The sequence below is a fragment of the Euleptes europaea genome, chromosome 10, assembly GCF_029931775.1.
Source record: "Euleptes europaea isolate rEulEur1 chromosome 10, rEulEur1.hap1, whole genome shotgun sequence".
NCBI classification, from domain to species: Eukaryota; Metazoa; Chordata; class Lepidosauria; order Squamata; family Sphaerodactylidae; genus Euleptes; species Euleptes europaea.
Window position 1 is genome coordinate 34,869,996 of NC_079321.1, and position 71,904 is coordinate 34,941,899.

Consider the following 71,904-nt stretch of genomic DNA (forward strand, 5'->3'; position numbering starts at 1 on the left):
GATTTTCAATGGTTTCTAGCAGGAGCTGAGCTTTCCAACATACAACTGTACAGAACCTCAAATTCCAATTCATGTTAATGGAGGTTAACCCCAGATGTCGCTCCTTCAATAATGACAGAGTAGGTCCTAAGGCACTGGGAAACCAAAGGAAGCATTTCTGATAGGAGATTTTGCAGTCAACCAAGATGACCCAAACTTTGGCAGCAGCAGAATGTAATTTGCAAAATGAATGTTACCAGAAGACACACACACTCTATTATTTTTGCCATCATTTCTAATTAAAAATAGTGAGTCATGTTTGATGTAAATGTGCTTCTTATAATGTAATTTTACTGACACTGGATGTGATGAACAGGAAAAGAAACCCATTAACTGGAAAGTTATAAGTATAGTTCACCCACCTGCTGTCTAAGTCTCTAACATATTATACCATCTCTCTAGAAGTCACCGAGCATGGAAAATACCAGTCTTCAATGCTGCTGGTTCACAAAGGCTTCAGGACACTCTAGGAATCGGTAGCTAAGGAAACCAGGACCAGTTCACAGCATCCTTTCAGATGGGGATTATCCAATGATAATTCACTACTTAGGAACATTCCCTCTCGTGATGGGGTGAGCATATTTGCATGATCGGGAAACGCTGTAAGCTATTTGTAACACACGACTCTTTTAAGATAGCTAGTTATCATTTTAGTTTGCTATTTAGAAAGTGGGTCAGAATTTGGGAAGATGGCTCAGATGAGACTCCATGCAGCATATTCTGTTTGTATATGATCAAGTGTAAGGGGCGCATACCAGAGTCCAAAGCAGAAGAGAAAAGATTGGCAGTCTAAAGCGGGACTGAGAATTGCTGCTATTTTGTTTGCAGATCCAAGACTCAAAGAGTCAAGTGATCAGTATTAGCAGAAGAAGCCCTAGTGGGGAGGGGCTGTGTCTCAGTAGCAGAGCATCTGCTTGGCATGCAGAAGGTCCCATCCCAGGTTCAATCCCTGGCATCTCCAGTTAAAGGGACTAGGCAGGGACTAGGCAGGTAGGTGATGTGAAACACCCCTGCCTGAGACCCTGGAGAGCCACTGCTGGTCTGAGTAGACAATATTGACTTTGATGGACCAAGGGTCTGATTCAGTATAAGGCAGCTTCATGTGTTCATGTGTGTAAAGGGGAAGAGGGTGTGGTGCATTGCCTCAGATGCTGCTTTGGACTGCGTCACCTGATAGCCTTGACTCTGTACCTTGTCAGGAAGATGCCGAAGACAGTGTAATTACAATTGATGCTATACTTGTAGCTAGGGCTGTTGATTTGGTTCGGCCCGAACTGAAAATCAGCTGAATTTCCCTTGATTCGGAGGTTTTTAGTTCGGGACGAACCGAACTCAAAAATGGCGGGCAACCGGGGAGCCGAATTCAGCGAGTTCGGGAGTTCACGAATAAATCCGGTCAATTCGGGGCCGTCAGTAAGCAGCATAACCTTCAGTAAGCAGCATTCTCCTCCCCCGGCCAATCGGTGGCCAAGCTGGGTCTTCTTCTAGCCAATCAGTCAGGATTGAGTACTGGAGGAATCAGCTGATGTGCGGCCCAGCCGGGGAGAGAGAGAGAGAGGGAAATCCTTGTGTGTGTGTGGGGGGGGTGCTTGTGCACATTCGCTCCTTTCCGTGGCTGCAGGGGGCGCATTTTTTGGGGTACAAACCCCAAACTTTCAGGGGATATTCAGACAAGCCTTCTTAAGAGACCACCCAAGTTTTGTAAACATTGGGTCAGGGGATCCCGAGATATGGGCTCCCCCCTTTTTCTTTCCATGGCTGCAGGGGGCGCATTTTTGGGTGTGCCGACCCAAAACTTTCAGCGGAGCATCAGACAAGGCTTCTTAAGAGACCCCCCAAGTTTTGTAAACATTGGGTCAGGGGATCCCGAGATATGGGCTCCACCCCTTTTTCCTCTCCCCCCTTTTCCATTTCCGTGGCTGCAGGGGGTGCTTTTTTGGGGGTGCAGCCCCCAAACTTTTATCATACCTTCAGACAATCCTTCTTAAGAGACCACCCAAGTTTTGTAAAGATGGGTTCAGTGGGGGCAGAAATATCGGCTCCCCCCTTTTCTCTTTCCGTGGCTGCAGGGGGCGCATTTTTGGGTGTGCCGACCCCAAACTTTCAGCGGAGCTTCAGACAAGGCTTCTTAAGAGACCACCCAAGTTTTGTAAACATTGGGTCAGGGCCCCCCGAGATATGGGCTTTCCCCTTTTCCCTATTGGGATGAATGGATCACCCTCGAGAGATGCATACATATGGATCTCATATTGGATACAAATGGAATCATATTGGATTACCCAGCCTCCCAGCCCCTCCTGATGGAACAGAAGACAGCCACAGTAAGACCCCTTTGGGGGCTTTAATCTATAATTTTTCTTTTCTGTGTGTGTGTGGGGGGGAAAGCAGAGTCTGTGTGTGTGTGGGGAGGGAGCAGTTTCTGTGGGTGGGGGGGAAGCCAAAGGGGGCTTTTGCTGGTTCTGCCTGGGGTGTGTGTTCCCCCTCCAGTCTCTCTCTCCCTGGTTTGAGGGGGGGCTTCATTTTTATGTCTTCAGGTTTTCCCTCATTCATAAGATCAGTTAGGTTATTTTGATGCTTGCTCAAAACTGGTTTTCAAATGGTGACTTAAAGAATGCCTCTGCCTGGTCCCAAGTCCAATGCAAAAGGAGAAATTCCACCCCCTCCTGCTCATTATGCATAGCTAGCTGCCTCTGTCCCTTTCCATGGTTTGCAAACTCCCAGGTGTCAGGTGTTGCTTTGCACTGTTGCAAAGGTGTTGCATTGCGTGCTTGTGTTGCTTTGCAGTTGTATTGTTTTGCAAAATTTTTCACACCTGCCCCGCCCTTTGCATGTTTGCAAAGGTGTTGCTTTGCAGTTGTGTTGCTTTGCAAAGTTCTTAGCACCTGCCCCGCCCTTGCTCTCATCAGCTGTTTGTCGGGGCTGGGAGCTTTGTGCATGGGCGGCAAGCTCTGCTCAGAGATGCACATTAAGGGTGGGGGGACCCCTTTCGGGGCCCATATCTCAGCCCCCCCGACCCAATCTTTACAAAACTTGGGGGGTCTGGCAAGAAGGGTCCTTTGAAGCTCCTCTGAAAGTTTGGGACCTCTACCCCCAAAAATGCCCCCCCAGAGCCACGGAAAGGCGCGGTTGTGTTTTTAATGGCTTTATTCGGCCGAATTTTTTTCCAGAACTTTGAATTCCCGCCGAATTGCACGGACCCGAAGCAGGGGAGTTCGGACTTCGGCATATCCCAAATCTAAACGGGCCGAATTCAGCCGAATCCAAACTATACCGAATTTTTTTTAATTCAACAGCCCTACTTGTAGCAACTGTGCTACAGTAATATACATGCTAGCAAGATGTTACATTTGAATGCTATGATAAAGTACACTGTCTTTCAATTTGTATCTTTATCTCAGAGACGCATCGTGTCCGACTGGCATTGATGGAAGCATAGAGGATATTCATCTCTTATTTACATTTTTATGCCTCGCTTTTCTTTCTAGTGGGGATCCAATGTGGTTGTCCCCTCCTCCATTTTATCCTCACAGCAACAACCCTCTCAGGAAGGTTAGGCTGAGTGTGGCTCATCCATGATCACTCAGTGAGCACCCATGGCAGAGGCGGTATTTGAATTTTAGGCCTAAAACGCATGGTCACTTAGCCCAGTTCCAGCCCAGTTCCCTCCCAGTTTCACCCAGGATCAAATCTTCGCAAACGAACGATATCTTATTTACTCTTCTTTCAGCCCTGTATCGAAGCGAAATGAACCCGCCTTTTCCCATTCCTCTTCTGGGAGAAACAGAAACAGGGGGAAACACAAATGATTGGCATCTCTCACAGCCAATCGCGAAGCAGTGTTTGAAGCAGCAGGGATTCAACTGTTTCCTGCCTGCTGCTACTTCGGAGCTTTTTCTGAGAAAAATAAAGTCTTTTTTAAAACGAGGCTTGGATCCCCCCCCCTTCTTTCAGGTAGCTCCGTTTTTTGTTTTTTAGTTCTTAAAATGCTTTTAAAATCACAAGCGGGGGGGGGGGAACCTCCATTAGTCAATTCGAAAGGAACAATCACCAGGAGCTGGGGGGGTGGAGGGCTTACTCAGCAGGAACCCGCATTTTCTGTTTACATGGATCCATTTGCACACAGTTTAGTCCCTGCTCATTCCAGGTAATGCGGGTTCATTTGATCCTGGGTGGAACGGAGATGGAACTGGGCTGGAACTGGGCTAAGTGACCATGTGTTTTAGGCCTTAGTCTCTCAGGCCCTTGTCTGGCACTCTAAGCATTATACCATGCTGGCAGTCTTGTCTATGGCTAGAATCAGGCATACTCAAGTTCAAACCCCAAATCTGCCATAGAAACTAGTTAGCTAAGTGTTGAGAGTTAGCATAGTAACCCAGGAAAACCTTAGCTACATGTATCCTACCACTTCTATACTCTTCCAAGTGGAGAAGTAGGGATGAGTTTTTCTGGGTTATGCAAAGCATCACCCTGACCTTGATGGGCCAGGCTACCCTGATCTCATCAGATCTCAGAAGCTAAGCAGGGGTAGCTCAGATTAGTACTTGGATGGGAGACCATTAAGGAGGTTCAGGGTTGTTACACAGAGACAGGCAATGGCAAACCACCTCTGTTCACCTCTTGTCTTGAAAACCCCATGGGGTCACCAGAAGTCATCTCTGACTTGATGGCACTTTCCACCACAACACAAGACATCAACATCAAGTAATGGACATATTCATTGGCTCTTGCTCTTGAACTTACAAAACCATTCTGGACAAAGTGCCAACATAGCATTTGATCCGAACTGACGTTTGAAAAACAAGAGCCTTAGCCAAAGCCCAACAAGGAGATACTTTGCTCAACTTCCAGGACTATGCTGGAACTCAGCACTTTGTAGTGGGAAGGGAAGGGAATTACATCATTTGAAAGCAGCTCTTGTGCCATTCTGGATTATAGTGAATGGATTAATGAGTCTGCCAAACAAATACTAACTGTGAGGCTTTCTCCCTTGAAAATTGCATAGATCCATGCATGAGTGGACAGAACTGTCAAGACCTTGAATAGATTGAACTTAACAGCTGACAGCTGGTGCCAGAATAAAATCAGAATGTGCGGCGACAAGGTGAGATTAAGGAGCAAATACATTTAGCCAAGGTGTGATGACAACTTTAAAGGCTTCCATGGCCCAGTGTTGTTCTGATCACCATCAGTGAGATGGCTTGGTGGTATGTCAAGTGAGTCTTTCCTCAACTGCGAACTTAGTAAGTGGCCTTTGGCAAGCAGCTGTTCCGCCAGCCCTTTTCCAACTGTAGTATAATATCAGCCCACTTTACAGGGCTTTTGTAAGGATGACTGAGACAATGGATGTATACACATACTCATTATTATTGGGGGATACTGCCTTATATGACAAGGGAGGCATTACAAAAAAATATTCTCCATATCAAATGGAAAAGGAGAAGTCATCACCTCCTGACTGCTGTACCATGATAGAAATGAACACAGGGGCTTTCACTTGGAACTTGACAGCAGCAGCAGTCTTGTTGTTATATTCTTGGAGAGGCCACACAAATCAATCCGAAAGAATTAAGTTTTTGACACTTTACTGAAAAAGCAGGCCATAGACATTTTCCTCCCCCAACTGACTGTATTTTCTTTAAAATTTTACACTATTCATAAAAAACAAAAAAATCTCTTACATACAGCTTCATTGTATATAGCTCTCTTTACAAGAATTAGACTTATTATTTCAATACTGGTTGGATCCAATGGAGCATTTCTGTAGCTGGAAGGATTTCTGTGCAGAGTGTAACTTTCTTGCCTCTCCCTCCCACTGCAACCCTAATGTCACCCCCTCCATCTTGTTCCTGGGGGGAGCACCACTGTGGGCTGCTTTGAGGCAGCAGGGTTGCCAGGCTCCAGGTGGGGGCTGGAGATCACCCAGAATTACAACTGGCCCCCAGATGATGGAGATCAGCTCCCCTGGAAGAAATGGCAGCTTCAGAGGGTGGACTCTAGGGCACTGTACCCCACTGAACTTCCTCCTCTTCCCAAACTCTGCCCTCCCCAGGCACCACCCCCAAATCTCCAGGAATTTCCCAATCTGGAGTTGCATACCTACAGGAAAGTCACACTCTGTAGATGGAAATCCTCTGTTGGATTCAAGCCCAACACACAAATCATTATCTTCTCTGGAGCTGTGCTTGTTCATGTACCTCACAGCACGTCTAAAAGCTCTTCTCTCTCTCTCTCTCTCTCTCTCTTTTGCATAGAGGAAAGTCTGCCAAGTCACAGCTAGCCCATGTCAACGTAACTTGCTCACAACACCACATCATGCAATGCCGGTCTAAGCATATAAACATGAGCCTCGTGGCACCCTAAAATCTTGTTAGTTGCTAAGTTGCCACTAGATTCCTGATTATTTTTCCTGCCACAGACTAATATGGCTGTCCCTCTGGATGTCTTACTCAGAAGTATCACTGTTCACTGACATTTTATTTGTTTGTTTGTTTGTTTACTAGAGTTCTATCCCACCCTCCCCAGCCAAGCTGGATGCTTGGTGTCTTAACTTTAGTTATAGCTGCTTATTTCCACAATCAAATGAGGAATAGATTTTTAAAAGAATGCATCTGTCTTTGTTGGCCTTGGTTTCTTTACTCTGTATCTGATTAGAAACCATATCTTTATTTACTTTAAAAATGCACAGTCCACCTCTCCAGTGACTGCCAAGGTGACTTACAATATGTGTAATTAACAGATGACTAATGAAGTCACACCCATCTGTTACAGAAATGGTGCCCTATAATACAAACTCCCCATTTAACCCAGATAGAAGGCAGGCAGATGTCCATCCCATGGACAAAGGAAAACATAAAACAGTCAGCAAAGCCCCTCAGAAACAACGTTGGCTTGCAGACACTGCTAAATGCCATCAAGGAAGAAACCTCTCAAATATCTTCCGGAAGGCTGCCCCAAAGAAGAGGAGGAAGAGGAGGAACTCTTCTTGGATAGATGGGAAGGCCTGCTTGTACAAGGTTTCATATCAGAATGGGGTCCTTCCATAATAAGAAGACAGGATCTTAAAAAGCTGTGAGCAGAGTGAATTCTGGGAAGGATTTTTCCACTTTCCCCCTCAGATAGGGTTGCCAGGTCCCTTTTCACTACTGGCGGGAGGTTTTGGGGGCGGAGCCTGAGGAGGGCAGGGTTTTGGGAGGGGAGGAACTTCAATGCCATAGAGTCCAATTGCCAAAGCAGCCATTTTCTCCAGGTGAACTGATCTCTATTGGCTGGAGATCAGTTGTAATAGCAGAAAATCTCCAGCTAGTACCTGGAGGTTGGCAACCCTACCCTCAGAGGAAACTTTAGGAATGGTGTGGGATGCAGCCAGAGGGGAGGCAATCAGCAGGGAGGATCTTCCTTCTTACTTTTTGCATGAGCTCTTCCATGATTTGCACAAGTGGTGTATGTGTGGCGAGATGATTCCTAGCTATTTCCCGATCTGGCTGGAGCCACTAGCATCCCATGCCTTTCCCAAGAGTGTCCTGACTCTCAGGGGCAGCTTTCAGAAGTAGGGGCAGGGCTGCAGTGGGAAGGAAACACAGCAAAACTCCCTTCCACTGAGCTTTTCCTATCCAAAAACAGAGACATCGGATTGAAAGTTTCATGGTATACAAAAACATAGGTAGCTGCAATGGTCCATAAAAAAATCCAAAATCAAAACCATGTGATACCTTTTATTAAGATCAACCACAGTAACACAATGCAACGTGCAAGCTTCTGAGTTTTCCAGAATTCTTCTTCAGGCTAGAAAGATCCCCCCTTTTTTTAAACATCCAGCCTGATGAAGAGTTCTGAAGAACTGAAAACTTGCACACCGCGTTGTGTTATTTTGTATCACATGGCTTTTGTGTTTGGGTTTTGCTATGGACTGTTGCAGCTACCTACATTTTTTTGTATTTCCATTAAAGTTTCAACCCAATGCTTCAAGTCATAGAGAACATTCCACCATCAGAAAAGGAAATGGTTAAACCCGTTGACATCAAACATCTTATGTTAAGTATTATTAGCTGATATTTGGAACAGGAAATTATCTTTCCAGCTGTCACTGAATCATTCCATGTCTATTTTTACTAGTCAAGGTTTATAATTTAAAATGGATCAAGAACACAGTCTGCCCTTCTGTGTCTAGTCACCAAATTTAATAAAATGTCATACTTCTGCTTAGCCTACCATACCAAGCTTGGTGCATGCATTAGTTTGTCTACCTTTTCATAAATTTATACACTTTCTGAGATTCATCCTTTCTCAAAAGGTTTTCAAAGAAAAATCTGTTGGGATGAGAATTTTATCAATACTCTCTCTCTCTCTCTTTTTAGGTGCAGATCTGAATTCTTTGCTATCATGGCATGGAGGTAGTATGGGAGTTACCTGCTAGAGTCAATTCAGCAACAGCTGTTAAATGATCCTGGATTGCCAGCTTTGGTACATTGCTTGCTCCCAGTACTGAGTGTAGCATTACCTTTGCTGACTACAGAACAGCACAACAAGTAGCTGGTAGAAAGGCAAGATCTGTCTTTATTAATCTACAAGGGATTAAAGCTTTGAGCTTCAGAACAGCAAAGATTCCTAGTAAAACAACATTGTGCTGGGATTGAAGAAACGGAAGGAAAACATTTCCCTAATAGATGTCACCCCCATACGGATCCATTACACCACAGCTCTACTCCCTCTACAATGTCTTCCTGAACCATTCTGATTTGCATTTTTTGTGAAATGATAGAATTGTGAGGGCCTTCCTGACAGCCTCAGGCAGACCATTGCATAATGTTAGTACCACCACTGAGAATGCATGTGATTGATTGAATGCATGTCAGTCAAATCAAGGCAGGGGATCAGCTTCCAAAATAAGAGGAATAGGTATAATGCCTTTTTTGGAGCTGCATCAGTTTGCTTCTCCAGTAATAAAGGTGGATCCAGAATCACTCCTTGGCTCTTAACAGAACTAGAAAGAGGCAACTGGATCCTAAAGAGTTTTGGAGCCCCATGATCTCCAAGTCCTTGGCCTTCTCAGTCAACGTTACCTCCATCTTGTCAGGATTCAGTTTCAGCTTGTTTACCCTTAACCATTCAACTATAACTGTCAGCACTAGTTCAGAGACTCTATAGTTATCTAGTACTGCGGTATTCTTTTAATATAATTCTTAAAAGAGACCATTCTACTACTCTGTTCTAGGTGGAAGGAAGAGAACATTATTTCTGAAACACTGAACATACCTTTAAAAGGGAAGGAGATCACTAAGAATATCAGTGTTCAAAGTGGCCAGACAATCTACATTTTGCCTGCATCAACCCTCAAGCTCACCAATAGCTAGCTATTTTCTGTAGCGAGCATGCGATCCTAAAGTGGCCACTGGAGAGATACGCATAGAAGTAATTTGGAAAGCACTCTGTGTACTCCAGATGATTTTTAAAGCAATGGAATGAACTGATTTTGTTCCCCTGCCATTGGTAGTCATCTCAGCAAAACAAGTGCCTCAGAAGGACGCCTGCGGTTGTTGGGGAGGTAGTCAGTTTGATTTAATCATAATATCTTATCAATCTAAGGCTATTTGCTTAACAAATGCATTTGATGTAGTATTTGCTTTATTTTAATTTTAAAAAATAAATTGAACACCATGAACTGCATAATCCTTTGTTGTGATTCAATTAGATTCAGTAGAAGCTGGGTCATCTATCCATTCCAGTTTAATGAAACTGCATGTTACAGAAAAAGGAAAGCTTATATCAAAGTATGCCATTAGAATAATTTGAAATGTGTTGTGATTACTGTATAGCTGAAGTTCTTGGATAATTTATAGTACTATGGGTATCCTAAATAAAAAAAATAGTGTTTATTCCATAAAATGTGTGTGAAAATCTGAATTTGTATCAAGCACTTGATTGCGTCTAGCTTTGAATAACCTGGTGTCTGGTACTTCAGAGACACAATATAATCACATGGAATGGAATATGCCACATTTCAACATATTGTTTTTTTTTATAATCAAAAATGCTACTTTGTTTTCCCTGAACATTCAACATCAGACTATCATAATAAAAATGTCCTGGGTTTGACAGAACCTTTTAATCTTGCAGAAGCCAAATTGGTTCTATGAATGATCTGAGATCAGTTGGTGAAAAAAAAAGTTGAAGCTACTCAGTAACACAGACCACTATCATACTATACCACACCACATACCAACAGAGAGGACAAGGATTGAAGTTGTCTGACTATCACTGGCTAGCCTAATCCTCCAACTGCAAATACACATGAACACATGAAGCTGCCTTAATAGTGAATCAGACCATTGATCAATCAAGATCAGTATTGTCCACTCAGACTTTCTCCAGGGTCTCAGGCAGAGGTCTTTCACAATTCCTACTACCTGATCCTTTTCTTTAACTGGAGATGTCAGGGACTATTCCTGGAACATTATGCATGCCAAGCAGGTGCCTTACCACTGAGTCATGGTACCTTACCATATGAAGCTGCGCTATTAGAACTAGTTAGACCATTGGTCCGTTTAGTTCAGTCTTGCTTGCTCTAAATGGCAGCAGCTTTCCTGGTTCTAAGGCAAAGAAATGGACTTTCTTACCATATTAGTTGATGTGAAGTTAAATGAGCATATTATTGTTGTTGTTATTTTGTTTGTAACCTAAAGTTAGCAGAGCGCACCAAGGCAGCTCATGCAGAAAAACCCTTATTGTCTGTGTGCTGTGCTGAAACAAACTTACACTTGGAGCCTCTTTTATCTTTGCAAACTAATATGCTCCCTTTATTGTAGGAACTCAATTTCTAGATAGGATAGGGTAGAGATAGTTTCCTAATCTAGTTTAGCTAACTAGGACAAATGGAGATGCAGGATCCATGTCCTGCTCTCATGGTGCAGATGGAGAAGAGAGTATGCATGTGGAGAGGGTGTGAAAGGTGAAGGAAGGAAGTTCTTTCCCTGAGAGTAGCAATCTACACATCGAAGGGATAGCATCAGAGCAGTCGAGGAAAGCATGCCAGATGCCGTAACCCATCTATCTCTCTCACTCTCTAGTCTAGTTCCCCTCTGAAGTCTGAGGTTAAGAGACAGTGCAAAGTCCTTCACTTCCAACAATTATTGGGTCCTGGGATAGTGATGTGTGGTGGTTAGAGTGTCGGACTAGGATCTGGAAGACTCAAGTTTGAAATCTCACTCTGTCGTAGAAGATCACTGGGTGTCTTTGGGACTCTAAGCCTAACCTATACCACAGGGTTGTTGTTAGGAATATAAAATGGAGGATGGGAAGACAATAATAAAGCAACTTTGTTTCCCCACTGGGGAGAAAAGCAGCATATAAATAATATCTTTTAAAAGTATTTGGGTGAATATTAGGTCAGAGTTAGCAGCTGGGGTTTGTCGCAGGGGACAACTTATGTATGTAACATGTCATGTATTTGACAATGAAGCTTCTGGCTCACCAAAAAATGTGCTACAATAAATTTGCTAGTCTTTAGGTCTCCACAAAAGTCTTTGTTATTAACTTATACAAATAAGCAATGTCTTATCTTTTTCCCTTTGGAAAAGGTGACACTTTAGTTCCCACTGGCATTCTTATAGTCTTATAACAGGATGTACTGATATGCTAACAGATGTTCTGGGGCTGCAAAAATCCCTTACTGGCTGCATCTAGGGAGTAATACTGGAGGACACACATTGCAGACATGTTTTAGGCTGTGGAGGTGGTGGTGGGGGGTTTACTGTAAGAACAAAAAAAAAAGACTTGATCATTTGAAAGAAACAATGACTTATTTATTTATTTATTTTCATATTTCTAGCCCGCCCTCCCCTGACCAGGTCGGGCTCAGGGCGGGTTACAACAATTAAAATTTACAGTAGAACAATAGAGCAGTAAAATATATAAAACCATAAACCATAAAACATAGAAATTAATTTAAAAGATGGACACCATATATACGTGCTTACTGTGGCAGATAATGCCAACCATAAGCATATAATTGGTTTGGCTACCCACCCCCAAATAGATGATAAACTGGGGGTGGGGAGTAGGGAGGCCAGCACTGATTTAATCTAATCTCACCTGCGGCCGACCTCAACCATAGGCCCGGTGGAATAGCTCTGTCTTACAAACCCTGTGGAACTCTTTCAAGTCCTGCAGGGCCCTGATGTTACTAGGCAGAGCATTCCACCAGGCTGGGGCCAGGGCTGAAAAGGCCCTGGTCCAGGTCGAGGACAGCCGCACACTCCTCGGGCCGGGGACCACCAACAGATTATTATCAGCAGAGCGTAATGCTCTTCGGGGGGTATACCAGGAGAGGAGGTCCCGAAGATACAAGGGTTCCAGACCATGTAAGGCTTTAAGTACCTTAAATCTGATCCAATACTCCAGCTGGAGCCAGTGCAGTTGTCGGAGCACTGGCTGTATATGTTCTCTGGGCGAGGCCCCAGTAAGGAGCCTCACCGCCGCATTCTGTACCAGCTGGAGCCTTCGGATCAGTCTCAAGGGCAGCCCTACGTAGAGCAAGTTACAGTAGTCTAGCCTAGAGGTGACCGTTGCATGGATAACCGTAGCTAGATCCGGGTGGGAGAGGTAAGGCACCAGCTGCCGGGCCTGGCAGAGATGGTAAAATGCTGCCTTGACAACAGCTGTGACTTGAGCCTCCATAGTTAAGGAGGCATGAAAGATCACACCCAGGCTCCTGACGGCAGGCGCATGTGTTAATTCTACACTGTCAAGAGCCTGGGAGCCGGCACCCCATCCCCAAGCTGCCCTGACAGAGAAACAGAACCTCGGTCTTCGCTGGATTCAGCTTCAGGCGGCTCTTTCTCAACAATGATAGATTGTTAGAATTCTGATATATCATGTAGTCGCAGACAACCATTTTCCTTCCTGCCAAGAGATATGGAGAATTTTGCCATATATCAGGGACAGGTGCATGGTAAACAGTTGACCCCTCCCCGTGAACGCTTCACAATCTAAAAAAAAAAAAAAAAAAGAGTGAAATAATTTACTCCAAAAATATGGATTAAAATGTATTTAAATTTTGCTTTCAGTGCAATTGACTGTGAAAATGCAAAAAATTAGACTGTTTCCTATCTAAGCTGCTTAAATAGTCATTTGTTTTTTATCATAATTAGTATCTCAATACTGACACAGACACCCCACTATTGCATTATTAGTGGTTCACTTTCTTTAAGTGGTAGAGAAGTCGGCATATAAAAACCAACTCTTCTTCTTCTAATGGGTCATTTGGTTCCTATAGTAAAGGCTCTTTTTTAAACTGCTTTATTATATATTAAATAACAGTACATTTTAATATAGTATCTATCTTGCATCCAGCTTTCTTTAAGTACGCTGACTTTAAAATTAAATACAAAAGGTGAAGAAGGCTACAAGGGTGTGGAGAAAGCTCTATGGAGAATAGTTTCATGGGGAAAGGGGGAGAGGAAGGTAGGGTTGCCAGGTCCATCTTCACCACCGGCGGAGCCTGAGAAGGGTGGGGTTTGATGAGGGGAGGAACTACAATGCCATGGAGTCCAATTGCCAAAGCGGCCATTTTCTCCAGGGGAACTGATCTCTATCAGCTGGAGACCAGTTGTAATAGCAGGAGAGCTCCAGCTACTACCTAGTACCTGGAGATTGACAACCCTAGAGGAAGGGGATTTTTAATTTTTAATATCATGATTTTAAATGCCAAATCCAGGCCTAAAAATGCATCATTATAGCACATTGTTTACAATAAGACTCTTCATTGTTCTTCAAAAGGAACCATTTTTGTCTACCCACACACAAACATAAAGTTACTATTAGAGACACAATCTTCTGATATGACAAACAGATCCATGCTGTTTTACTAGTCATCAGGTTAGATCCAACCAGTTTTTCTGCTGGTGATAAAGGAAGGAAGGATCCCCATTGACCACAAGAAAGGCTACTCTAAGAACCATGGGGTCAGCATGTACCATAGCTGTCTGGGGCAGTGCCTGCAGTAGGAAAAGGAATCGGGTTAGAGTGAGTGACAAAGCTGGCTGGATCCAACCTGTTATCTTGTCTCAGTCGCTTTAATCTCCAGTTATGTGCAGGCAGTTCATAAGAAACTGAACAAGATTAAGGAACATTTTAAAATTTCACAATTTAAACATGTTAATTAGGGAGGAATCTTGTGCACAGCAAAACAAATTAAAACAGGGCTGCAATTTTCATTTAAATGGATGTCATAATCTGTGTAGTCTTAATACTGCTTGTTTCATACAAAGATGTAGATTTTCTTGTTAACTCATTATTAACTCTTGTTCTATTAACTCATGTTTGAAAGGCTGGTTATATCTCAGCCACAATAAAGAAACCTCTTTCTTGTTTCTACATCACCCTAGACACAATTTAAGACAGAGTTAGGTAAGCATGCTTAAGGCCCCTGAAATAATGCTCTGGTTTGCAGTCTGTATAGGGTTGCTAACAGGCCTGGAGATAGAGGTCCTGTCCCTTTAACAGAGGCTTAATGTGTAATAGGCAGCTGAAGCTTTTCATGGCACAGAGAGTGGTCATTTCGCCCCCTGTCTGACTCGGTTGTTCCTAGGAGTTCTGCATGAGTTTTCCGTCCATTAGAAATGACCTTGCTGCCAGCCATCGCAATGTCCGGGTCTTCCCATTCCTCTGTTAACCCGACTCTTCCCTCTCCCCTGAGCTCAGCCCGGCTGAAATCTCCATGCAGCCAATCACAAAGCAGAGTGTAAAGAGGCAGGGATTCGAATGCTTCCCGCTTCCTGGGGGCTCTTTCTGAGCAAAAGAAATGCTTTTTAAAACCGAGGCTTGGATTTCTTCTCTACCCCCCTTTCTTTCAGATTGCGCTATTTTTGGTTTTTGGTTCTTAAAATGCTTTTTTTTTTTGCAGTGATTGGGTTTTTGGGGGGAATTTTCTCTCACAGTGAGCACTGTGAAGTAAGCCAATTACAAAGCAGCATTTAAAGGGGCAGGATTTGATTTGAGTTTGGAGACTGCTGGTGCAGAGATTCCCAACTGGAAAATGTGGGTCTAGCCAGCCACAAACCTCAGGTAAAACTCCCATGCATAAATGACCAGTGTCTAGTAATAAACATCCCATTAACAGTGCAATCCGGGGGGGGGGGGTAGCTGTGCCACAGCCGGGGATGGCACCGCCAAGGCGCAGCTGAGCCACCTGCTAAGTGGCTTGCTGCGCCATAGCCAACAACCCGACAGGGATGCTCCCCCAACCCCCACTGAACTGCTGTATGGGCTGCATCTATGTTTTTGCTGGCATAGGTTCGTGCCGGCAAATGTGGGCGTTCCCATGTCGAAAGGGCTGAGGGAACTGACTAATGCTAGCCTCACTCCTGGGCATGCCCCTTTTGGCATTGGCAAGAGCCTCTGTGCCAGAAATGCACCAGCATGTGCAGCTGCCACAGCTGCACCAGCGCCCCTGCTTGGGGCGGCCATGCCACTCTCCAGCACTGGTGTAAGTGCCCTGGCACCATTATAAGATGCCCCTGATGCTGGTGCAAGTGGTCACACCACCTCTCAGCACTTTCACCCCCTCCTTGTGAACTGTGCTATAAGCCTCTATTAAAGAGAACATTTGTCTCCAGGCCTGTTGGCAACCCTAAGAATGTATTTCTTGAACATTTCCTATATGGCTACCCAGAAATGGTCTCCATAAAGGTAATGGAATCCCAACAAACAGCTTGATCTATTACAGCAATTTTTAAACTATATATGATATGGATTAAATTACATGTTAAAATTAAACACATACTCTCTAGGCCAATTTAAATACTTAGTATAATAGATTATCTTCATTATGTTCTGAATACTTTCTGCAACACTGGCTACACCTTCACAAAATAGATAGAAGCCATGTGGAAATGGTTACTGGGGGATCACAGCTGCCTTGCATCACCAGAACAAGGTAAAGTAACCATCAGACACCAATCTGGTCTGACAGATACAATAGAGTGTCTTGACATGTTTGGACTGAGTCCCTCCCTTAAAGGCCAGCTGCTTTGCTATGCACATCTGATGATGGGAGCTTTGACTCTCAAAATCTTGTTGGTCTCTAAGGTACTGCTGGTCTCAAATCTAGCTATCCATACCAGCAATTCAAAAGCCAGGTGGACTGCCAGTCACCATCCCACAGAACTGTTTTTGTTAGGGTTGCCAACAACCTAGAGGGGGAAAAACAAGACAAACCATCCTTCTTCTTTAAAAGGTAAAGGTCCCCTGTGCAAGCACCGGGTCATTCCTGACCCATGGGGTGATGTCACATCCCGACGTTTCCAAGGCAGACTTGGGGTGGTTTGCCAGTGCCTTCTCCAGTCATCTTCCCTTTACCCCCAGCTAGCTGGGTACTCATTTTACCGACCTCGGAGGGAGGTCGTGAGCAGAGCTTTTGACTGCAGTACTGCAGCTTAACACTCTGCGCCACGGGGCTCCTCCTACCTTTTTCTTTAATAGATGCTTAATGTGTAGAAATGGGCAGGTGACGCTTTTTTGAACACATGAAGCTGCCTTATACTGAATCAGACCCTTGGTCCATCAGTCAGTATTGTCTACCCTGACCGGCAGGGGCTCTCCAGGGTCTCAGAAAGGTCTTTCACATCACCGACTTACCTAGTCCCTGGAGATGCTGGGAATTGAACCTGCGACCTTCTGCATGCCAAACAGATGCTCTGCCACTGAGCCACAGCTCCTCCCCTTTTCATGGCACAGAGGCAAACAACATCACCTGGTAAATGACATCCCATTTAGCCTCTATTAAGGGGACACCTAGAGGTTTACATGTGGAAAATCTCTCATGACATCGGTGAGCTGATGCTTGTTGTAATATTCCAAAGCCTATTTCATGTCTTGTTACAGTTCCAAAGTAACAGAATCTGGAGTAATTCCAGACCAGTTTTTACTACTGGCTCTGGCTAAAGTGACAAGGCAAGGTGTTATGAAGAACTCTGGTAATTAGGGTTGCCCGGTCCCTCTTCACTACCGGTGGGAGATTTTTGGGGCGGAGCCTGAGGAGGGCCATTTTCTCCAGGGGAACTGATCTCCATCAGCTGGAGATCAGTTGTAACAGCAGATCTCCAGCTAGTGCCTGGAGGTTGGCAACCCTACTGGTAATGTTTGCGTTCCTCCTTTCCTTATTTGCTCTGAAGACCCTCCGGATATTCGTAGTGATTAGAGTGTTGGACTAGTATTTAGAGTGTTGGATTAGGATCTAGGAGAGGCAGGTTTGAATCCCTATTCTGCCATGGAAACTCACTTTGGAGACTTTTGGCTAGTCACTCTTTTTCAGCCTAACCTACCTCACAGCGTAGTTGTAATGATAACAGAGGAAAGGAGAATGATGTTGTAAACTACTTTGGGGAAAAATATGGAATAGAAATATCTAAAAAATGGTCGTTCTGATTCCAGCCAATTGCCAGAACCAGTTTGATTCCATTTCATCCTGAAAATATCTTTCAGCCCGTGTCATATCCTATCCCTTAGTACTACAAACCATATATAAAATGAAATAGCTGGAGGATTTAATATTAAAATTGTATTTCCCTGCTTTAATTATAATGGAGTGGGGCCCAAACCCTGAAGCAGCCACCCTTAATACCATCCGCTGCTTCCTAGCCTTTTAAGAAAATAGCTGGCAGAAACCAACCAAGATCAAGCCAAAATGTGTGAAACCCCTACACAATAATCATTTTATTGATCCTGATTCATTCTGGCTGGGGCCAATAAATGTTTGTTTTATTTATTTAAACGAGACGTTTATTCTGAACCAGTAGTCTGAATATTTGGGGGGATTCTATACTAGCTTAAATGTCTACAGTCCAATAATACTTCGAGTTCTTTTTTGACTCAGGGAGGACATTAAATATACAGATGGCTTTGGGGTCCAAGTTAAGTCAGACTCCCTGTCATAGCTTGCCTATCTGCATATGACCTCTCATGGGTTACAACGGGCCTGCAAAGCAATCAGATGCATAATAGATAAGCACACACACAGAAAACGACATGGCTGAATCAATAAACCACATCATTAACACATTCCCTAAATGTTTCCCAAAAGCATCATGGATGGTGGGCTGAATCTACACCAGCAAGCTGGAAACAGCTGCTGCTCTCTGCTGTAGTGGGCAGAGTCTCGGCTTTTGAGTCTCTTCACCTACCGACCATTTTAATCTGAAGTGGCACAGAAGGGGGAGCCTGCTGTGCACAGTGCCATATAATTACAAGGTTCTGTACACCCTGGTCTGCTTATTCTTTGCTTCTCTCCCCACAGAAAATGTACAGCAACTCAGACACGTTCAAAATCTTCCGCCACGGTCCTTAATCAGGAGGAAAGCGAAGTGGAATGTGTACATTCCAATTATTTGCCATCCTGGGAGTATCACTTTGTGCACATCTGGAGGAGCAATAGAGCAAAACAGCTATTATCTCTCAGATGGATGTGAAGCTATGAACCGTAGAACAAACAACAGCTTTGCGTTAGTGATTTTTTTTAGGGGGGAAGTAGGGTTGCCAACTTCCAGGTAGTAGCTGGAGATATCCTCCTATTACAACTGATCTCCAGCCAATAGAGATCAGTTCGCCTAGAGAAAATGGCCGCTTTGGCCACTGGATTCTATGGCATTGAAGTCCCTCCCCTCCCCAAACCCCACCCTCCTCAGGCTCCGCCCCAAAAACCTCCCGCCGGTGGCGAAGAGGGACCTGGCAACCCTAGGGGGAGGAGATAAAATATACTCTCTTTTTATCAGAGATAGCCCTTATTTTGGAGAACCTATCCCTGGTAAATAAATCCCTGTCCCTACTTGGAGTCTATTATTACATGTAGGGATGCCTTGTTAATTGTTTTTAATGTGAACTGTGATTCATCAGGATTCAGTTCCCTTTCCAACTTTGGAAGTTAAATCTCAGAGTGCAGAGCAGATACATCATCTCTACTGTCAAGGCATACACATGCACAATAAGGCAGAATGTGCTGCATGCGCGATTACGTTTGAACTGATGAAAACCTATTGTAAGACAACTATATGTTATGGAATAAATCAAAACACCACAAGGCAGGCAGAGCAGAGCTTCACCGAGGTACAATGGGGTGAGGTTCAGCCAGCAATCCTTGGTATGAAAACTGGGGTGCAGCATGTCTGGGGTTGCCAGTTCTGGGATGGGAAATACCTGGAGATTTTTGGGGTGGAGCCTGAGGAGGGCAGGATTTGGGGAGGGGAGGGACTTCAATGCCATAGAGTCCAATTGAAATAGCAGCCATTTTCTCCAGGTGAACTGATCTCTATCAGCTGGAGATGTTGTAATAGCAGGATATCTCCAGCTAGTACCTAAAGGTTTACTGATATAAAATTGTGCAATCCTAAGAAAAAAATCTCAGTACACTGCCACAACTTTCCTTTCAAATATATTTCTCTCTCTTTTTCTTTTCTTTCCAAAGTTTCTTAACTTGTCTTAACAATTTATACAACAACAAGGTTATAAGTTCCAATACAGTTTAACTTCACTATACAATTACTTCATTACACTTAATACCTTCTCAGAATCTTTAACATAAATGAGTACTCCTCGGGAACAACGAAATGCCGGCAGCTAAGTCCTTACTCGCAAGTAAGCAATATAAAGACAATGTTGTGAGGAACGCTGTACTCCGCACCACTTCCACGGTCAGGTGATGTGGACTGGTCCAATCACAATGATGGAATCTCGTTCCTGCCGATGTTTCTCTTTTGGCTGTAAAAAGCTGTGTAATTTGAATGTGGATCCATTCAATATTCATATACAGCATACAAAGATGTAACAAGATCCCGGTTGCCTCTTGTTTCGCGTTGTGTATAATTAGCTTCTTCAGACCATGTATTAATATTCTGACTGCACCCTTGCAGTTCAAAGGAATGATTCCTAGGACATAGAGCCTATGACATAGAGCGTTCCTCACAACATTGTCTTTATATTGCTTACTTGCGAGTAAGGACTTAGCTGCCGGCATTTCGTTGTTCCCGAGGAGTACTCATTTATGTTAAAGATTCTGAGAAGGTATTAAGAGTAATGAAGTAATTGTATAGTGAAGTTAAACTGTATTGGAACTTATAACCTTGTTGTTGTATAAATTGTTAAGACAAGTTAAGAAACTTTGGAAAGAAAAGAAAAAGAGAGAAATATATATTTGAAAGGAAAGTTGTGGCAGTGAACTGAGATTTTTTTTTTAGGATTGCACAGTACCTAAAGGTTGGCAACCCTAAGCATGTCCCTATTTTTAATCTGTGAAATGTTGGAGAGAATGGATGTAACTCCACAGGCCTGATGCTAAGAAGCACAATTTAAATCTTGCCAGTACATTTTAATTTTATATGGAAGGTGAGGAACATGATGAATCTCTAGAATACTAACATGCCTACAAAAGCATTTATATAATCTTTCTCCTCCCCACTTCCCAGCTACAACAGTCAGCAAGCATTTTTGAATCATAACAAATGCAGCAGCAACCCTCGGAGGAAAACGGACTGCAAACATAGAAGGTTTAATCAGATTTGGGTTTCTAGGACTGGATGAGGATGGCTGAAATATGAGAGCTAAATATTATTGCCTACTTTCTTTTCTCGGAGAAACTTGTTTGCACTAGCAGCATACTTGCCCTTATAAGGCCCAATTGTTGAAACAATAAAGCAGAACTGTAATGGCTAAGGACTGTGTGCTGGTGACTGAAGGTTTTTACACAATCAAGAATCAGAGGTTATTACCTCAGGATGATTATTCTGAGGCCTTCAAACCTGGAAAAGATTCCAGGCCTTCAAACCTGGAAAAGATAGATGTCCCCTGTCCATAACCCCAAACTGCCAGGTGTTCAGTAAAAGGTATGGGCACATTAGGGTTGTTAACCTCCAGGTGAGATCTGGATAGAGTTGCCAACATCCAGGTACTAGCTGGAGATCTCCTGCTATTACAACTGATATCCAGCAGATAGAGATCAATTCACCTGGAGAAAATGGCCACTTTTGCAATTGGACTCTATGGCATTGAAGTCCCTCCCCTCCCCAAACCCACCCTCCTCAGGCTCCGCCCCAAAAATCTTCCCCCAGTGGCAAAGAGGGGCCTGGCAACCCTAGGTCTGGAGATCTACTGGAATCATAGCTGATATCCAGATGACAGAGATCAGTCCTCCTGGCTGCTTTGGATGGTGGACTCTATGGCATTATACCTAGGGCTCCCAACTGCCTACTAATGGCAGGCAATCACCCACCAATTCATTTAGCTGCCTGCCAACACTCAGCTGGTTGGCGGGCAGAAGCCGGCCAGCCAAAGGGAGGGGGAGTGATTGGCACCCCCTGCACAATGACATCACTTCCTGTTTATGCTGAAGTGCCAGCATCGCACGGGGTGGGGAGGGACGCTCTAGCACTCTCTCCAAAGCACTCTCACTTCTTGGCAAGTGCTAGAATATCCCCTGGATGAACCAGAAGTGACATCATCGCGCAGGGGGTGCCAATCTCCACCCCCAAACCTGCCTCCATAAACCTACCACTAGTTGCCAGGATAGACCTGGCAACCCTAATTATATTCCACCCCCCCAAGGCTCCACCCCCAAATCTCCAGAAATTTCCCAACCTGGAGCTGGCAGCCCTAGGAACTAGGGTTGCCAGGCACCCCCTGGCAACTGGTGGGGATTGGGCGGGTTTACCAGGGGGGCCTAGGCCAGTATTGCAATTTAGATGTTGTGAAATCCCTTCTCCAGTTATATCTTCCATACCATACCATCAACAGCTATTCCTTCTACTCTGAGTCCTACAGGATGCTTCTCAGCACCCTCATCAAATTATTCTTTCCAGGACTCCCTGGGGGAAAGCCACAACAGTTCAATTAGAGCCAGTATAAGTCACTGTGCACACCTTCCTACTTATTAACATATTTATACTCAGATGGCTTGGTGTGTACTGTGGATAACATGGGTGCCTGTCAATATTCATTAGCTTTTTAAATTTAAGGACATTATTAAAAAGAATAATAGTTCAGCCCCACCTACCTCACAGGGTGTTGGTTGCGGAGAGAGGAAGGGAAGGAGATTGTAAACTGGTTTGATTCTTCCTTAAGTTGTAGAAAAAGTCAGCATATAAAAACCAACTCTTCTTGTTTTTATTCTTCTTGTTCTTGCTCTTGTTGTTGTCCTTGCTCTTGTTGTGGTGGTGGTTCTTCTTCCTCTGCTTCTTCTTGATCTTCTTGTTCTTCTCCTTCTTCCTCTTCTTGTTCTTCTTCCTCTTCTATTCCCTTACAAATGAATCATGCTCCATTCCCTTTCCCAGATGCTGTTCCCAGCAGCAAATCACCCCAAAGGATATTATAGCATTGCAGGAGAGTTTGCTGGTGAAAATCGCCTCTGGTTGGTGGTGTGCCCTATGCTGGGCTTTGGGCCTTGGCAAGTGCTCAATGATGCTGACCCTTAATACCAGCCAGACATAAGGCATTCAGAGCTCACACATCTAAATTATGAATAATGTGACATCTGTTGATTGAAACCTGAATCCAATTTTCACTTTAGTAAAAAAGAAATCTATGGAAAGTTATACAAGTATTTTTTTGGGGGGGGGGACTTACTTATGTAAGGAGAAGATGTGAACCTTCACTAATGCTGTTCATTACTCTGGTTAATCTTGCCAGCTTGTAGTACATACCAGTCCTTCTCAAGTAATTGTTTGTTCAGACTGTGCAACCAGCAATCTGATCACACTATTGACTGTGCCATCAAGTCAATGTTCAGGAGGATGTGTTTACAACAGAAAATTGCATCAGAGATTGTCAGGCTATGGTTTTCACCAGATGTTTTCTGCAATATTATAAAAAGAATAATATTAACAATTATTAGAAAAAACAGATAACTCAATGAGATAAACATGGTAAGATTCCAGTACACAGGAAAACCACTTTGGAAGAATGGGGAATAACTTCATATCCCCCCTCTTACACCCAAACTTTGTTTCAGACTAAATAAATATATTTTAGGAGTGCCTATGTTTCCAGTTATTATAAGATACAAGTGAGAACCTACTAGGACTTGCAGGAGACCTCTCATTTTCCCCTACCTCACTATTTAGTTTGTCTTCCCTGGAAGCCCCCATGTCCTCTCCCCTTCTCCTGCTTCCTTCCTATATGGTGCCTACATGAGTCATGCAAGTCAGGTGGTATCAAGTCACCCAGTGGTTGCGGCTAGGTGGGCCTAACCCCAATGAGTCCTCCCTCAAAGACCAAAACAGTTCTGGAAAGGACCCTCCCTCTCAGAGAAACCAAACTGAGAATTCTGTGGTTGCCTAGTAACAGCCACTGAGGGACTCTATATCTTAAAGCTACAGGTGCTCATTTTGGGTTCTTTAAACCCCCCAATATCATTGCTTTTTAGATTTTAGATTTTTCTGCCAACTTCGGGTGTTTTTCAGATTTGTAGAAAGATCTGTCTTGCCCATTCACAGCTCCAGACACTAGATTTAAGTATCCTCAGATTTGGCCAACTTCACTATTAGAATATAAGATGATACAAAAATGGTCACAATAAATGCTCATAAAATAATACTGTAATTTTTTAATTTCACTATATCCACTAGCCAGCATTTGACCTTTGTTGTGACTTTTATTCCATCTACTGAAACTTGAAAGGCTAAAACAAAACTGACTGGTAGGGAAACGGTTCAGGCGGCAATAAAGGAATGAATTCCAGTGCTTGCTTCATTGTGTTTTATCTCCTATAAACTCATAATTGTGCCCCTCACTGATGCTTCTTTTAGCTGCATTTCTGACTGGTTGCTTCATCGTTTTTCATAGTTAATGTATGCTTTCCCTACATGTGTTTTAGTTTCTTTAAGACAGACATTTCATATGGCAAAACAGGGGTACTTGGTTGTTATGATTCAACATTAATGAAAAACTCAGTTGGCTGAGACAGCAACCAACAGGTTAGACTTTGCATTCATACAATTTGTAAATGGGGCATCACTCTTTATATGCATGCCCAGATCGCTCCTTCCAAAGTACTTGTGCTGATTTTTTTGTAAAGTGATTTTATCAAAGGATCCAAAGTGCCATGCCAAATTCTCCACCAATGGATGAATGAGTGACAGCATGTTCCACTTTTGTAATGCTTTTCATTTCTCCTCCCGTCTCAAAGATTTACAACCACAAAATTGCTGCCACCTCTGCTTACCATTTCTGGCAAAATAACCCCCCACAAGGTCTTCAATTGCTGTACACTATGATTCTTGATATCCCCCCTTTAACAGCATGCCTTTGAATGCTGCATTACTGTAAATCGCTTGGTAGAACATTTCTTCAGCTGAAATTATGCATCATTAAATAAACGAAAGAAAATCTCAGCAGTTTATACTGTTACATAAAAATGTTGTCTTGTACAATTATATATAATCTTCCTCAGGTTTATAAGATTGCTTCATTGTTCATGGCAATCTTTCAGAAACCTGAAAACGTTTTCCCCGTATTAAATATTTTTTTGGCCTTTGGACAAACAGGCATTTTCCTTCAGAGAAAGGTGAGTTCCTTACCACTGTGACTGTAGCAATCACGTCAGTTTCTCTTGTCCATTTATACAACTGCACGTGCAAAAAGGAATTAAAATCCAGGAGGTTCGGATCAAAGCTATCAAAAGGGACCGTTCAGCGCTTCCTCAAGTGCAAGGCAAGGGCAGGGAGGGGCTGTGCTGGCACAGAAAGAGGGAGAAGAGCAGGATTGTATGAGTGCCTGGCGGCCAGAGTCTGGAGCTGCCTAGGGGTGCAGTGGGGGGGGGGGCTTCCTCACTGGCCTTACGGGGCAGCAGCCCAGTGGGAAATCTCCCAGTGAGTTCAGTCACCACTCCCCCAATCTTTATTATCACACATACATAGGTCCCTCTTTCTTCCCTTCCACTAGGCAGAGAGCTACATTCATCCAGGGTAAGGATAGATGGGATTGCATGTAACAACTTATTAAAGCCCTTTCCCATCATGTCACTCCATTAAATGGTTTAGACAGGAAACAGAAGCCTCAAGACGAAGCACCTGAGAGGCCCTTCTTACTGTGGGAAGTTACAGAGCTGCCATCATTGTCTAGGTATGGTGATACATTGGGCATTTATGCATGGGTACTTGAACTCACATTCGCCCCCTATCTGACTCGGTTGTTCCGTGGAGTTCTCCATCCATTAGAAATGACCTTGCTGCCAGCCAGCCCTCGCAATGTCCGGGTCTTCCCATTCCTCTGTTAACTCGACACTTCCCTCTCCCGAGTTCAGGCCGGCTGAAATCTCTGTGCAGAAAGCAAAGCACTGGGCATAGATGCTGGGTTTCTCTTACAGCCAATCACAAAGCAGCGTGTAAAGAGGCGGGGATTCAAATGCTTTCTGCTTCCTCTGAGCTCTTTCTGAGCAAAAGAAAGGCATTTTAAAACCAAGGCTTGGATTTCTCTCTCCCCGCACCCCCATTCTTTCAGATTGCTCCATTTTTTGTTTTTTGTTCTTAAAATGGTTTTTAATGCGGTAATTGGGTTTGGGGGGGGGATTTTCTCTCATAGTGAGCACTGCGAAGTAAGCCAATTACAAAGCAGCATTTAAAGGGGCGGGACTTGATTTGAGCTTGGAGAGTGCTGGTGCAGAGATTCCCAACTGGAAAGTGTGGGTCCAGCCAGCAACGAACCTCAGGTGAAACTCCCATGCATAAATCACCTCTGTCTCTTAAGTTGATTCAGAGGGTCCAAACCTGTTCTAGTCACAAATTCCTACTTATCACCAAGAAAAGGAAGGGAGTGTGAGAAACAGACAGAGACTGGAGTAATGCTGGTCAGGAAGACATATTCTGGAAGGACTGAATCTCAAAACTGAGGATGGCATTGACCAGAGCTTGAGCCTTTTCTATCATGGCTCCAGTTCTGTGAAATGGGCTCCCTGAAGAGGTGAGAGGGGCCCCCTCCTTCGACATCTTCAGGGAGGTGCTGTAAGGCCTGCCTGCTTACCAGGGCTTGGGAGGGGGTTTAAACAGCAGGCATCCTTTAAGGGGGAGAGGGGCTTGGGGCTTGCTATTTTGTCTTTGGCTTTAGATGGGGATGTTTTCACTATTACTGTAAACCACCTTGAACCAAAAGGAAAGGCAGGATATAAATGGGTTAATAAAATAAGTTTTTTTTAAAAAATAAACGAGGGCAGGTCTCTGTTGAATTATCTTTTTTTTAATGAATTTTATTAATTTTCCACAACCCTTTTTTTTAAAAACCAACGCAGGAACAATGTTACAAAAAACAAAAACATAAAGGTGAATCAGAATATTGACAGAGGGCTTAGTATTTAACACATTTTCCAGTTTATCTTACAATTACAGATAAAAGAAGAATGTCATTGGGGATTTAAAAAAAAATATTTATATATTTTAGACTTGATTCCTTTTCCAAAATCTGAGGAAGGGCTTAGATAGATGCTGAATACCTTTCTGATTTGTATATGGAAAAAAATCATGCCATGTTTCATAGAAATCTGATATTTTAGCTTTACCGGCAGACAATTTCTGAAGGGGGGGAGTGGATCCACGGCGGCCAGGAGCATGGTAGTGGCACCTCCACCACGGCACCTCCACAGAGGCTTCCCGGCTGCCGTGGAGACTACAAAACAATCTAAAATGTAAAATGGGGAAAATGCCCCTATTGAAAACAGCAAGGCTATGCCACCAAAAAAGGTATTGTAGCCACGCTGCAACTTGAGGGGGTGTTCCCGGGGTGAAAGGGGTTAGGATGCTGCCTAAAGGCAGCTCCACCCCCTGGAGCTTCCATGGCAGAGTGGAGATTCCAACCTGGGTCTCCCAGATCCTAATCTGAAACTCTAACCACTACATCACACTGCCTTTCATGGATGGCTGCTGTTGAGCAGTAGCAAGTAGCCAGACCTGCATGAGTCATGAAAGTTGATTGGTAGCAAGTCGTCTCCATGGTTGATGTCAGGCCTTGCCTCAATGAGTTGTCCTTCAATGGCCAAAACAGCCCTGACAGAGGCCCTGCCCCCCCAGCCTTTTTCTGACAGAACCCAAGGCTTGAAGTCTAGCAATACAGTTGGGGTTGCCTAGCAGTGGCCACTGAGGGCATTCATTTATTAAAGCTACAGGAGCTGCTTTAACTATTTTTGAGGGTTTAAGCCCATAGTGTTTTTGTTTGTTTTTATATTTCAGATTTTTCTGCAAACCTGGGGCTTGTCTCAGGTTTGCATAAAGATATGCCTTGTCTTTGCAGAGCTCCAGTCTCCAGATTTAAGCATTCATAGTTTTGGCCATGTTGAGAATTAGATATATTAATGATATATATATAAAGACACATTTGATACTAAAAGATTTCCAATATACTTCACAAGAATTTAAGATTCTTAGCAGAATAAAAGGAAAATGATTGCTTTAACTGAAATTAATTAAAAAATTCAGACCTTTGTTTCCAATTTGGCATTATCATTCTGTCATATTTCAGTTTAAATGCATGACAGCTTTCCAGTGTGCAAATCAAAAAGATGTGATGACGCTATTGATCAGTGTGTAATTGAAACATCCTTTCAAAGCCCAATAATTAATTTGATGGGAGAGGTTAATAGTGATAATTATTGCTTAGGATTAGTGAATACATTCTATAAAATGTGAGATTTAAACAGATGACAGAGAAAAGGCATGTAGTCCATTTTAAAATCTACTATTGTTATTTGAACAAAATTTCATTTCAAAAGCAATGTTGTCGGGGTACAATGGAATATATGGGGAATTTATATTTTATTAATTTTAAAGCAAAGTACCCTGTCTTTCAACCAAAGGCTTCTGAGGGGAGTTGTCAGAAAAATAGCATAGCAATAAACAACATAGTCATTAACAAGCATAAAAATCAGTGTATGCAGCTGTATTTTATTTTTATATATAAGTCCTGAGCATAATTACTTGGAAGTAAGCTTCTCTGACAGTTCAATCCTAAGGGGGGGGGGGCAGTTGTTCCACGGCCAGGGATGGCACAGCCATGGCACAGCCATGCTGCCTCCTGAGTGGCTTATTGCTCCACAACTAGCAAGCTAAACAGGAACACTGCCCCAATGCCTGGGAAACTACTGTATGCAGTTCCACGGGCTGTGCCACCATTTTTGCTGGCATAAATTCATGCCAGCAAAAGGAGGCATTCCCAGGGTGAAAGGGCTCAAGGAGCTGACTAATGTCAGCCATAGGTGGCCATGCCGCTCCCCAGCACTGGCATAAGTGGCCTGGTGCTGGCGTAAATGCAGGGCCATCTTAACGCATGGGCACACTGGGCAGTTGCCTGGGGGCCTCCACAAGCATAGGGGCCCCACACTAATCTATCTATGTTGTGACTTGGCGTCAATGAATAAATAAATACTATTCTAAACTATCAATATTTGTTATTGGAAAATGCATATTTAGCATGTGTTTTACTAAAGATAATGAACAATATTAATGTTTATTTGGGATTGGACTAAGAATAAATACTGAAGTATAATGTAATAAAGGACTTGTTCATTATGGAAGCACCAATAAATATATCTTTAACTTTATCGACCATTTACATTTTTATTCCTCTGAGTGGTTGAGTAGGTAGGGCCCCCAGTGCAGTTCTTTGCCCAGGGGCCTACAATGCTGTTAAAGACGACCCTGCGTAAATGCCCATTTCAACGGTGTAAGTGGCATTTATGCCAGCACTGAGGTCACACTGCCTCGTAAACCCTTCCCCCCTTAGTATTTCACTGTGAATCTTCCATCTTCCATTATGTGCATCCAAATAAATGTACTTCTGAACTATGAATGAATCAGTAGGATTGAATAGCAAGATAAAAGTTCTTAACATGATTTATGGTGTTAACATTTTTTTGAAAATATTTAACTGAGACGGGGGAAGAGTTTAAAGATCTAACATTCTAGCACTTGCAATTTAAAAACTTTTTTTTTTTATCCATTACATAGTTCTTCTTTCTAACCAATCTCCTGAATCTCAAAGAGAGATTCTTAGAGAATTGAGGGGGGATGGAAAGAAGGGGCTTCTTCCCAAACCCACAGCCAGTTTCCCTCCCACCACTTAAGGTGTTTTTTAGTTCCTTTCCTGCGGGGGGGGGGGGAACCCCAAGCTATTCTGAATGCCTTTGTATCGCGTTTCCAAACTGACGCCCCCTGTGAGGAGAGTGATTTCCAATTGTGTTTCAGTCTTCCTGCAGTTTACAATGTCCACCTCAATTGGGTGCACATTTTTTAAATTGATCATATTTATATCCCTCCGTTCTCACTGAGCTTCAAAGCAGATTACAGAGGCAAGAAAGAGGTAAAAAAAAGGTAATCCTATAACATAAGGACTAGGAATACAAAAATTCAAAGACAATGCAAGCCTCAATGAAAGCAACAAACTGCCTATTTGTGTGAACAAAGCAGAATATGAGATTACAAGGTATGAGACAATGTAGTCAAAGCTAGAAGATATCTACAATAGAAGATCCCAACAATAATCATTGCAGTGGACTAAAGACCTATTTCACTATGAAGGTGTCCTTCTGGACTGTTCATCTTTATGCAGTTTGGTTTCCATTTCAAGAATACCCTCATGAACATTTCTGTTTTGCACATTTCACGTAATGATCGATCGGTCGGATCCCTCCTGCTCAGGCAAGTCGTTCTACGAGGTGGGAGCCACCTAGGGTTGCCAGGTCCCTCTTCACCACCGGTGGGAGGTTTTTGGGGTGGAGCCTGAGGAGGGCAGGGTTTGGGGAGGGTAGGACCTTAATGCCATCAAGTCCAATTGCCAAGGTGGCCATTTTCTCCAGGTGAACTGATCTCTATTGGCTGGAGATCAATTGTAATAGCAGGAGATCTCCAGCTAGTACCTGGAGGTTGGCAACCCTAGAGCCACCACAGAGAATGCATGTGAACGGACAGTTGCTGATCTTAGCATTTGTGGGGACAAACCTTCAGAAATCTCTCTCCTCCTCTATGCCATGTCTCATACAAGTACTTGTCTTAAAATCCTCTGGCTGTATCAGCTTAGAGTAAAAATAAAGGCATCCTACTACATGCTTTTGACCAGCTGCAGTAATGAAATCCCAGCACGGGGGCAAATCATTCCCATGGAGAAGAAGAACCTTAAGGGGATCAAGTCAGTGATTTGCAAGAGGCAAGTTAGACTAGATAGAAGTCTCCACTGGAAAGCAAAATACAAAAGCAGACTAAAGCTTGGCTTTTCTGCAGACAAACAGAAATGATCCTATTGCTGAAACTAGGCCTGTTGAGAACTTCTTGGCAAACCCGTTTTGTTCAAATTTCCTTAATTACACACAAAGGGAGATCTCGTTCAGATTCAATCAGTGATCCCTGGCAAAGTGAGTCTCCAGCACAGTGCCATGCTGAGCTTTGTGCCTGTACCATGGTCACCTGGTACAGATAGTGGCTCCTTTTACCCAGTTCAAGAACTAAATCATTGTGCATATCAGACAGTCAGCAACTTTCCAAGGTCATGGTTGTTAGGGTCATTAAAATAACTGGTAAAACATGGAGTGCCTTGCCATTCATCTGCTCTTTGCACCTGCACAGTCAATGCATCCTTCAGAGGACTAACACTGGCTAGTTTGCATTGCCTTTTTATACCTGCGCAATCAGTGGCGTTGATTCGAGAAGGTGTTGCAAGATTAGCTGGGTTCATGGTAGACACCAAAGGCACACAGAAACACTAAGTGAAGTAGGAAGCCTCAATTTAAAAATTGCAACCTGATTTCTTTCTTTTTTTAATGATCCCATTTAAAAATTGGAGGCAGTGGCAGATAAGTGGTAGAGGGCAGTCACAAGTCTAATTGTGCAAGAAAGCAGGCACAATAATGTCAGTTGGTACATTCAAATGTGTATGGATGTATCCGAACAGCTCACCAAACAACTAGGCCCCTGCTTGCATCCAGTAAGCAGGACAAGAGCCAAACCCTGCATAACACGATTAAGACAATTTTCCATCACAGCCAAGAAATCAGAATATTGTGGGAAAGAAAATAATTCCAAGGACAAGGTTGCAAAGGAGAATGTGTGGCAGAAGAAGTTAGATGTGCATCCATATGGGTTTATCTCTGACTAGAAAAGGTGGCCTAAGAGCCCCGTGACGCAGAGTGGTAAGCTGCAGCACTGCAGTCCAAGCTCTGCTCACGACCTGAGTTAGATCCCGACGGAAGTCGGTTTCAGGTAGCCGGATCAAGGTTGACTCAGCCTTCCATCCTTCCGAGGTCGGTAAAATGAGTACCCAGCTTGCTGGGGGTAAAGGGAAGATGACAGGGGAAGGCACTGGCAAACCACCTCGTAAACAAAGTCTGCCTAGTAAACGTCAGGATGTGACGTCACCCCATGATTCAGGAATGACCCGGTGCTTGCACAGGGGGACCTTTACCTTTTAGAAAAGGTGGACAGTGCCATGGTCTCAGAAGCTGGAATGGAATACATAGGCACTGATCCTTGCAAAGAGGTGCTCATGTCTGCAACTGTTTAATATCTGTGTTTCTTGTGGCATTTGAAGGAGATTATAAATGACACCCAGAAAACATCAAATTAGAATAAAAAAGGAAGGCCCTTAAGCTTAGGGGAAAGCTGATGAATGGGGGGCAAGATGATGGGAGGTTTATTAAATATGGCTGGAGTTGACAGAACGTAATGATCCACGCTATCAGAATACAAAAATGAATAATGGCCAATTAGTACACTGAAAGAAGAGATTTTCATACAGCCTCTGAAACTCATTGTCACTGTATGCTGCCCATTATAGCTTCTAAAAACATCTGATGATGAAAGTGTTGGTTATTTGTTTTGCTGATTCTTGACTGTAGAATATCTGAAACATCTGTTTATGAAGCTTACTTGATACTATCAGCAAGCTTATTCTCAATAACATGTTATTACTATTTGATGTCATAATGTCCTGTTATAAAGGCACTTTGATCATTTCATGTTGCTCCTTAGTCCTAATATAGATTTTAATGAGTCATCAATGTCTAAATAGCTTTTTAAAAAAAAATTGACTGGCATGCCCATTGCTTGTTTGTTAAAGGATCTGGTAAAATAAATGTCACTGTCACTTACTCCAAGGAACCCCTGATGAGAGCTTTTTTAATTTGAAGCTGTGTATTTAACTGGAATATTTGTCTTTCTGTGTCTGCACCACCAGAAAAGATCACGGTGTTAAAGATCACACTGTTTTAATCAGTCACTACTATTTAATTACATGCCACAACTTTAAAATAGTTGGGGCCCTTTGGTGATGGGGATCTTGTAATCAGAGCCAACTTGGTCTGACCCACCTTTCAGTGTGTTATCTGGATCAAGCATAAAGGTTTTTTAAAAGACTGGGGTCATCAAGTCCCATCCAGAGGGATATACCCTCCAAATAAAAAGAGCCAGCTTCAACAGATGCTGACCACCACGTGGATGAGCAATCTCCTTCAAACAGCCCCAGCAGCTGAGACTTCTCACCTCCCTCCCATGAAAATCTGCTTTCAAAAAAAAGGTCACGCCATGTAGAGGCTTCATTTCCCCATACCATGACCATCTCCAGAAATCAGATTTTTGAAGACCATAATAAAGGACTGTTCACAAGATGTCATTTGCCACCAAAAGGAATGTTTTCTGCGCCTTATTTCTCTTGCATTTAAGCGTTTTTCCTCCACTTGGAAGCTAATTTGCATGGACATCATGCTATGCTTTCCAGATGTTGGTAGCCCCCCAGACTTTGAGGCACCAGCCTGGCAATCGGCTCTTTCTGCCCGTCTTTGGCAATGCTGAACCTCTGAACCCGAAACCAATGGACAGTTCGGCTCACAAATGCCTGGAGAATTGAGGTGACCCTTTTGTGGGCTCATAAAATCGGACCCCCTCTCCCAAAGTTCACCAAACTTTGGTGACTGACTAAGGAGAGTCCCTTGCAGCCATGCTGCAAATTTGGGGACTCTACCTCCAAAAATGCCCCCACAGGAGCTTTGAAAAAAATCCCCATAGACTATAACAGGCCCAAATTTTTCAGTAAACCCAGTAATAAGCAGAATGCCGATATTTACCCGTTATGGATATTCTGCTTATTCTGGGATTACCAAAAGTGACACATTTAGTCGTATACAACTTTGTTAAAGTCCTGAAGAAAGAAGCAGTCTCTCCACACCGTTGGAGGTTGTCAGGAAACTTTTATGAGTCAATTTAAGGAGTCTTGAAGTACAAAGAACGTAGCTCCAGCCTCCACCTAGAGGTTTGCAATAGGGTTGCCAGGTCCCTTTTTGCCACCTGCGGGTTTTTGGGGCGGAGCCTGAAGAGAGTGGGGTTTGGGGAGGGACTTCAATGTCATAGAGTCCAATTGCCAAAGTGAAGTGCCTGGTTGTCTTATAGAGTCCAATAAAGACAACTAGGAGGAGGTTAAAAGCAACAGTTCTTTATTTAGCTAAACAGAGACCCTGGGGTGAAATAACCCACAAATAAGATGAAGTTACTCACCAGAGAAACAAAGGAAGCTTACTATCATTTATGTATTTGCATGGGGTAGGCCCATGGCTGCTGACAAGCAGATTGATACACAAAAGTACCAATGCACATTAGGTGTCTACTCCACTCTAATTAGCATAGCCTATAGATATTGCCCAAAGGCGTCTCTAGGTCTTGTGATCTTGGAAGTAAAAAACACATTCCTAAGGATGAAGGTAATTCAAAGCTGTCTACTGGTGAAAGGCCATACCAGGCACAGAGAGCATCTGTTGGTTCATGGCTCCTGGATGCCAACTTCCCCAAAGCTTCCATACGTGTGTATATGAGTACATAGTATTTTATACCAGCCCTTATATCGGGGCATTACAAAAGCGGCCATTGTCTCCAGATGAACTGATCTCTTATCTGCTGGAGATGAGTTGCACTAGCAGGAGATCTCCAGGTAGTACCTGGAGGTTGGCAACCCAAGTTTTCAACCCTATAAGAATGGACGTCATTTCTCTCCCCACCCTCCCCAAACTAATGAGGAAGGCCGGTTGCAGGGAGCAAACCCGAGCAAGAATCGAAGGGCTTGTTACAGCCGCTCTTCCCTCCTCGCGAGGCGCCCGTTCCCAACTAACCTGCCTTTCACACTGCCAAAGAGGTCCGCGATTTTCTTAACATCTGTTCCATGCAGGCTCCTCCCTTCTTCAGGTAGGAAGCGGGTTCTGGGAACTTTGGAAAAAAATCAGCAAAGCCAATCCTTAGGAATCCGAGAACTTCCCTGGAGCTCAGACTTCTGTTCTTTTTGCATTTCTTGCATGCAGCGCAACGCAATCATTCAGTCTACTGAACAAACGCCTGTTGCGTTGCCATGCACCAGGGAAGACGGGATAGCCCAACGGGACTCGCTCTGTCGTAAATAATGCTGCAGTCCTTGTACGCAGCTGTTTTATTATTGATTTGTTTCATGCGTTCTTATCCTTCCCCCGAAGCTTTTATAACCCGCCTTTCACCAAATCCAGTTAAAACGAGAAGAATAAAATTTACAATTACAGGATCTGCAAATCCGATTGAACTCAGCGGCCCTGCCAAACTACTACTGCAAAATGTATAAGATTACAAGTGAAAACAGTTCATTTTTTTTTTTGCCAATGTCCCGCTTGCTGTTTTACACGTTGCAACGCCCCCAGCCGAGTTTACCACCCCCCCTATTATCCCCCCTCTCGCTGATACAATGAGCTCGCAAACCACGCCCCCAATCAGCCCAGGCGCCGCCTCTCCTTCCTTCTTACAAAACATTGACACGTGCTCCGGTTTTTCGCTCGTCGCGCGAGGCGGGAGTCCTGGGACGTCACAATGCTCAGAGCAGCGTCACAATGCTCAGAGCAGCCAATCGGAAGCCGAAATGCGGGGTGGCAACAAGCGCGGCCCAGGCCGCCCAATCGGTGAAAAGCAAAGGGGCGGGGGGAAAGCGGAGCTCCTGGTTGCTTCGGTCAATAACAAAATTGGAAACGCCACGGCTGCACTTCCCGGGCTGGGATAAGCATTGGTGAGACTTTGCAAAATAGGGGAAAAGGGGGGAGCGTCGCGCGGGGGGGTGGGGTAGAGGAGGAAGAGAGACATCAAGGTTAGAGGCTTCAGGCTTAAACGAAGTCTCCAGAGGAGGAAGGAGCAGCCTGGGGCAAGGGGGGGAGGTGCTAACATTGTACCCAGGCTGGCTTGGTTCATTCATTAGATCATAGAGTTGGAAGGGACCACCAGGGTCATCTAGTCCAACCCCCTGCACAATGCCGGAATTTCACAACTACTCCCCCCCATACACACACACACAGCGACCCCTACTCCATGCCCAGAAGATGGGCAAGATGCCCTCCCTCTCGTGATCTGCCTAAGGTCATAGAATCAGAATTGCTGACAGATGGCCATCTAGCCTCTGCTAAAAAAACCTCCAGGGAAAGGAGCACTTACCACCTCCCTAGGAAGCCTGTTCCACTGAGGAACCGCTCTAACTGTTAGAAAATTCTTCCTAATGTCTAGGTGGAAGCTCTTGATTTAATTTTAACCGGTTGGTTCCGACCTTCTGGGGCAACAGAAAACAACTTGGCACCATCCTCTATTTGGGAGGAAGGTCGTGGGAGGGCAGGGTGGGGGTTGTCTTTTCCTATCCCCTCTTCACTTTTCTGTACTGTTTACCGAAGTAAAGTAAATCTCGTAATGGGCTTCTTTAAGGCTGGGTTTTCGTCAAAGTATTGAGAGACCCTGAGTTGCAGTGCAGCCCCACCCTCCCTTGTCTTTATCGTGTGACTTAGTCTCCCAGTTCTAGGAAAGAGCATACATGAATACCATAATACTAAAACTGCCACACACACACACACTTGTGTCCATAAGGGTATTGGTGGGTAGAATGCTTTGGGCCACAATATGGCTACTGGTTGTGAACTAGGTGGCATGCTAATTTTGAATGTTGTGGGTTCAGGGTGGGGGTGGATCCGCAGTTGGGAAATCTTTGGAATGTGGAGCCAATGATGGGAGCCCCTACCTACCTCTGTGATCGGTTCCACGGTAGATTGGAATGCCCTTGAGGGTGAAGTCTCATATGTCTTGCTTAGGAAACTACTCTGTATGGTGCCATGTAATCAGAATGGTGCAGAGTACCAGATTTTAGATATTTCTGTTCTGTTTTTTTCCTAACTAGGGGCTCAAAGTGGCTGACAAAAAATGTAACTTAGAAAATAAATTTATGGAATAGAGTTCCAGCTCCAGGACTGATCGTGAATTCACTGGACCAAGTAATTTAGTGCCAGAGGCTACAAATCTTGGACTAAGAGCCAAAAGCCCTTTGGCCTGTACAAGAGGCTCACTTCTCTAACAAAATATCTACAGCAGTAGTGGAATAGCACCTCAGCCTGAATCTTGTACAAAGGTGCTCCCAACCTTCCTTCCTTGACAGAAAAATAATATCCTACAAATATCTGAACAGACCGAGGTGGCTAGTGGATTCAGCTCAATGACATCCACAAAAATCCAACTGCAAGCACTTCGAGACAAATGATGTCCCTCTTAATAAGGCAGAAAAGGGAAGCTACTACCCTATTTGGGGCTGGTGTGTGGAGCGCTGATCAAAGCACAAGTTATGAGAGAATCCCTTAAAGCAGTGGTTTCCAAACTGCTCCACAGAGCACTTGGTGCTCCGCAAAACATCTAGTGCTCCATGAAGAGATTGGAAAGAAAAATACTAATGTCATTTGGTTTAATATAAAGATGCTAGGTGAAAATTAATGCTCTGTGACTAATTTCTTTCCTGAAAAGTGCTCCATGACTCAAAAAGTTTGAGAACTGCTGCCTTAAAGTAGTCTCCTTTTGGAAGAATATATCCCAAATTGGATGAGAATGGATCACAAGGTGGTGGTGGTTTTTAATTAAACTTCAAGAAGTTCTATTTCAGTTCATTTCAAATGACAAAGAGCCCACTGTCCTTATCTTATTAGTCTTTGTAGGCGCAGGAGTCATTCCTTTGCAAATAAAAGTAGATGTCCTGGATACGTTAGTAATGCAAAGATGCAGACCCTAAATGGAACAATGGCAACAGTCTTCTTTACACCGAAGAGATACCCATCAACATTGTGATGATGTAAATTTCTGCGACCGGAGTGTAGACAGGCAGAATAGCTTTTGCAGCGTTGCCTGGTGGGAAAGGTCTGTAGACCTTGTGTGTTCGAACAAGATAAAAGTGACAATTATTTTTGAGTGGAAGTCTACAAGTTACATCAGAGAGCTTGGCATGTGTCATTTGCAAATACTGTGTAACGTTTGTATTTACCAAGGGATGTGTTGGGAAAATATCACTCTTATAGTTATTAATCCCATTTGAATTTACTGTTCTTCCAAAGTACTCAGTGATTCAATGAAATAAACTCAAATGATTCATATTTCTTGAACATTCTTTTCATTCAGAGTACAGTTTTCATGAAGTTATCATCTTTGTCTATGATCCCATCTTGTGTGTGGGAAGATTTCTTTTTCATAAGTAGCTTTTGTGAATGTTTCCTTTCCTCACTGTGATCGCTTGATGGTTTGTGTTAAGGTTTAGAAATCCTGAGGCCCTAAGCTATGCCAAATTTAAGAGGCCCCTTAACATGACCCCAAAATGGCAGTCCAGTTAAAAAAACACCTGTATTTAGAAGCCTCTCATCATCTGAGGTCATAAGCTGTATCTTACTTAGCTTGTGCATGAATCCAGCTGTTTGCAGTAGGTCTGTAGAAATGGCTTTGTGTCCTTGTTTGTTTTTTTGATGCACAGGAGGAAAATCTATAGAGTCCCATAGGGTATAATAGTGTAAACCCCCATCTGTGTGGCATTACGTGAAAAAAATATCAAGGATACCATTATTGTGTTGTTAAGTACAAGTTCTCCCAGTTGTCATCCTGAGGTTGGAGTGTTGTGCATGGCTACTACAAACTTGACAAATCTCTTGACTGGGAGCCAAGATTAGGAAATGGAGGAAGGGCTTGCTGTGTTTAAGGGCAAGGAGATGGCAAGCAAATGTCATGACACTGGACATATTGGGTTGCCAGAATTGATTGTCTTCAGATGGATCCTTTCTTGTGTTCTATGCTTGAATGTAAATTCCTGCTTCAACTATAAGCAGCAAATGAAAAATATATATTTTCCCTGTCTTCGTTATAAGCATGATGTGGAGTGCCCTGGAGAGGCAGTGTATATATTTTCTAGACAACTAAATATGGTTGAAGAAGAGTTTGTTTTTATACCCTGCTTTTCTCTACCATAAGGAGTCTCAAAGCGACTTACAATCACCTTCACTTCCCACAACAGACACCTTGTGAGATAGGTGGGCCTGAGAGAGTTCTGAGAGAAATGTGACTAGCCCAAGGTTACCCAGCAGGCTTCATGTGGAAGAGCAGGGTAACAAACCTGGTTCTCCAGAGTCTGCCTCTCTTAACCACTACACCACGTTGGCTGGTGTTGTGCTAACAAGTAGCTAGTCTGGCCTGGATAGCCCAAGCTAGTCCAGTGTCATCAGAACTTGGAAACCAAGCAGGGTCAGCCCTGGTCAGTATTTGGATGGGAGACCACTAAGCAGTGCCAGAGTCGTGATGCAGAGGCAGCCATTGGCAAACCACCTCTGAATGTCTTTTGCCCTGAAAACCCCATGGGGTCACCATAAGTAGGTTGTCACTTGATAAGGGAAAAAGGAGTGTGTTTACCATATCATATTATTCTTGAGTCAATGCAAAGAGAAAATAAAAGGGCGCTAGTCACTAAGAAGTTTAAAAACAAGGCCGAGCTGATAGTGCAAGTAAAGTAAACATTTATTGGAGGTGGTGGAAAATGCCACAGCCAACTTATGGGGACCTGTGTAGGGTTTTCAAGACAAGAGATGAACAAAGGTGGTTTGGGATTGCCTGCCTCTGCATAGTGACCCCGGACTTCCTTAGTGGTTTCCCAAGTAGTAGCTAGGGCTTCTGAGATCTGACAAGATCAGGCCAGCCTGGGCCATTATTACTCAACAGGCTTCTTCAGGGGAATCCGTAACGTAATATGCAAATACATTACTAAAGTTTTCATAAATAGCAGTGGTTATTTAGTTAAAATAATAGAAATAAACATTGTATTCAAATCAAATTACAACTTGTATAGTATAATATCAACCAGGTACAAACATATAAAGTCATGCTTAATGGTTTTCTACCTGGTTGATATTATACTGTACAAATTTTAATTTGATTTTAACACAATGCTTTATTTGTATAATTTTAACTAAATAACCATTATTATTTATGAGATTGTATTTGCATATTCTATATATTACAGATTCCCCTGAAGAAGCCTGTTGGCGAAACGATAAGGGAATTTTAACTGAGTGGCGCAGAATGGTAAGCTGCAGTACTGCAGTCACGACCTGAGTCCGATCCCAACGGAAGTTGGTTTCAGGTAACCGGCTCAAGGTTGACTCAGCCTTCCATCCTTCCGAGGTTGGTAAAATGAGTACCCAGCTTGCTGCTGGGGGTGAAGTGTAGACGACTGGGGAAGGCCATGGCAAACCACCCCGTAAACATTGTCTGCCTAGTAAATGTCAGGATGTGACGTCACCCCATGGGTCAGTAATGACCTGGTACTTGCATAGGGAATTATCTTTACCTTTTAAATAAAATATATTTTTCTTCACTTGCACCATTGGCCTTGGCCTTATTTTTTTATCTCTAGAGCAAACGCCACAAATAATTACAAATGGCATTCTGGTATTGTTTTCATGGTCTCTTCTTCCTTCTTGCATTTGAACTGTTCAGAAACCTAATGAGCCTGGAGAAGTATGCTTTCACCATCTTGGCTAATTGCCACTAATACTTTCCTCTTCCATGGTTGTGTGTCAGTTATCCCTCCCCCAGTCCCCCTGTTGCAAAGGTTCTCCTGGCAGTGTTCTGAAGAGCATCCTTTTTGTTTAACTGTGAAATTGAAGCTGTGGCATTTTACAACTGGATCGGTCCTTTGTTGCCTTTCAGAAAACCATGCCTTTTTTGGGCCAGGACTGGCGGTCTCCAGGGTGGAGGTGGATTAAAACAGAAGATGGTTGGAAAAGATGTGAGCCTTGCGGTTCAGAACTGGAGGATGAGAACAATAAGCTTAACAACATCAGTCATGCTGTGTAAGTTTTCTTGGGGAGAAGTGGAAAAGGTTGGTGGGCCTTCTCATGGGCTGAATTTGTAGTATGTGGGGGATGCTGAAAACGATCTCTCTTTATATACCCTCTGCTATCATTTACTTGCTTGTTTGTTTAAAGTGTTTATCGTACCTTCCCACCGTGATGGGGCATTTATAAAAAGGCAATCTGTACAGAATTACCCAGCTTGCTGGGGGTAAAGGGAAGACGACTGGGGAAGGCACTGGCAAACCACCCCGTAAACAAAGTCTGCCTAGTAAATGTCGGGTCAGGAATGACCCGGTGCTTGCACAGGGGACCTTTACCTTTATACAGAATTAGCCCTCCCCCCCCCCACAATTGACAGGAGCAGAGAACAGCATCGCTTGTTAAGCATAGTCAAACAAAGCATTGTTTATTTGCCATATAAAAGCTAAAAGAGGTCTAACTTTTCTTGGGCAAGAAAATTCTACAAGTAGTGGACCACTACAGGCCTATCCTGAGTTGAAATCTGTATAACCTTAAAGGGGTACTTGGAGTAGAAACTCTTAAATATTATCTGAATGAACAGGAGGAGGAGATCTTTCAGGTTCCTTCGAACTATTCCATTCTGGGCTTAATCGGTCTACTGAAACTGTGTGGTGAGCTGAGTTAGATGTTTCAGATTCATCAGGGATTTGGATCCAATGCAAAAGAAGTTCCCAGTACCTTCGACATACCATGCATAATATGTAAACAGACCCTAAGAACTATAAAAATGCTGTCTCTCAGACACAGAAAACAATTGAGCTTTAAAAACTCTAGTGTGAGGAGGAGAGTGTAGTGATGAATTGTCAGACACCCTTACTTTGGGCCCAGAAGATGACAACTAAATAAGCGGGGTTTTGAATTTAGATATGAAATGGAAAAGGTGGACTTAAAACTTAGGGTTTTAGGCACAGTACTTTTTTCTGGAATAAAGCGTTTTTAAGCTTCAGTACGTTATTTTAAGTTTTCCAAATAGCTACAAATAATGTAAAAGACTCAGGTTTACCGGTACTTGGTAAAATTAGTTATTGGCATGTTGCGTCACTTGATGGGCTGGATTGCTTAACTTGCTCTAAACATTGTAGAATAATATCTGACTAGTGTATCAAAGTGATTTTTACATATTTTTGCAATGATGCAGTCAGCGCATATTTTGTAGAGAAAGGACACCTGTTTTGTGAGCGCAGCTGAAAGCTGCTCTTATATTAGGCAACCAATAGCATGGCGTTCAGGAATAATGTAAGAGCCTAATTATCTGTTGCCATGGGGACTCCACTGTTTTAAATATAAGGTGAGCATTTATACCCACGTTAAAATCTAGGTTAATGCTGTTAAAAGCTTGAAATTGCAGGTTGGCGCAACTCATTACATGATCTTCACCAAATGGGCATGGAAGATTCAAAAAAATATATCCAGCCTTAGAAGCTGAAGTGACAGAGATGGCAACTGAATATTCACACAGATAAATCCAAGCACTCTTACCATTCTCATACATCTGGGCTTATAAGTGCTTCTTGCAGACACAGAAAGTACAAGGATAAAATCCCACGTGTTTCTACTGGTGGTGATGTGCTGTCAGCAATAAAATTGAAGTTTCAGTCATGAGATGCTCTTCTGTGTGGCCCCTAGGTTGTCTGTGTAGAGCCCTAGAGTGGTAGCAATTGTGCCTTCTTATACTGCTTAGTACTAGAAATGTGCTAGGTGCTGTAGAATCTTACAGGAGTGGAGTCCGTGCCTAGGTAGATGGCTGGCTAAGATGGACCAAAATGGAGGTGGGGGAAGGTGGTTCAGGAAGTGTACAAAGAATTGGTTCTTGTAGGTTATCCGGGCTGTGTAACCGTGGTCTTGGAATTTTCTTTCCTGACGTTTCGCCAGCAACTGTGGCAGGCATCTTCAGAGTAGTAACACTGAAGGACAGTGTCTCTCAGTGTCAAGGGTGTAGGAAGAGTAATATATAGTCAGAAAGGGGTTGGGTTTGAGCTGAGTATTGTCCTGCAAAAGTATTGTCCTGTAAGTATCAAGATAATGTGCTAATGAGGGTATGGTATGTTTATATGGAACCATTGTATCCTGAAGTGATCTGTTAATGTGTGTAATCCAAAACTAATCTGTATGGCTATTGTTGAATGTTGTCTTTGTCTGGAGGTTTTTCAGGGCAGGAAGCCAAGCCTTATTCATTCTTAAACTCTCCTCTTTTCTGTTAAAGTTGTGCTGATGTTTATGAATTTCAATGGCTTCTCTGTGCAATCTGACAAAATAGTTGGTAGAATTGTCCAGTCTTTCAGTGTCTTGGAATAAGACCCTGTGTCCTGTTTGTGTCAGTCCATGTTCAGCCACTGCTGATTTCTCAGGTTGGCCAAGTCTGCAGTATCTTTCATGTTCTTTTATCCTTGTTTGTATGCTGCGTTTTGTGGTCCCGATGTAAACTTCTCCACAGCTGCAAGGTATACGATATACTCCTGCAGAGGTGAGGGGGTCTCTTTTGTCTTTTGCTGATCGTAGCATTTGTTGTATTTATCATAACAATTCTATGAAATTTAGTTTTCCTTCTTTCTAGCTATTTATTTCTGTTTTTTCCCCATGGAAGATGGCTAGGCTCTTAACTTAGAATCATAGAGTTGGAAGGGACCACCAGGATCATCTAGTCCAACCCCTGCACAATGCAGGAAACCAACAACTACCTCCCCCCACATCCCCAGTGACCCCAACCCTCCCCCCGCCATGCAGGATCCCACAATCAAAGCACTCCCGACAGATGGCCATCTAGCCTCTGCTTAAAGACCTCCAAAGACGGGTCCTCCACCACCCTCCGAGGCAGCACATTCCACCGTCGAACAGCTCTCACCATCAGAAAGTTCTTCCTAATGTTTAGGTGGAATCGCTTTTCTATTAGTTTAAATCCATTACTCCGTGTCCTAGTCTCTGGAACAACAGAGAACAAGCTAGTTCCCTCATCAACATGACATCCCTTCAAATATTTAAATGTCAGGACTCTGGCTGTAGGTACTCCATTTGGAGTAAATTGTATATAAATTGAATTTTGTGGCTTCATATGATGTCTTTGGAACTTGTTCCAATATCTGGTTTTGCTTACTGTATGGGCTTTGCACAGCATAGGTTTCCATATGGCCAGTCACTTGCCAGTTAAATACAGCTTTAAGTATGGAACTGTTGAAGGCCATAAGCCTTTGGATACCATTTTAGATGCGTGTCAGTTAAAAACACACACACTTTGAGATGAGGTAGTGTTAAATTCCTGACTTGCCCCTTTCTAATATTTGCCATTTTCCCCATACAAGTACGTGTGGGGTTTTTTCTCTCCATACTCTTTTTATTCTTCTTCTTGTTGTCCTAGTGATTTACAACATCTGGGCTATATTTTGGGGGCTTTTTAAAACTTGAACTGACAGCGATAAATACTTTCATTTGACAAACTCAGCTGTTTTATTAAAAATGAATGCCTGGTGAGTAGGGAAAATGCCTGTATACAATTTTCCTGTCAGAAAACGACGATGGGAAGATAAAGTAATTTGACTTTCTTATTGTTGTACGCTTTGTGCTATAGAACTTTAGCAATTCGGCTTATCTCTGCTAGACTAAGTGTTTTGCAAAAAAGGCAATTTCAAGTTATTGGTATTTTGGAAAAGTGGATTTTTTGTCTTTTTTTTTTCCTTCAGATTTTTTGGTGTAAGATGTCAAAGTTTAATTTAGCAACACTTGGAAATGTTACGGTAATCTTTGCATCAGACTGATTTTTAAAACAAATTTTTAAAAGAATGTGTGACAGAGGGATACGCAGTAATGAAAATGGTATCCAAAAATACCAAAAATACAGTGTGAATGTACAAACAATATTATTGGTTCATAACTACTTTCAAAAGAATCTGCATAGTACAGCTAAAATCTTTTGAACAGATCCATGAACTGTAAAAACCTTTGACAATTTAGGTAGCTTGCAAAAAACAACAACAACCCCATAATCCATTGTGTGGAGATTTGGGGGTGATTTAACATGTTTATAAACTGGTGATCACAGGAAGTATACCAGTGGTTGGTTTCATAAGAATATGTACTATGAAATATTTTATCATGGTTTTCTGTATTTAACAAGACTGAATGAGGAGAGCGAGTCCTTCATGACTTGGTTTATGAAACAGTCTGGAAGCTTCATTTAAACCTGTTCATGTTGCATGTCTGTTTAAAAATGTTCCAACAGCCAACGCAATAACAAAGAAAACACTAAAACAGTAATATAGAAACTGGCGGCCAGCAATATTATAAGCAGCACAAAAAAAACATACTGATTAACATCTTATAACTTGTCCACCTGCTTAAGGTGGGCTTTACAAACTATAAAGGTAGGAGCTGTCCAGGATGGGAGCAAAGCAAGTCTTCAAAATAAGCCATGCCTGGAAATACTAAGGTCTTTTCTTCAATCAAGCTTGTAAGTAGCCCCTTCTTAGTGTCCTCTGGCAGCTTGTAGTACAGTGTATGGTATGAAGTTGCCTTGTCAACCACTGGTTCATCTACTCTAGAACTGGATATTTTGGCACTGGTATCCCAAGATTCTAGGTGGGGGAACTTTTCCTAACCTGCTAATTCGCTGCTTTCATGGGAGATTCCAGGGATTAAACCTCAGAACTTCAATGTACAAAGCCACATGGCCGGAGTTGCCGTTCCACATTCCCTTTGTTCTGGACAATGAGGGAAGTTGCTGTTGTGAATGACAGGTGGGGGAAAGCCAGGGTGCTTTGCTGCTTTGTCTTCATGAGCTGCTTCTTCTGAGCTCCCTTTAGTCAAGGGCCTGTGGCTGCAGTTGGTACTTTTAGAGACCACGTGTTAAACCTAAGAAGCAGCTTCCTGTGTTGCCTTTTGGATTCCAAATCATTTCAGAAAACAGTATTGTAAAAAAAATGGAGCCCCTCTTTAAAAATATAAAGGGACAGTGCTCATTAATCTCCACTCTCTCTCTGGCAAGTCAGGAGAAAGAAAGAGGGAGGAAGGAAGAAAGGAAGAGTTGGGGGAGGGACAGAGAAAGAAAGAGGAAGGAAGGAACTGGGAAAGGAAAGAGGAAGGAAGGAACTGGGGAAGAAAGGATGAAAGGGAGAAAGGATGTAACGAAGGAAGGAAGAAAGAATGGGGGGAGGGACAGAGAGAAAGAAAGAGGAAAGGAACTGGGAAAGAGAAGGAAGGAACTGGGGAAGAAAGGATGAAAGGGAGGAAGGATGGAAGGGAGGAGGAGGAGGCGGGTGAAAACGGCCGGGGGAGAGGTGCCTGAGGAAGACACGATGGCAGCGGCAGCCTGGAGCTGGACTTTTGGGAGCCGCCTGAGTGGGACGAGGAGGAGGAAGGCGGCGAGGAGGAGCTGCTGCTGGAGCCTGGAGGAGGAGGCCCCGCTTCGTTGCTGCTGGCCTCCCCGCTGCCTGTCAGCTGTTGGGGGGCGAGAGGGGGGGAAGAGGAAGAAGCCAGCCGTGTGCGTGCCAGCCGTCAGCCCTGCTGACGTGCGCACGGTGGGGAGGGAAGGTGTTGTGTTGGCGCTCTTCCCTGCCGCCCCCCTCAAAGGCCCCCGCCAGTGGCAGCAGCACCGAGCCCAGCCCGGGGGATGACAGTGGGGGCGGCGAGGTCAGCGGCAACGAAACTGGGCCTCCAGGCTCCAGCAGCAGCTCCTCCTCACCGCCTTCCTCCTCCTCGATCCCCTCAGGCGGCTCCCAGGCCTTCGAGGGGGGCGGCAGAGAAGAGCGCCAACACAGCACCTTTCTCCCCTCCCACATGAGCACGCGCAGGGCCCAGCAGGGCTAAAAGCTTCGCGCCTCACACAGCACGCCCGCGGCTGGCTTCTTCCTCTTCCCCCCTCCCTCACCGCCCAACAGCTGACAGGCGGCAAGAGGAGGTTTAAAGGGCGCCGCAGCGTTCCTGCACGCTGCGGCTTCCGGAACAGAGCCGTGCTGGCCCGCATTTCAATGGATGGGCCCTGGAGCTCCCCCCGGGCCATTCTCCACGGGGGTGGGGAGAGACAGCGCACCCGCTCACCTGCTCGCTCGCGCTCGCTCTCGCTCTCAGGCGCGCCGGCTCCAGACAGGAAACTCGCCTCCGCTCGCTCTCTTTCTCCGGCGCAAAGGGAGCAAGCACAGCCCGGCTGCCGGCGCGAGCAGGCGCGAGAGCAGGGGCTCCGAACCAAGTGGCAGAGCCACACTCAAGGGGCCAAAGAGCCGCATGCAGCTCGCAAGTCGCGGTTTGCCGACCACTGGTCTAGACTATAGTAAATTTTTTATTCCTGTGAGTGGTTGTCGTAGGGGCCCCAGCACACTGGTTTGCCCAGGGGCCCATAATGCTATTAAGACGGCCCTGCCCTAATCACAGATTTGTGGGGGCAACGTATACTTGGAGGCTCGTTTGTTTCATTATTAATTTGCATTGCAAATCTGGCGACTAGTTGGTGATTATTTACTTCTTACACAACCTAGTTTTAAACATCTTTTTATTTTGAGAGCCAGACTAATGTTTTTTGCTCAGACTCTCACCCTTGTAGTTGTATATTAAATACATAAAATATTATTCCTAATACTTGATGATCTTCAGCATATGGTAAGCCGTAAAATATATTCAAATTCTGCAAATTGGCGGTGGAACTGCCATATCGCCTGCTGTTGACAAGGGATCTGTGAAAGTACTTCTTAAGTGATGGATTAATATTAATTGTGGTTTTTGTAGTCTGTTTTTTAAATGTTTATGTGGAGAAATTGAGCTAATATTACTGAGTATTGTCTTTTGAAAGTACATTTTAAATTAATGCCTTTAAGGTTTTTATTTATTCTTGCAGTTATTTCAGATCCCCCAAAGAAGCAGATGCACAATGAATAGGGGTCTCTGAGTGAATTAAAGTTAATTTTCCCGCTTCACCACTGTCTCTTGTTTTGTTTTGTTTTTGGTTGGTGAAGCCCAACTTTTCTTGCTGCTTTACTGGGTGAACTTCGGCCACTCATCCACTCTAATCCTAACCTACCTCACAGGGTTGTTGGGATGAAACAGAGGCGAGGAGAATAGTCTACGCCACTTTGGCTCCCCACTGGGGCAAAAGATGGGCTGTAAATGAAGTAAATATGGCACCTCGAAGTAAGGCTGAGATATGAAGCTCTCAAAAAATTTAAGGAAGCTTTTGTATAACGGAGATCGTGTCGGGGCATAACCAGGTAGCAAAAATGACCAACACAGGCAAGCAATATGACCACTTTTAGGGCCGATTCACAAGGCTGCAGAAAATTTCTGTATGATGGAATAAAACTAAATGAAACTTCAATAGGGGGGTTTCAGTATGGGTTAATCTGTCAGTATATCAAATGCATCCTAGGGATTGATTCTTTACAACTTATTTTTTTCTTTCAGCATCTTGAATGATGATGAAGATATATACGGTGCTGAAGACTGTGAATTCACAAGCAAGAAAAGGAAAAAGGACCATATTAGGAATAATGCAAAATCTCAGTGTAAGACTGAATTGCTTTTTAATTTTGGAAGCATTTCTGATTGGACAGTTTTAAAATAAAAGGCAAATCTCCAGTAACAGAAAGCATTTCCATTATAGAGGTTTCCTTGCCCCTCCCTAAATGCTGTTCCTGGGGGACTGGGGACTCCCAGGAACAGCATGAGGGGCAAATTGGAAATCTGCTGTGAGGTAAAAGTCACTCCTCTTCCATTAGTGAAAATTTACCACAGGATCTAAGACCTTATATTTCAGCGAAACTAATAGGAAGTGTAATGCAGGTTCATTTTTATTTGATTTATCCTGCCCGTTCTCCATTCTCGTAAAATGCTTTAATATATAAGAAGCACAAGAGTATGTTGGACATCTTTTATGAGACTGTAAAAGCATGACTTGTATGCTCAAGTTTTTTCACGCAAAAATGGTAAGAGCAAGTTTTTTTTTTTTTTAAAGGAATGGTTTCTTGCTCCAGAATGGATTGATATTTAAGAATCTCTTGTTATCCGTGTGTTCACATGCAGTTATTTTTATATCAGTATCTCGTTCTGTTAAAGCCAATACTTGGTTTTAGTTGCTGGAGAAATTGTAGAAAGGCCATTGTAGAAAAAAAAAGAGTTTAAAATGAACCTTTTTTGTTTTCAGGCTTCTATCGTGAAAAATGGATTTATGTTCATAAGGAGAGCACCAAAGAAGTAAGTGCTGCATCTAGTGAGCCTGGTTTGTGTGGTCTTGGTAGTTATCCATTTAAATAAGCCTTCTAATGGTGAAAGAAAGTTCTTTGTTTTTGTTTTTGCTGTTTTTGTGAATCAGTCTTGAACTGTTTGAAAAAAATAACTTAAATTTCTAGGCTTCAGGCTTGTTACTAAATCCATGTATAATATCATACTGAACATGCCTTCCCTATCGGAAGTGAAGCTGCCAGCCGGACTCCCACAAATAGCGGAAGACAGCGTCATGTACTTTGTGAAAATTTTCACACAACACATAGTTAAATTGTGGAACTCCCTGACCCAGGATATGTTGATGACTGCCAACTTGGAAGGCTTTAAGAAGGGAGTGGACATGTTCATGGAGGACAGGGCTATTCATGGCTACTAGTAAAAATGGATACTAGTCATGATGCATACATATTATCTCCAGGATCAAAGGAACAGTCCTATTAGGTGCTTTGGAACACAGGCAGGATGGTGCTATTTCAGTCATCTTGTTTGTGGGCTTCCTAGAGGCCACTGTGTGAACAAGACTGCTGGACTTGATGGGCCTTGGTGTGATCCAGCATGGCTTTTCTTATGTTCTTGTGAGCTTTTGCAGGAAATTATTTCATAAGTGACGTCATGGCCACAACACAATGCTCTAGAAATGCTCTAAGAGATTTGATGAATTACTAGGGTGTTGCTGTGTGGGTGTGATGGCAGTTCCAGGTGTTCACAGGAAGTGATATCTTGATTTATATTATGCTGTCCTCCCCCGTATTGCTTGCCAAAACGGGTAAGTGGCATTCCTAAGAGCAGACATTGTATGCATTATAGGCAATCTTGTAAGAATGCAAAGTCAAGAAAGATTTAGCTGCCCTTAAAATGGAAGCTTGTGTAGAAGGAAAAGGGAAAGACAGGGAAGATGGGCAGGAAGGACACACTGGCATCTTGGAAGCTGTGTGGTTGGAAAACTGGGTGCGTGATGCTCTCTAGGGTCATGTAGGTGCACGTCTAACATGGATTTTTGTTTTTCTTCTCAAGCGGCATGGCTACTGCACATTGGGAGAAGCTTTTAATCGCTTAGATTTTTCAAGTGCTATTCAGGATATCAGAAGATTCAATTATGTGGTTAAAGTAAGTCCCTCTTGCCTTGTATACTTATTAATTGTATTTTTATCTCTTCCTACCTCCCCGTAAGTATGAGCCACGTGCACTGTTCTCCCACCTCCATTTTGTTGTTACAACAACCCTGTGAGGTAGCTTAGGCTGAGAGAGTGACTGGCTCAAGGTCCACCCCGCAAGCTTCCTGAGAGATGGGGGATTTGAGTCTAGGTCTCTTGATCACAGTTTGACACTTTGGGAATACTCTGTTCACTTTGGGTTACTGCATCTCTAAAACGATATTGAAAAGCTGGGGAAAGCGCAGAGAAGGGCAGCCCAAGGGGCTAGGGTGCCTAATTTATTGGTCAAGGCTAAAGCATCGGGGGGGGGGGTTTAGTTTAGAAAAAAGGTGATAGAGGTCCACAAAAGTATGCATGGTGTAAAGAAAGTGGATAGAGAAACTTCTTCCTCCATAATATTAGTATGCAGGGTCATCTTATAAAACTGATTAGAAATAGATTCAAGACAGGAAAAAAATGCTCATGGAGCTTATGATGTGTGGGGATGGCCACTGGCTTAGAAGGAATTAAAAGGCTGCTGGACAGATTTATGGAGGGTGAACTGAATAGTTCTGGGGAGCAGTCAACAGGTGAGGGCTGTTGTCTGCGGGGCCTGCTTGTAGGCCTTCCTGAGGCATCTGATTGGCCACTGTTGGGAACTAAATGCTGGACTAGATGAGCCATTGGCCTTGATGCTATTCTTACGTTCTAACCCTCCTGTTGAAATCAGTAGTACGTGCAACTGCTGTTATGTCTGGATCATGCTTGAGACTTTGAAAAAGCTCTGTAAACATTCTGGTGGTGAGCCGAATGGAGTTAGATTTGAGGGCATATGGCTGTAGCTTCTAGAGCAACTTATGGTGTTAGCAGCAAGCACTGGCAAGTGGGCGGATGAGTAACTTGTGTTTCTGCTGTGGCATCTAAACAAACTTATATAAGTCAACTCAAAGATTAAGGTTCAGCTTACACACCTCCCTATCATATGTTTCATTTTTATTCAGTAGACTTAACAGTATAGTTAAATCACTCACCATAAGTATGATTCATAGGCATATCTGCTTCTCTAAAGATTGTTTTTAAATTTCTGTGTATTTTTCCTTAGCTGTCAACCACTCGGGTTTTTGCTTCTTCCCCCCTCCCCCCAGCCCAGTTGTATTTTGATCAGGTTTTTGTTTTTGTTTTTGCTGTCAAGTCACAGCTAACTTATGGCAACCCCGTAGGGTTTCCTAGGCAAGAGACATTCAGAGGTGGTTTGCCATTGCCTGCCTCTGCGTCATGACCCTGGTATTCTTCGGTGGTCTCCCATCCAAATACTAGCCAGGGCTGACCTTGCTTTGCTTCTGAGATCTGACGAGATCAGGCTAGCCTGGGTCTATCCATGTCAGGGCTAATCAGTTTTTAAAAGTCTGAATATATAGCATAGCTGATCATGTCTCACTTGTCTTTATGCATTTTTTAATACAGACTGTTTTCACTTAGCTTTTACAGTTAATTGCAAAATCCCAGTTGACTTCATTAAGTGGTGCAGCTCAGAAGAACTATTTCAACATCTTGGATAAAATTGTCCGAAAGGGTAAGGCTGCGCCTCTGCTGATCTACATATTTTGTAAAGTAACTTCTTGCTATGTATTTCCCAGCTTGAACAGATGGCAATAGGCAGCAGCTATTCCCGGAGCTCGATCCTTGAAGCCAAGGAAATTTGGATGGCGAGCATAGCAGAACGATTAAAAGAAGGAAAATCTCATTTCTGTCCCCTCCCCCTTCACTCCCATCTGGATATTTTACAGGTCCCCCTTTTGTGCGTGCACATTAGTGTTAGTGTCCTAGAAACTAACAGCATTTTCTTTATTCATTATCTTCCAAACATACAAGTTGGCTTTACGGGAGGGAAAGAAACCTTTTCTAGATGTATTTCACTGAAACGTCATCTTGATCAGATTTTTCTAGTGAGGCAGGGGTTCACAAATTGTGGCTATTCTTCATAGATAGCTAAAATTATTGCTCATTGTGTCTTGGCAATGAAAAAAACTCTTCTAAGCTATAAATTTGGAAAGTGGCAAAGGGATAAAATGTCACCCATATCGATAGGTCACTATTTTCCCAGTGTACGTGCACATATGGGGATCCATGAAAATTTCACAGGGGGGCAAGAGAAATATGGTATGGCATAGGGAACTTGAGATCCAGTGTGACTGTGGGTCAGCTGCTGCCTTCCTTATCAGTCTGAGCTGCGTGAAAGGGGCTCAGACACTGAGAAGTCAACAAGGAGTCTTACCATTTTCCAGCTGGCTCTGCGGTTCATTGCAACAGGCCAAGCATCTTTCAAGTCTAAAAGAGAGAGAGTGGAAGGGGCACTTTACCTGATGCTGTGCTGTCTGTCGAGACACTTGGACTGCAGTGAGACTTCGTACTACTTTTGTGAGAACTATGAATGTCATGTCGGGAAGGGAAAGCATCTGCTCTTCTTTAGGCGGAGGAGAAAGGCAGGAACTCCTCCTGACTGTGTGTTCGTGCTAGTTCAGAGAAGTTTTGACTAGAGAAGAGTTTGTTTGTGGAATCTTTGACATCTTGAATCTAATTCTGAACAATGGCCCCAGAGCGCAGATCAAAACATATGGACAGTGGGGGCATGTACAGATACAGGGGAGACTTTTTACACTCCTGGGGGAATTCCCAAGTTTGCAGGAAAAAAACTCAAATTTAAAAAAGGGGGGGGGGATAAACCAATTCAAAAACAGAATGCTTGCTGATATCTCAGATCACAGATGGCATTGTGTTGTTGCCTAGCAACTAAGGCACTGGAACCTGAGCCTAAGCAGTCCCAGTATCACTGCAGATTAGTGGGAAAGCTGCGGCAGAGGAGAGGGAGTGGAAAATGGCATTGGGGAAAGAGAATGGAGAAGGCTAGGAAGAGAAGTGGCGCAGTGTGGGGGGATAGAAGTTGCTCCCCTGCAAATCTTGCACTCCCCAGCGTGTATATTCTAATTACATTGTACACTGATACTTGCAGCTTTATCTATATTTGCTGGCAGTGTCATTCTTTAATATTACGTTGGTGCTTCAAATGCCTGTTCCTACATTAGCCCTTATTTGTTCGTCTGATAAATACTTAAAATTTAAATTTTGGATACTTTAATTAGTTGAGCAAAGGAAAAGCTGATGAAGTCTAGTAGAAATCAAAATTGTTCATATGTGCGGTTTTTTAAAATTCTCCCACCTAGTATTGGAAGATCAATACAACCCACGTCTCATCAAAGACCTTCTTCAGGATCTGAGTTCTACACTCTGCAACTTAATAAGGAGCGTTGGGAAGTCAGTTTTGGTAGGGAACATCGACATTTGGATTTGTAGACTGGAAACTATCCTTTTGTGGCAACAGCAGCTCAGTAATCTTCAGATGACCAAGGTATATGAAGCTTTTATGTCATAAACATGAAAGGATTGTATGAATGCCATTTTCAAACAAATGCTGAGAAATCCATCACTGAGAGATCTCACTAGGTTCTTGGGTTTTTGTCTAATTTTTTCTAATCTCAAAGCATATACTTGAGCAACAAATAATCCCATCCCTGAGAGTGGCAGAGCATAATTAATTTAACTGTCTCCATATATGTGAAACAACAAATGGGAAAACTTATTTATTTTAAAGTTAATTATTCCCCAAAGGAACAAACTGTTTAGCCTTTCCCCCCCTTATATTTATATTCTGTTGAGGGAGATATGTATTTTTTTACAGGGGGGGCAAAACTAGGAAGTGAGCTCATGACTTAGTTTTACTAGTCTGAACTCAACAGCTGTTAATTTTCTTTCCAGCAAGTCAACAATGGACTTACACTCAGCGATCTTCCTTTACATATGCTGAATAACATCTTCTATAGATTCTCAGATGGGTGGGACATTATCACTTTAGGCCAAGTGACTCCCACATTGTATATGCTCAGTGAAGACCGGCATTTGTGGAAAAAGCTTTGCCAGTACCATTTTACTGAAAAACAGGTAAGAGGAAATCATATTTATACAAAGTAGAGGGAACAGCTTTCCACCTGAGTCGTTTGAAGTCCATAAAGGACATACACACCAGCAGAGGTGTAGAACTAAAATGAGGAATGCCCTCACATGCTCATCTTAAGCCTGTGAATTTGGAAATAGGTCCTGTTTTAACAGAATTGGCTGCCAATTAAGTGTACTCAGGAATGTAGCCTTGTAGTGTAATATGAAATATGTTTACATGTAAGGAAGCCTGCCTGGATGCAGTCCTATGCAGTTACTCCAGTCTAGGCCCGTAAATGTTAGGCTGGAGTAATTCTGTCATAGGATTGCACTATTAGTGTTACAGATAGCTTGGATCAGTTCAAAGTAGTGACTCACAACAATGTTGCAAGTATTAACCTAATACTCTTTAGCATACCCAGAATCTCCTAAAATATTTTACAAATAAGCAGGGATGATTTTTTTTTTGTAACCATGTCCATGTTTTGATTCTATAGAGCTATTTGTCTAATGGGAATGTGGGTTGAAATAACATGCTACCCTTTAAATATTGCCTTTGTGTTCAGTTCTGTAGGCATCTTGTTCTGTCAGAAAAAGGTCTTATTGATTGGAAACTGATGTACTTTGCACTTCAGAAATATTACCCCATAAAGGAGCAATATGGAGATACTTTGCATTTCTGTCGTCACTGCAGTATTCTTTTCTGGAAGGTAAGAACATTATAAAAAAACAACCCAGAACTTCGGGTTGAAAAGTAACCAGTTGTGGAAATTATTGCTAAGAGAGGGCAGTACTGTTGTAGATAGTAGTACCTATTTCATATAAACTAGAATGGTCACTGGTTCAAAATATAAATGGTGCATCAATCAAATTAAAAAATTCCGTCCTATAAAAGATTTAGTAGTAAATGGTAGGAAACATAATTTTGGGAGCATAAGTATCAATTTCCAATGGGTGCTTACAGGAAGTGACAAAAAAGACATCTGTGGATGTTAAAGGATGTGCCAGCCAGCAGATAGAGTGCCTCGTGCCTCCACCTTTTTTGTATGTGTTTGTGATCAGTGATCACTTCCAAGAGCCTACTTCCCATGACGTTCCACTAGTAACATCTCACTTGGAAGCAAGCTCTGTTGACTTGGCTGGATTTGTTTCTAAAGAATATGTTGAAGACATGGTGTTAGCTCACCAGCGTTCATGAGAAATTGAAGATGACTGGTGACTCACTAGATATTTTGCTTGGTCAAGCCAGGTAAAGTAAATAATGGGTTGGATCCATCAGTGCACAGACGGAAGACGAAATCTACATAGCCCAGTTCCTCTTGCAGAATGTATTGTGCAGGCTCTTGGGCAACATCTCCAACTGCCACCCTAGTTTTCTCGTACACCCAATGACATACGCCTTTTTTGTGATAGCTTTCATTGGCTTGAACCCAGCGATGCTTACAAGTTGAAATTTTGCACTGGATCCAACCAGTGTTGCTGTTCTTTCTTTATTTCTCAGTCATGGGCCTTCACTGCTTACCAGGAATTCAGCACAGCCAAGAACCTGTTTCACAAGATGCCTACTAAATAATTTTTAAAGGAAATTTTCTCCAGCCTGTGAAACTTTTAGGCATAGCCTTAAGAAATCTGTAATAAACTATGTACTGCACTTTGTACTCTGTCATTTAGTCCAATAAAATCTTCCTCTCTTTTGCTTTACTGCCCTCCTTCCTGCTTCTTCCCTCCTGACCTCAAAAGGACTACCACCTTGCTTTGTTACTGAAGGTACTTTGTGTGCTTTTCATCCTGACTTTTCTCTGTATCCATGCTGTGTAGCTGAAATAAGTAAGGCGTTCCTTTGTAAATGTAATGCCCACAGCCTTGAGTGTACCGCTGTCACAGTTAACTTTACAGGATGAAACTGTTCTTTGACCACAAGATGCTGATTTTTAAGTGGTTAATTACTTAAAGTACTTGTTGCCTGATGTAAGAAGAAGCAGTTTCTAGTTAACACTTTCTGGGGGGTGGGGGACCACTTTGCAATAGGTCTCTTGTCACAAAAGTATGCCTCTTGGGAAGTAAGCATAGTGTCATGATGAGATATTTTCTTCATTTTAGACCCTGTTGTTTGAGGTGCTTTTGTAGAGAAGAGGTAACGGGTAGATCACACACAGTGTTTCCAGGCCTGGAAGATTTCCACCCACAGTGCATGACTTCCTTACCTCCCCCAATCTATTACAGCCAATATGCTAATCCAGGGGGAGTCCCCTGAGTGCGTCCCCCCCCCCAGATTTCAGTGGGCATTTTGGTGTGCAGTAGGAGGCGAGAGTTGAGAAAGTTGTTCTCTCTGGGTTGAAAACCTGTCCGCAAAAATATTCTGTTCTGCAAGAATTTATTTATTTAAATATATCCCGCCTTTCCTCATAGCTCAGGGCCACTGTCTACAGAACAAATAACTCCCAGTAACTCATATTTAAGAGCTGAATTGTAATCCACAGCAGAAGGGGAAAGGTCTCCAGTCTGACCTAGGGGAAGTTTACTTCTGAACTTCAGATATAATGGTCAATTAGATCAGAGGTTGCGCAGGCAGCCAACTTGGCTGGAAAGTATACCTACCACAAACCAAGGTCAAAGTTGGAGAAAGTGCTGCTGAAATGTGGACTGCAGTACCCATATGGTCTTGTGTGGTGTGGTGTGGCTTTTCCTTGAGTAAGAGTATCTTTTGATATTATATTGGCTGCCTCAAATGGTAGACATGTAAACATTTTAGTTAATAAATGTCTGATGTAGAGAATCAGCAGCCATATAATGTGGGACAGGAAGGGTAGAGCAGAGGCCTCATAAACAGAGCTTTAGCCCCTCCTTCTCCTGTTACTGGAATGTCTTTCTGTGGCATCCAGTATCCTGTTATCATGCATCCAAGACATACAGCCTGCGAGGCACAGTGGTTAGAGTGTAATACTACCATTTGGGAGACCCAGGTTCAAATCCCCACTCTGCCGTGCAAGTTACTCGGTGATCTCGGGCCAGTCACACACTCTCAGCTTAAAATAGAGAAAGGGAGAATGTTATAAGCCACTTTCAGTTCCTATTCGGGGAAAAGGCGGGATGTAAAGAAAATAAATCCCAGTTTTTACTCTGGGAAAGCCAAACGTAAGAGAAGAAAGTTCTTTTCCTCTACCTCTCACTGTCATTCTAAAAGAGCTGCAGCTTTAGGTTTTAGCACCCAGCGTAAGGGGAATGACATGCATACATTTCTCAGGCATCTACACACCCACACAGAAAGGGTTTGGTGGAGAAGCAAAGAGCAGTTACAGTTAGAGATTCAGGCAGCATAAAGCAGGACTAGGCTGAGAGCGACTTGACAGCACTTAACACACAAACACCGGAAGAGAGCCCCCAGGGTACACAGTCAGGCGAAGCTCAAAAACCAGAACAGGATAGAAGCTGGAATGACAGGTGGAGCCAGAGAACAAGAGAAACCGAACACTTCAGATTTTCTGGGCTCAGTGGGAAGACTTCGGGTGAAGTTGGAAGCAAGTTTTTGGATAGTTTTTGGGGAGGCAGTTGAAGCCCTTGGGCACTTATCCACACTAAAGAAGGCTTTGGGACACAGAAAAGGTGCAAGATCTTGCACAGCTGCAAGTTTTCCATATAAGGTGAGCTGGAAAGGTCCTGTGTGTTAGAGGCAACAGAGGTGTTGGCTTTGGAAGCAGTATTCATTGTTATAGGCTGAGATCACCAGGAGCTTTTTTTCTTAGGAAATACGGAGGCAGTACAGCAGAGTATTGTGCCTACCAGCACCTTGATTGGACTGAAACTCATAAAGAAATAGTCACAGAACTGGTTGTGCCTAATAGGGTCATTCTTCTCTGTGCTTTTCCTCCATGACAGGCTTTAACTTTTCAGGGCTGGTCCATGTTGGGTGTGCCGGCCATTGTATTTCCATGGCCAATAATCATGTTAATGGGCCTTCTGGTGCCTTTTCTTCTGACCAATTTTACCTCTGTAGTCCTGGGAGTGCCCAAATTGGGGCTCACGAGGCTTTCCGGCAATCTTGAGATGAAGCCTTGGTGGAATTGCTGTTTGGCAGAAGAAAAGGGCTGGTCACAGGTGAAGGGATGGAGACTAGTGCCTACATAATGGAGGCTGAAAGGTTCACAGGACACAATCGTGCTTCTAGATGTGGTAGGCCCCAACAGAGTGGAGAGAAAGGACGGGCTTCCTGGTCCTGGCAGGTCATAACTGATAATGCTAGATAACATTTGCGTGTATTCAGGTGTGTCTTGAACTCTTCTGCTTTAAATTGCTGTGTGTTCATAAGAGTGGATGACTGAACCTTTAGTAAAGTAGCCGAGGCACTTGAAGAGCGGGATGAAAGCTAGCGGCAGAGAGATGAGTAGCATTTAAAATGCAGGACGGATTATAGGAGGCATAAAAGATAAAATATTGCATGATGTTTTTATTATGGTGCAGGAGAAAATATGCCAGGGGAATTATGTCTGATCACAACTGTGTATGCCTCTACGTAAAGACATAATGAACTGGGAGATGAAGAGCTCCACATGCCACTTCTTTCCTAGACTGTCAAATCATACTTTGCAATCCTAAATGAAGAAGCTGGCAGTTGAAGGCTGTGATACATGTGCATAATGCAGCTCACATTTGACATGTTTAAAGCCATCTGTTGTTATGGGGGATAATATCTTCCCCAATTAAGTGTAGTCTTCAGTATCAAATGTGTAGCTTCAGAGCCGGATTTGGTATGCTGGTTTTGAAAGGCTGGAACCTGCATACTGAAAAGATTAACAGGCTGCTGGACAAGATGAACTTTTGTGGTCTGCTACTGCAGGGCTTATCTTGCATTTTCTTTTTCAGCTGCCTTTCTTTTGATTCGATGGCAGGCCTATTTAATTCCTTTGTTTAAAGAATACAATTATTAATTTATATTGTTAGCTGCCTAGAAATGTTTCAAATAAGTAAAATAATTGTGCTAGTGATTTCATTATCTTTGTAGGGAACACAGTCCTTTCCACTTGTTTGTCTTCGCTTTGAACAGGTGGCTGTTTTGCTTTTTAAAGACCTTAAAGTTTATTGGTCTGGGATGGTGCTCTAGCTAGCGTTTACTAGGTTTTAAATTATTCAAAAGGTGGAATGTTGCAAATTAAAGGCTAGAGATGTTGCTCTCCTCTGAGATGCAAACTCTAAATGGGCAGATCCTTTGAACCGTGAATAAGTGGGGGCTCTTGCCCCATCCTGCTACCCTCCCCCCCCCCCCCAGCCGATCCAGAATGTCAGCCTTTGGGAACACAGAAGGGAAAACCAGCAGGCACTATAGATGTGGTCACTTGAGTACATTTTGGGACTCTGGTCCTGCCTTGGATTTATTTTTAAAAACCAGAAGATTGTGAACAAGGTGCTGCTTTAGGATTGGTAAACAGTTCTGTGTATGTGTGTAAAGAGATGGGATTTTAAGAGAAAATAACCATGCCACTCATTTCTTTTTAGGATACGGGACATCCTTGTACGGCCAATGATCCAGACAGTTGCTTCATGCCAGTATCTCCCCAGCACTTCATAGATCTCTTCAAATTTTAAGTGCAATCACATCTTTCTGTTCTTTTTTTGCATCGTTTTTTTTCCTTTTGGGAGGGGGCATAGTTGTGCAGTGTACGTATAATGCTTTTTTGTGCAATATTTCTCTGAATGTGCTTTGTAGTTAAAAAGGGATGTAATTGAGTCAGGAGGGGAGTATATGGACCAGAGCCGATCGTCTCTTTTATAGAAGGACAGTAAACCTTGCTAGGGAAGATGCACCATGGAATCGGAGCCACAGCAAGGCTACTTGGATTCACTGGTAATTTAGTCAGATTTTGGAACTCATCAATGATTTGGCATTTTAGTAAGACTCCATTGACTTCTGAGTTGGGAAAGGCAGGTGGTTTCAAGAGTGACCAAAAGCAACTTCCTTCCTGGGCTTCATTTCCTTTCCACACCACATTCCAGATGCACACAGTTTTGCATGCCCTGTGAATCTTTCCAAGGACAGTCTCCGGGGCTTCTTTGTACCTATTGTGTCACCTGTGAGTGTTGCATGTTGGTGAAAACCTAGCCACGCATTCCTGTTGCGGAGCCCTTTGTGAAAGAAGCCAGTGCCATTATGTAAATACATTCTGCAGAATATTTATTTTTCTTAAAAAGTATTTTATTAATAATGTCAGACCTGTCTGTGTGGGTTGCTGATTTCTGGATTGTGGCGGAGTCTTTCCAGTGGTGGCCCCAATTCCTTTTGCTTTAATCTTCTAGTTCTCCTATTGTTAGTCTTACTGCTGTCAGGATTTGGGGCAGGGGGCTAACTGAGCTTTAAAAGTGGCATGTTAGTAGAATGTTCTGATGTAATAATTGGGGTTCTCGTGTAAAAACTTCTGGCCAACTTGATGGTGCAAAGCATCTCCTACGAGTGGATGTGACTGGCGAGAAATCTCTCAGCTGCTGCTCTAGTCTCCCGCAGGTATTGAAAAGAGTGGAAGACAAAGTCAATGTATGGAAAATTTAAAGTGATTTAACAGTGTCTTCTGGAAGTCTTAATCATTTCAACCTAATGTAGTGTACAGATGAATATAGGCCTTATGTGTTTTGAATCTAGTTTTGTACACGAATAAATCATGTTTTTGCCTTACAACAAATGTGTTCTTCTGTTGACATTCTAACTCACCTTGACCCTAATCTGAAGGATGGGTAGAAATGTTGCCGATTTCAGTTCTTTTTTTGTGAGTATGAATGCTTATCCAGATGTGTTCGACTGCAATTGTATTGTCTTTTTGGGGTAATTCATTGTACAGTAAGGCTATCAAGTTGGTTTTCCAATCACTAAATCTAATGGAAAAGAGCTTGGTCCACGTATCAGTCATGAAAACAGTAAAACCAGGTCCTCTATAGACAATGGAGGGGTTTTTGTGAGCCAGTGTGGTTTACTGGCTAGCATGCTGAACTCAGGTGTGGGAGACTTAGATTTGAATCCATGCCCTCCCATGGAAACTTGCTTCACCTACTTAACAAGTGGCTGAGACACTAAGAGAAGAAGTGGTTGAGACACGGGCACCCCATTTCTCAGGGGGTGGATCTGTGGCGGCTGTGAGCGGCTCAGCCACACTGCCTCTTCAGAGGCTTCCTGGCCGCCACGGCAAATAAAAAAGCCTTTTTAAAAATAAAAAAGTTGTCATAGCCCCACTGCAGCAGAAAAGGCCGTTCCAGGGCTGGAAGGGGTTAGGAAGATAACCAAAGTCAGCTTTGCTTCTGAGAAACCCCCCTCCACACACACACACACACACACACAATTGCCACTGTTCTCTTCTGGGATTTAGTTCCCAGAGAGGCTGCACCAGTGAGGGGGGCCCCAAGCAGCTCTGCAGTCACCAGGTGCCGAACGGGACTTGAGACTTGCATTTCTGATCACCTGCTGAGAAATGCCCCCCTTGCCAGCGTAAGTGCCCCTTATACCGTAATAAATGGGCACTTACACTGACGTGGGGTCACACCGCCTCCGAACGGCTTTCAAACCTCCCTGGAATGCACTCTAAGAGGAGAAGAGAATGATGTTGTAAGCTGTTTGGTTCCCCAACGGGAAGAAAAGCACGGTATAAATATTTAAAATTCTACAGGTATGCGAAATAAAGAGTATTCCCCCCGCCCCATCTTGATGAGGAGTGAGCATTGTTCCCGGGGGGCCTGGAATGTTGACCGCACTTGAGAGACAGTTAAAAAAAAAATGTGGGGTTGGGGATATTGGCTTGCTCAAGCTCTTGAGAATGTATAGATAATCCTGAAGAGGAGATTTTGATGGGTGAGGGTGGGAGGGAATGCCAGGTTTCAGCCCCCCTTTCCTGTGGATGCTTGCAAGCCCCTCTTGTAATATAATAGCATTTATATAATTCTTTTGAATGTTCCAAGAGCGCTTTAATCTACCTTACCTTGTTAGCCTTACAGGGGGGCCTGGAAGGTAGGCCAGATAGTTATGCCGACATTGCAATTTTGAGACTGTGAGAGTTACTTGCCAAAGGGATTAACAGAACATCAACATGGAAGGACATGAAACAAATCTAGTTGCTGGCCATTCTTGGGAGTAAAGAGAGAGTAAATTGAGAGCAGGTGGGGGAAAGGGCTAAACAGTCTGCCACATTTCTGTTCCAAATAGCCATATTTGGAAATAAATAAAATAAAGCTGTTGAGGTTTTATTGCTCTCCTTTGCAGGTAATGTTTAGTTGGGTCCTAAGGTCACCTATTGTGGGTCAAGGGAGACTTCCTGACAAAGAGAGCATAAGCTCTTACCGCCACCTACCAACTTTGCACAAAACGCATTTTCTCAAGCAGGTTATCAGAAATGCAAGTCTCAAGTCCAGCGTTAGATGACTGTTTCACCAGAATGGAATGTAAATGTCAATGATGAGTAACAACCACTTGAGTCACTGGCTGGAGCTGTTCCAGGATGAGCACTCCCCTGAGACAAAAATTGTGATTTTGGTGGTGATCTGCGTCTCTTTTCAGGGAGAATGCTGCTTTTATGTTGCCAAAATTTTGCACGCAAGCAATAGAGGCTACTTTGCGTATTCTGCAGTGCCATTGCCAGTTACCTTCCAACTAGAAGAGAATATGTTTAGACTTCAGTTATTGGGGCTTCTCTGCTCCCCTCCCTTCTCCCTCCAGTGTTGAAACACAGCTGCATCTACATTGTACTTTGTATAAGTAAAGGAAAAATGGGATTGGTGTTTATGGTGAAACTTTGTGACTTTTGTGAATGCCACCATATGGCATGTGATTAGGGATGTCAGGCTGCCAGCTGGCATCCCTAAGAGCTGTAGGGGCACGTCTGGAAACATAAATGATGTTGCAAGACATGTGACATCATGACCGGCAGAAAACCCAGGTGTGATGTAAGTATGTCAGGCAACGCTCTGGATGTCCCTGAAAACTAGGGGTCCAGAAACCTCTGCCAGCCCAGAGAGCGAGGGCAGGAGGGCAGGCCCATCGGCGGGAGCCTTTTCACCAGAAGCAGGCATCTGGCAAACCCTACAAGGGATGCTTTGTGGAAGTCATTGATACAGATGTGCCACTGTGAATTGTTCCTGTGTCCCAACCCATCCTGCTTTCTAGAGTCAGCCAAGTAAAAATGGCCAATGATATAGTAACAGTAAAAAAATAATAATAATAAAATAAAGGTTACTTGATTTAAAAGTTCAGCTTTGTGGGGAAAGGGGGAGCCATATCAGGTAAACTTGATTATGTAGTTTGACTTGCTTGGCCTGCTGAAGACATTGTTCCCATACACTGTATAGATTATAAGAGTAGTAGTATGGATGGCCCAGCCTATCCTGATCTCGTCAGATCTCAGAAGCTAAGCAGGGTCGGCCCTGATTAGCATTTGGATGGGAGACTACCAAGGAATACCAGGGTTGCTGTGCAGAGGAAGGCACTGGCAAACCACCTCTGTTAGTCTCTTGCCATGAAAACCCCAAAAAAGGCGTCGCCATAAGTCGGCTGCGACTTGACGGCACTTCACACACACACACACACACACACACACACACAGTAGTAGTAGTAGAATTTGTATGTGGCCATAGGCCTTCACAAAACATCATCCACAGAGTAGCACAATGTGTCTAGATTATAGATAAACAAGTGTAAAAGGTTTTTTATCATATTTTTCTCCCACTCTTTAAGGAGTTTGGGGCCATATGTGTGGTTTTCTACTCCTCCATTTTATCCTTTAAGAGGTAGTTTTGAACGTGGGGCTTCCCCAGTTCTTTTATGGTTGACCACTGTGTGAAATACGATGCTGGACTAGATGTCCCACTACTCTGATCCAGCAAGGATCTACATATGTTCTTTTACTACAATGCTATAATCACTGGACTACAGTGGTCTTCCAACTACTTTCTTTTCTTGCTGAAAGCAGTTCCAGACATTCAGTTTGGCCCTCCAACTGTGCATCATGGGAGCAAACACCATTATGTGTGAATCAGGCAACATGAGTATTTTCCATGCATGTACATCGTCTGTACACATGAATGGCACCTCAGTTTTGAGGGAGTGCATTCATGCATACCAGTGCATGCATATCCTATCTTCACAAAATGCCAACCATGTTAATCAGAAGGGTTGTGTGCAGTGTTTGCTCCCATGATACACAGTTTTCCCTAATGGCACTGCAGGAAATAGCCCTGGGGAGCCCCTTTTTACCTCATTGGAGTAGACATACACGTGCCTGTAACTCTCTGTGTGTTTCTCCCACAAGACAAGAGCTCCTTGGGGGCTTTTTTCTGTTGGAAAAACAGCACTGAGGAAGGCTTAACCCCCTTCCTTACCTCTTCATATCACTGTCCTGATAGGAATCTCAAGCACCTCCTTGTGTGGTTTTTAAAGAGAATGCTGGAAGCTCCGTCTGCAGAATCTCAAGGGTTATGTGAAGGTCCTACAGGAAATGCTGAAGATGGAACGTCTTAATCGAAGTCACCAAGTTATTACACTGGACCTTAATCCGTGACTGACTCTTCTCGCTAATGCCGGAATACTTTGATGGATTTGAGGAAATGAACTCAATTCAATTGTGTCTGTAGGGTGCTGTGGTTTACCCACTCCTTTGTGCCACTGGCTTTCCCGCCCCTGGAAATAAGTGTTGAGTGAAATCCATTTCGAAGGCCCTGGTCACCTCATAAACATATATATCTGGAAATGCAAACAGAGCCCCACAGGGAATGGCTGATTTCCTGCCCCAAGTGTTTTCTCAAAGGTCATTTATGCATGGCTGTTTCCCTCGTGGTCACCTCTCCAACTTCGGGTCTTTGTTGAGATTATGCATGCTGTTTCCGACCATCAGAGGTCACTTCGCTCTCCCCCTGCGTTTCCCCGCGTTTTAAAATTCGAGATAAAACAGGTCCCTGAAAACGCAGGGGAAAGTGAGGCGACCTCTGACGGTCGGAACTGGCATGCATAATCGAAACAAAAGACCCTAAGTCGTCGGAGGGGTGACAGCTTAAAAGACCAAAGAATAGCTTGGGTTCCTGGTGTCGCTTCTTTTGTGTCATGGCAGAAACTGCTGTAGCAATTGCCTAAGCAAGGTCACTCTGCATGGTATTCAAGTAACCCTTATGAAAAGTGCATCAATGTTATAATCAATTCAAAAATAAGGCCATGTGTGAACAAGACCTCTGAAAAGTGTGTGGTGGGGTTTCTAGAACACAGTAATAACAGGTGCTGCGCATGAAGTCAGACCTGCAGGCCCTCTACTCTGGCTTGCAATCTAGATCCACAAGTGAGGGTTGCCTGGAGGGTTGCCAACTGCCTGGAGGGGGGGAAATGTTCTGTCCCTTTTGTTATTTACCCGGTGATGTTACTTATTTCTGTGCTATGAAAGCTTCAGCTGCCCCTTTCCATACATTAAACATTGTGGGTGTGTGCCATCAAGTCACAGCTGACTTATGGCGACCCTGTAGGGGTTTCAAGGCAAGAGACGTTCGGAGGTGGTTTGCCACCGCCTGCCTCTGTGCGGGCTGAGAGAGTTCTGAGAGAACTGTGACTGGCCCAAGGTCACCCAGTTGGCTTCATGTGGAGGAGTGGGGAATCGAACCCGGCTCTGCAGGTGAGAGTCTGCAGCTCTTAATCCCTATACCACGCTGGTGCTTACACACACACATCCCCATACACACACAATAAACATTAAGACTATTAAAGAGACAGGAGTGAGATCAGCTGGCGATTGGAAGAATGAAGAGGTCAATTTCTATGCAAGGCTTCTGTTAGTGGTTTTGGCAATGTGCGGGGAAACTGGGTTTGAGAGGGGGTGGGGTTGCTGCAATTTCTTTGGTTGTGTCAAGTCTCATCTGCCGCCACTGAAGGAACGATCGCTAGCGGGATTCTTTTTGCAGCACCGTGATTGGGACAGCATTTTTGGCCTGGTTTAGAATGAGGTGCGCAACAGAAGCCCAATTACAGCTTCCTGTTTGACTATTTATGGCTTCTTGGAAGAATCCCAACTATTCATTAAAAAACCCAACAAGATGGTCTGTGATTAAAATCTCCTGTGGCCTTATGTTTAAGATCAAAATAGCTGACAGGAAGAGGAATTGGGGCCAAAGAAACAGTAACGGAAGGGGATATTTTAACCCTTTCTCCTTTGTCATTTCACCAGCTGCTCTTTGGCCTGCGAGGGAAAATATACATATGTTGTTTCACAACCTTCCTCTGGGATCTTTAATTAGAGATGCTAGGGAGAGATAGAACCTCAATGGGTAAAGTATAGCTATGGTTGCCAACCTCCAGGTACGAGCTGGAGATTTCCTGCTATTACAACTGATCTCCAGCTGATAGAGATCAATTCACCTGGAGAAAATGGTCGCTTTGGCAATTGGACTCTATGACATTGAAGTCCCTCCCCTCCCCAAACCCCGCCCTCCTCGGGCTCCACCCCAAAAATCGCCAGATATTTTCCAACCCAGAGCTGGCAACCTTAAGTATAGCGCTCTGCAACTGAGCTGGAGTTGGAGACAGTTTTCCCAATTTGTGCAGCCAACCAGGGAAAGCCTTGTGTGCTGTTGCTACTGCTAGTTCAGGAACAGAGATTGGGAGGGTACAGAAACAAAGCAAAAAAATAGAGGAAGGTGGGAACTATGATGTGTGGATGCAGAAAGATTGTGGTGGGGGGAGATGGGGGCTGCATGAAACCTTCACATGGAAAAATTAAAGTGGGCAGTAACAAATGGTATGCATTTATGTGTGAGAGAGTGGAAGATGCAGAGAAAAAAAAGAAAATGCTATTGAGGATGGACAGTTCAGAGAAATCCGGAGTGGAAGAGAGAGAGAAAGAGAGGAAGAGATGACTATATGATAAAGAGAGAGAACTGGGTTATCAGTTAATGGATTAAATAGAGAAGAAAAAAACCCTTGTTACATTTTTAACAGAACATTTCCAAAATCAATCCAGCAATACAGCCCACTGAATTAAAAGCAAACGCAGGCTGTAGACGTTTTTGAGAAATATATTATTATGTACCTCTGAGGTGGAAGAATGTGCACATGTGAATAAGCAGAGGTCAGGTGATTCTGGCACAATAGCTGGAAGTTATTAAAAATGCCTTGTAATAACCAGTGTCTGATTAAAATCTCTACAATTAATAGTTCCAAAGGGTCTTGGGTTGCTGCGTGTTGGCTGGCAAGGACGCGGATAGTTTAAATTGGAGCAGCCCCAACATTTTCAGTGGAAACTTCATTCAAGAGTTAATGGTGTGTCTTTTAGTATGATCAATGTATACAGTCATGCTGAAGCAGAGTGGGTATAAACTATGCAGTTTCTTATCTTGTTTTCCTCCCTTTGTTAGCCCCAGAGGAAATTGCATTTTTCTGGCATTGTATTAGGAAACTTAACCCCCTAATGTGAATTCATCTCCTCTTAGTGCTATTGGCCAAATAATGTGCAGAGTTGAGGTATCCAGTGTACCCAAACTGACAATACAAGGACACTGGATCTAGTGCATGGAATTCAAACCAATACAGGGCTGTCTCCCTAGTCAGGTTGCCAGGTCCCTCTTCGCCACCGGCGGAAGGTTTTGGGGGCGGAGCCTGAGGAGGGCAGGGTTTGGGGAGGGGAGGGACTTCAATGCCATAGAGTTCAATTGCCAAAGCGGCCATTTTTCTCCAGGTGATCTGATCTCTATTGGCTGGAGATCAGTTGTATTAGCAGGAGATCTCCTGCTACTACCTGGCAGTTGGCAACCCTACTCCCTAGGCAGCTCCTTCAGAAGTCACTGAGGTGCATCTTTCCCAACTTTCTCTTCCTTAGCAGCCACTTCTGAACACCAGGAAGGCAATGTTTGGACCTGTGCAGACCAAAAGCCGTGCAAACCAGGAGGCTGCAGCGAGGAGGAGGAGGAAGTCCCTCCTGTCTCTTGCTTCAGCCATGGAAAGGAGACACAGGATCCATCCAAAGCCTTCAAGGGTATCTCATAAGGTGAATTTTTTTTATTGATGTTAGGAAACCCTAGGAGAAGTCTGAGTAAAGGCTTTTCTCATAGCAGTCTCTCTTTCCAATTAAGACAGACACTATCTTTTACAGCTATAAATTAGGGAACCCTTGTCAAGATGAAGAGTCACCAGCATGTAGAGAAAAACAACTGCAGAAAGAGAACCTGTGACTTATCTCCTATGAGCAGGTCTAAGCTCTCTCCTTGTTTGGTTTAGAAAACAGGAGGGTGCTGGTGGTATGTATGCTTGGACTCTACAAATTCAGAGAGAAACAGAAGTCTACTTCTTACCACATTGAGTTGCACCAGTCAAGGTTAGGGTTGCCAACCTCCAGGCAGTGGCTGATGATCTCCTGCTATTACAACTGATCTCTGGCCGGTACAGATCAGGTCACCTGGAGAAAATGGCCACTTTAGCAATTGGACTCTATGGCAGTGAAGTCCCTCCCCTCCCCAAACTCCACCCTCCTCAGATTCCGCCCCCAAAACCTCCTACTGGTGGTGAAGAGGGACCTGGCAGCCCTAGTCAAGGTACACATGTGACTCACATGATTGAATGCTCTTCCATACAAAAAGTTGCCTCTGCATAGCAATCAAGGTATTAGGAGGAAAAGCTGTAGTTAGTCTACCTCCTGATTACTGGTTTGCTACTGTGTATGCAGGGAATACTTAAAAAATAAAGGAACATTGTATAATGGGACATATCTGCCAAATTTGAATTGGTACAGTACAAACACAGATATACCACTTCAGAAAGGGCCAAACTAGATGTGGTTGGAGACCTTCACATCTGAATTAGATCTGTTGTGCAGGAATGGGTAGGGTTAAGTTCCTGTGGTAAGCATGGGAGAGGGATCCTGGAACCCTCATATCACTGTTCTTTTGTGTCCAAAGTTATTTTTCTTCTGGTAAAGGGTCCTTTGAGTCTTGCTTTTAAGACCAGTTTGTGAACTGGAGGAGCATGGGCAAGCATGCCCTCCCATCTGCTTCAAATGTGCTGTAGGAGGCATGCTTTGTGGGTAAAGTTTCTTGTGGGAATCTAATTGATTATGGTTAAGAATGGAACACAACTAAATGACTATTGGTCTGACGGAGCACAGCAGTGCCTTTACCTCTTTTCTTAAGGCCAGGTAGAGTCTCAAGGACAACGGGCTGGATGGATCCCCCAATCCATCTGAAGGGGGGTGATTTTTGCTGATCCCCCCTTCATGGTACTACCGGGGTCCCCCATCCTCCAGAAATAACCTCAGGAGGCTTTGGGGGCTGTAACTGGTGTGTGGGCAGGGAGTCAAGAAAATCAGCAATTCTTGGTCAGCAGTAATTTTAGGGGGGGAACCAAGCCAAGCTCTTGAGAAAAGAATGGAAAGAAGTTTGTATGCACCTCTTAGGGCTTCACAATGCTTTATTCTAAGGGGCATGTTTGGCTCTGCTGGAGAAGTTTAATGGTTTTCATGTTTCCTTGGAATTGTGTCTTATTTTTTCATCACCATTCATTTACTACGATCAAAGGTCAGCCAGACTTATTCTTTATGTAAAATAGTTTACTTTAAGAATGCTAATTACTGTGGTACAAAAACCTGTCATGTGCTCTTATGGTCCACTCTGACAGACATAAGTCTGTAGATTGTATCAAACAATAGTTTACATCCGAATGGGAACTGAAGCCTTGATTTGTTTCCCTTTTATTTGCTACTGCAGTATGCTGTACTGCCAAGTTATTGTCATGAGTCTGTTTATCCTTTAAACAGAATCCACAGCAGGGGGGAAAGGAAAGAGTGCAGGTCTTTGAACAACCCTGGAAAAACATGTAAAGCCTGAAGTAGAAGGCCATTTTTAAACAATCTTCATTATTACTCATTTAAAATGGGGAGGAAGGAGAAGTTACTAAGCACTATTTCACTGGCATTTATTTGCAGTATCCCTTTCAATAAATTTTCCCCTTTGTGAACTGGTCCTACGTACATACTCATGTGGGGAGCTTTAGTATGTGACTGCATCACACAGGTATATGTTACTTTGGTCTCAGTTTGGAAATCACCTGCAAATAGTGCTGCCAGAATGGTATGCATATCACCAGGAGAAAGGACCCACCTGTAAGAAAATTAAACATACCCCACCCACAATATTCAGTTTATCTCCAGTTAAGCAATCCATGTGCTCATCTCTCCCCCCCACCCCCGCTTAAAATGTGTAGTGGTTTGAGTGCATTTTCCCTGTGATGCGCTTGGAGTCATGGGACTGTTAGTGTACCAGTTATTTTTCATGGGTTGTCTCCAAAGTAGTGTGAGCAGATCAAAGCTTGTAGAGTGTGACTTTCTTCCCTGCAGTGAGCCTCTGGAGATCCTCTTCCAAGGGGTGAGGATAACCTTAATGTGGGGCAGTGGGGGAGTTGCAATGGGAGAGCAAAATCTCCACCACCAACGGAAGATGCTGTTCTACTGGTAGAGCTGCTGTATCAGTAGAAGAGAACGCCAGGTCTGGCAGTTGGTACCTACCTGTCTCGTGCCACGGTGATCCATGTGACAGTCACTTCTAATCTACTGAATTACACCTACTGTAATTCGCTCTTCGCTGGGCTACCCTTGAGATTGCTCAGAAAATTGCAACTGGTCTGGAACGCAGTGGTGCGGATTCTGACAGGGACTCCATGGACAGCACATGTTCAACCATTGCTCTGCCAGCTGTGCTGGCTACACATTGAATTCTGGATCAAGTTCAAGGTTTTGGTATGAACCTTTATAGCTCTTAATGGTCTGGGACCACTGTATCTTCGGGACTGCCTCTCCTTATACACCACCCAGAGTTCCTTGTGATCGGCTAATAACAATCTATTAGTGGTCCCCAGCCCTAAGAGTGTCCGGCTGTCGTCAACCAGGGCCAGGGCTTTTTCGGCCTTGGCCCCAGCCTGGTGGAACTCTCTTTCTAATGAGACCCATGCCCTGCGAGACTTAGTTCAGTTCCTCAGGGCCTGCAAGACAAAAATGTTCCGCCAGGCTTATGGTTGAGGGCAGCAATGGTATCATCTAGAAGCTGGCCTCCTGTTCCCTTCTTTTCCTCTTTTCCCTTCCTTTTTCCTGACCATCTCCTCCCATTTTTTCCTCCCTTCCCCCATATGTTTTTCTACCCTTGTGTTGGTCCTGTTGTCCATTTCCTTCCCCCTGAGGATCGACATCAAGCTAGATGGTGGCGAGACAGCCACCGTCACAACCTCTCTCCTTGCAGGGAAAATCAATATGGCACCATTGATAGATAAGTGTATCACTTCAGCATTGTTTTAAAATGTTTTTAAATTGTTTTATGTACGTAATACCTGTGATGTTAGCCGCCCTGATCCCAGCTTTGCCAGAGGAGGGTGGGATACAAATAAAATTTCTATTCTAGTCTGGAGCATAACCACAATTTTATATATTTTGTAATTTGTTGTTTTTCTCCTTTAACATAGAAAGCTAACTCTTGAATATAAATATCTATTTAAATATTAAAAACTAAAAAAAATTGCATCTGGGCAATTGTCAGGATTCATCATTAGAAAAGTAGTGATCTGATAGCTATTTCTGGGTTGGTGGCCATTCAGTTAAGAGATAATTAACAATTCCCATCAACCTTGGCAAGAAATCATGCTTGAGAAGATTAATCAACCAGATTGGTTCTGGTTGTAATTTATTTTGTGTTTACAGAGCATCCCCTCCAACAGCTAACTCCTTTGGAAAGGTAAGCTTTGTGGCTTGGGAAGTGGGGGAGATTGATAGTTTATCTTGATTTCAGTAAGGCTTTTGATAAGGTTCCACATGATATTCTTTTTGACAAGTTGATAAAATGTGGTTTGGATCCTATTACTGTTAGGTGGATGTGTAACTGGTTGACAGATCGCACCCAAAGAGTGCTTAATAGTTCCTCGTCCTCTTGGAGAGGAGTGACAAGTGGAGAGCTTAAGGGATATGTCCTGGGCCCTGTGTTGTTCAACATCTTTATAAATTATTTGGGTGAAGGATGGAGGGGATGCTTATTAAATGTGCAGATGATACTAAATTGGGAGGGGTAGCAAATACAATAGAAGACAGAGCCAGGATACAGGATGATCTTGACAGGCTGAAAAACTGGGCTAAGGCAAATAAAATGATTTCAGTGGAGATAAATGTAAAGTTCTGCATTTAGGTGGGAAAAATCAAATGCATAATTATAGGATGGGGGAGACTTGTCTTGGCGGTAGTATGTGCAAAAAGGATCTAGGGGTCTTAGTAAACCAGAGGTTCCCAATTTTTTTGAGTCATGGAGCACTTTTCAGGAGAGGAATTCGTCACGGAGCACTAATTTTCACCTAGCTCCTATATACTAACTAAACCAAATGACAGAGGCATTTTCCTTTCCAACCTCTTCATGGAGCACTAGGAG

At 43.5% G+C, this 71,904-nt stretch overlaps 1 protein-coding gene across 3 annotated transcripts; it reads left to right on the forward strand.

Annotated features, from left to right (window-relative positions):
- Positions 1-40,033: 40,033 nt before the first annotated feature.
- On the forward strand, positions 40,034-59,130 carry FBXO25 (F-box protein 25). 3 transcript variants are annotated; one of them, XM_056856403.1, is made up of 10 exons: positions 40,034-40,171; positions 47,576-47,676; positions 48,315-48,364; positions 49,409-49,501; positions 51,007-51,100; positions 52,749-52,933; positions 53,341-53,523; positions 54,084-54,227; positions 55,258-55,284; positions 59,008-59,130. In XM_056856403.1, the coding sequence occupies exons 1-10, from the start codon at positions 40,035-40,037 to the stop codon at positions 59,095-59,097; spliced, it is 1,104 nt and encodes a 367-aa protein (XP_056712381.1). In that variant the 5' UTR covers position 40,034; the 3' UTR covers positions 59,098-59,130. The 3 variants fall into 3 exon arrangements, with proteins under 3 accessions (XP_056712381.1, XP_056712382.1, XP_056712384.1); XM_056856404.1 differs by lacking the exon at positions 55,258-55,284 and having other exon boundaries at positions 59,008-59,126; XM_056856406.1 differs by lacking the exons at positions 40,034-40,171; positions 48,315-48,364; positions 55,258-55,284 and having other exon boundaries at positions 47,590-47,676; positions 59,008-59,126.
- Positions 59,131-71,904: the final 12,774 nt, after the last annotated feature.

Coding starts and splice junctions, on each gene's coding strand:
- FBXO25 (XM_056856403.1), top strand. CDS start 40,035: ATGCCTTTTTTGGGCCAGGACTGGCGGTCTCCAGGGTGGAGGTGGATT. Junction 40,172..47,575: donor AACAACATCAGTCATGCTGT/GTAAGTTTTCTT, acceptor TTTTTCTTTCAG/CATCTTGAATGATGATGAAG. Junction 53,524..54,083: donor ACCATTTTACTGAAAAACAG/GTAAGAGGAAAT, acceptor CTTTGTGTTCAG/TTCTGTAGGCATCTTGTTCT.